The sequence below is a fragment of the Phasianus colchicus genome, chromosome Z, assembly GCF_987193195.1.
Source record: "Phasianus colchicus chromosome Z, bPhaCol1.hap1.1, whole genome shotgun sequence".
Lineage (NCBI taxonomy): Eukaryota > Metazoa > Chordata > Aves > Galliformes > Phasianidae > Phasianus > Phasianus colchicus.
In genome coordinates, this window is record NC_143476.1 from 2287389 (window position 1) to 2358594 (window position 71206).

At 48.4% G+C, this 71206-nt stretch overlaps 1 protein-coding gene across 1 annotated transcript; it reads right to left on the reverse strand.

The window, feature by feature from the left end:
* Nucleotides 1-19288: 19288 nt before the first annotated feature.
* LOC149912205 (rho GTPase-activating protein 32-like) lies at nt 19289-52075 on the reverse strand. The gene is made up of 5 exons (XM_090130943.1): nt 51901-52075; nt 20114-20318; nt 19793-19938; nt 19431-19610; nt 19289-19299 (listed from the first exon to the last, which is right to left on the reverse strand). Exons 1-5 carry the CDS (start codon nt 52073-52075, stop codon nt 19289-19291), a joined length of 717 nt encoding a protein of 238 aa, XP_089987069.1.
* Between the last annotated feature and the right edge of the window lie 19131 nt (nt 52076-71206).

The window sequence follows — 71206 nt, forward strand, 5'->3', positions numbered from 1 at the left end:
ACCCATCTATTTCACCTGTAAGGAAATAAAGGAGGAGATGGGAGAAACACAGAACTACTGCCAGACTGCTTTATCCCTTTCTCAGCCCAACTTCCCTTGCCTCATCCCCTACCCCAACTCCTGGATGATGCCCACGGGCTGATAGTTGGATCTCAAATCCATAGGACTCCTTTCACAGGACTACATCAAAAAGGCTGTCACACTTGCTCCGTACACTCACACTGACCCAGCAGTGGTATCACAGTCACTTAACACACACACAACAACCAAACCCCGAGCATGCACATCCCTTCCTGCGTGACTGCAGCCCACAGCTCCCCTTCACACCTCCGTGGATCTCTGGTGTTTTACACGGATGCAGCCTCGCTGCAGCTCCGTGGCTGTCACACAAGGCCTGCAGGACCTCTTTCTCTGCAAACCCCGTCTGCAGGCATTGGTTCACGAGGTTCACCTCCTGCCCTCCTGAGCAAAAACAAGCACTAAGAACAAGAGCAAAGCACACTGGACTCGACCTGGCTGGATCCCCAACCCTCAGTCCTGTCAGACGGACCCTGGTGTGGAGACTCATCCCCAAAGCCTGGCTGGACATCAGCACAGGCATCCTTCTTCAAACGCCCCATCCAAGCAGCAAGGGATCAAAGCGTTGGCACAGCTGAAACAGAAATGCTGTGTGAGTTTCCTGTTAGCACTGAGCAGGAACAAATCTACCGCTGAGCAGCAGGATGTGAGACAAGCAGCAGAAGACACCCAACCTGCAGAACCAGCTCGTTTGGGGTCGGTCCAGATGTTTGTCTGCTCCCTTCCCTGGCCCAGGCCAAGCTTGTGAGCTGCTCCTCCTTTGTGCAGGGGGAAATGGTGCAGATGCCATGTGGTGGCTATGCACAGCATGCCTTGGACTTGCTTTTCCTCTCTCCATCTGCCATTAGCAAACAGCATCTCCAGCCTCCAGAGATCACTGAGTCCAACCCCTGCACAACAGTGAAAAAAAAGATATGATAAGGGGTACTTAAAGCACAGCATCTGTAATCAGATCAGACTCCTGCACTGTGAAGACTTCCATGAGTATTCCTGCAGAGTGCATCACTTAGTCTCTCTTTAGCCTTGTGTTCATGGTTTTCCTGTAAGAGCTTGTCTAAACACTGCCTGTAATCGTGGTTATGCTAGAAGCATTTGGATTTATTGATCCTCAGTGTGATTTCAGTAACAAATGCAGATGTTTTTTTGTTAGGGACAGCTTTCAATTTCTCAACTGAAATTTCAATATTGCATTAGGTGTTGACAACCACGGGGCTGCAGTACAGAGAATTACAGGGAGATTAATTTCTCCATCTCCATTCTCCTAGACATTTATGATTACAGTGATGTAGTTATATACAAAGTTGCAAGATACCAAAGCTAGAATAACCTCTTGGTGCAGCAGGATGTCTGGAGCCCAAGTGCAGAGTCTCAGTGTTGCAAAGCCTTGAAGAGGTGCACGGTATGTGCTGGGGCTGATGACACAGACCCTGGAGCAAGGCCAGTGTGATGTTAGAAACTTGACCAGCAGCTGATCTGTTGTCAGCCATTTCTGGACACAAACGGGATCTGGTCGACTTAGGACATGACCTTTGGGCTGGAGAGCAACTCCCCGAGGAATCACACAGCCACTGCAGACCGTTGGCAAGAACCCCATACCAAAACAGCTCATCTGCAATCAGTTTTTAATCTGTGCAGCAGTGATTGGAACAGGCGCACGCTCTCTGCAATTGCAGGAATGTTCACAGGTGGAATGTACATCACCTGTGTGCTCCAGCTCTTCTGTGTGCATGCTAGGAGCAGTGATCCCCCTGCACCCAGGGCTGCAATAAAGTCATGTTGGGTTTCTAACCTGCCAACCAGCAGCCCAGGCTGCCCAGAGCCACATCCAGCCTGGCCTTGGATGCCTGCAGGGATGGGGCATCCACAGCCTCCCTGGGCAACCTGTTCCAGTGCCTCACCACCCTCTGGCTGAAAAACTTCCTCCTCACATCCAACCTCAACCTCAACACCCCCCATCTCAGTTTAAAGCCATTCCCCACTTGTCCCATCACTGTCCACCCTCCAAAACAAAACACCTCGGCTGTTCAACACTGAAAGAGCAAAATAACCCACAGCTCTTACTTCCACTGTATGCATTTAATTCCAAACTTAAGGTCACAGGTTAATTACTCATGTGATCCTTCCTGACAGAAGAACTACTCGTAGTGATGTGTAGGAGTAAGGAACAGTTTGAAAAGGTCATGGACATATTAGAACTTGCAGCATTTATCTTAATAGATGCCTACATTGCACAGCATTTTGTAAAACACACGTTACAAGTACTGTGCATTGGATTACACTATATCAAACTCTAAGTAACAATACAGGTTGCTTTTAAATCTACACTTACATGTTTTCTTCTAACTCCTTGATAACATTCCTTACTACCTTCAGTTTTACAGCCAAAGCAGTGTTTGAGCTGGTAATGTACTCTTGAACAGCACTGTTGCCTTTAGCATTTGTATGTTTAGATCTGAAAAGAGAACTTGGTCATTATTTCATGATGAGAGAATCTTATATGACAAAACAGAATTACAAAAATCTGACAATACTGTAAAATGCCAGCATAAGAATGTGGCTTTGATTTTTTTTTTTTCTTCTTTTTCTCTCTTTCTTTTTTTTTTTTTTTTTGAAATGGTGAGTGTACCATTAATTCAAGACAAGAATTTTGTTTGTAAGTCGATCTCTATAACTGTTCTTGGCATCATTCTGTAGGATGAACTAGATACATGGAATTTGGCACTGGCTCCCCAGGGCAGTGGTTTGGCACTGAGCTGACAAAGGCCAAAGAGCATTTGCACAATGCTCTCAGACACAGGGCTTGACCCATAGGAGGTCCGGTGTGGAACCAGGAGGTGGAATACATGATCCTCGAGGTCCCTTCCAAATACAGATATTCCATGATCCTCTAATACTTATATTCCCAAGTCCTGTACACAGTGCTCAGGTGCTTAATTGAAAGGTTCCATGAAACAGTGAGGTATCTATGTCCCTTTACCACCCAGCTATTCAATTTGCCACGTGGATCTTTTATCCAGTCACATTAAAGAAACACTCAAAGTATTTCCTTCAGTCTTCCATTCTGATAGAGCCTTCTGGAGCAAATAAAGAGTTGCAACTCAGAATGTCCACACCTCCCTTCCTGCACCCTGCATACTTTTTTCATTGTACTGTGATTACGTACCATTCTATTGTCACCCTCATTCTGTCATTATCTAGGCAGTTTACTGCCATTAAATTTTCCAGCAACAGATACCCACAAGTACAGCCAGCCTGGAAATATTTTGATTACTTACCTTTGTCCTGATGTCCTTGTAGGAGGTGGGACATTTCTCCATCTCAGCAGCAGAGGGCAGGAGGGGTCCAAGGTGAGGGCACACTCTCCTCTATTTTTCTGGCACTCAAAGACAAAGGGAACAAGAAAACCAGATGTGTTTCCCTGCCCATGGCAAACACCAGCCTTTCCATCCTTACAGTCCTTCCTGCCATCAGCAGAGATATTTTGCTTTCTTGTGCCACTTCATCCCTTTAGCATCTGGCATTCTAACAAAAAAGTACTTACAAGGAATTTTAATATTTTCATATTAAATGTCAGAATTAGAACCATTATGTTTACCAAATATTTAAAACGTTCAACCCAGTGAGAAGTGAATTGATGTTGTATTTAGCATTCAGATAAGAACTTGTAAAGGAAGTAAAAAGTGCTGCTTTCATAAACTATAGTCTCATTGTCAAGCCTTGCACTGTCTCAGCAGATTATTACAGAATGTTCATTCAAGCAGGAATTCAGAGATGCGTCTGAATTGATAACAACAACGAGTAATTAAGAAAGCTTGACTGCAGTCTGCTTGAGGATTCCAGTCTGAAGTGTGTTCCACCTGATGACAACTGGGAATGTCTTTCTCTCACCATTAGAACCATTGCACCTCTGACTAAACACATAGCTAATCACCACTGAAAACCTAGATGCAATTTCTGCAGTGCACAGACCAACTACGCGTTGATTAACATTCAGAGAGATTGTGCAGGTGTCCTTTTAGGAACTGGCCTACAGTATGCTAAGAGGGATGGATGTGGGGACATTAGGATAACGTGCCCTCTGCCTTTTAAGACAGCCCCAGCAGAGCAGGTCAGCAGGCTGAAGAGCTGAGTGGGTCACCAGGGCTCAGAGACTTCACTCGGCCATCTGAAAGTTGAGGGACTTCAGCCCAAGCTGCCCTTTTCCATGCAGGCAAGGAGGCCAAGAGAAGGTGGATCGGCACGGTTCTGGTGCAGACAGGGGCTGCAGTGTGAGCAGGCCTACACAGACAAGGCTGTGCCCACACAGAGTGACAGCAGCTTTCGCTGTGAGCAGATTCCCAGGGGGCCTGAGCCATGGCAGTTCTTGATGGCAGCATGTTCCAATCAGCCCTGGAAGTCTTCTCTGGACGTCTGTCGCATTCTGGAATCCACACTGAGGACGCAGTCGCTGTGTCAGAGCAGCTGGCAGAGTCACGGGGAACCGTGACGTAGTTGGCCCAGGGAGCAACAACAAGGCCTGCACTGCTCAGCCAGCCCAGGCCAAAGGGGAGCACGAGAGAGAGCAGAGGAGAGAGGGGGGGAAAGAGGGCCAGGAAGGAAAGGCCTGTGCCTGAATGGACGTGTAGCAGCAGCTGCTGACAGCAAACTCGGTGATGGCAGGGGCACAGCAGAGCAGTGCAATGCTGGCAGCTTCCTGTGTCTTTCACACAGGCACTGCAGACATGGCCAGCACTGGGAGATCAGCAGAACTGCTGCACACCTCTGCCAGCCCAGGCCAGAGGAGTGCAGAACAGTGAGCTGCTGCTGAGGGGAGAGAGGATGGCCTGAGAGCTGACCTGAGAGGCAGGGCTGGCTGTGTGACAGCAGCCTCTGTGTCCTCCTCCTGTGTCTGTGAGGGCCAGAGGGCCAGAAGAGAACATGCCCAGACAACGAAGCCCTGCTGTCCTCTGCTGCTCAGCTGGAGAGATGTTCCGCCTTCCTGAAGGACGCTGATCCAAAGGGAAGGAATCAAAGGAAGTCCAGGCTGGCTGTCCTTGTGGGCATCAGCTGCTGGCAGCTGCCTCTGTGCTGCCATGGGCAGGGCACAGCACACACAGTGTTTGCAGTTCCCTGTGTGACACTGGCCCTGGTGACCTGACAGCCATAGGGAGACAAGAGAAAGAGCTGCCTCCCTCTGCCAGATGAGGCAAAGGTGAGAATCCCAGAATCACAGCATGGCCCGGGTTGGAAAGGAGCTCAAGGTTCATGAATCTCCAACCCTTGGCTCTCCAAGGGTGCACAGGGGGCTTTGTTCTCCCTGTGGTGCAGCTTCAGTGCCAACTCACAGCTGAGCTGGTTGGCACACTGTGACAGCCTGCCGCTCTGAAGCTCTTGGGGCAGTGCTCAGTTCTTTCTGAAGTACTCTGCAAAATGCTGCTTCTCCTTCACCAAGTCTGTTTCCAGACAGACGTCTTTTTCTCCTCTGTACACACAAACAGTATCTTGTAACTCCCTGGCACAGTGCTCAGAAGTGATACTTCTGGAAGCACGTCAGAGAAAAGTGGCCTTGTCCCAGTGGACTTTCAGAGCAGATGAGAACAAGTCTTGGTTGACGGCTTTCTTCTGCTCCTGGAACTGCACAGGCAGGTTGTGTGTTGTCATACTTTATGCCAGAGTGCCAAACTGAAGCAGTTTCTGCAACTTCTTTTTTTCATACTTGTCACTCTTTGCTGAGACCTTAACTTAGTCATTTTTAATGCGCTCTCATCTAAACTACTGTGTCCTCCAGTGTCAGTGTTGTATGAATCAGGACTGTGGGATTTCATCAGTGAAAGGATTCTGCTCTAATGACTGTCATTCTAAAGCTGATATTGTTTCTACCGCATCAGGCTTGCAGGAAGCATCTTTGATCAACAGAGAAATCAGAAAAATTGCTTTTCCTATTGCAGTTTCCTTTTAACTAGTGATGAAAGCTGTCAGTTTATTTTTGGCACCAGAAATCCTGGGATGCAACCAGGTTAGATAAGAAGTGACACTGAGTCAACAGTAAGGGAACATAGATGAGCTAGCATCACACAGCTCTGGAAAAGATGTTCCAGCTCTGTGTCTACCTACAGCTTCAGGAGATGAAAAGTACTGGCTTACTGAGGTGTCCTGGGTTGCAGGTTCTGTTAATCTCCATTTTTGGAAGAGCTGCTTGCAATAAATATCTGCAGGCTTTCACTGAAATTGTCCTCTGCTTTATTTTGTAATCTTAGTTTCACCAATGCTTTCCAATATTATTTTCGTATGAGTGCAGATACATGGGATAGGATTTAAAGTTTTTATGGTGCTGCTGTATAATTTTCTGTAGTCATCATAAGCCAATAAAAAAAATAAATGGTAATCAGGCAATCTATTAACAACCTGTGGCACGTGTCAAAACAATGAAATTTCTTGCAGGAAGACAATATTGCTATACAATAATGTGGCAATCCAAAACTGTTAATTATACTTGATGAGCTGGAGATAATCCTGAAATGCGGGACTTTGATCTTAGCCAAGAATAATAAAACTTATTATCGTTCTTAAATTGGCAGCTGCTATCAAAAGCCTGTGTCTTATTTCCCTTTTGGTAACACTGGCTAAATCAGAGAAAGTGATAAAAGAATTTCATGATTGCAGCTTAGGGATTCCTTCCCACTTGACCAGAAGTAATCTGTCCAAAAATGTCTGTAAATACTTTTTCTATATTCTTTGGCCAGATGCACTGATATTTGAGATGAATGGCAAAAACATTTTGCGTACATAGATAAGCAATGCAAATTTGCTGGATTGTTTTAGAGAAAAAAGCTCTGGTTATCTGATCGTTTCCATGCAGAAATAAGATTTACAGAAAAATTCTCATTATTATTATTCATGCATGAATAAGTTCAAAAAAGAGATGTGGGGGATGTTGTTTCAATTCCAGGTGATTGTAGGAAGGACTGTCAGGATGGAAAGGCTAGTGTCTGCCATGGGCAAAGAAACACTTCTGGTTTTCATGTTCCCTTTGTCTATGAGTGCAAGAGGCCATGAGGAGAGTGTGCCCTAAACTTGGACCCTTTTTGAACATTGCAGCAGAGATGGAGAAGTGTTCAACCTTCTAGAAGGACTTCAGGACAAAGATATGTAATGAAAATAAGTCCAGGCTGGCTGTCCTTGTGGGCATCAGCTGCTGGCATCTGGACCTCTGCTGCCATGAGCATGGCAAAGCAGGTAAAAGATTGCGTTTCCTTGTGTGACACAGGAGCTCTTGACTTGAAAGCTAGAGGGATGCAATAGAAAGAGCTGCAACCTCTGCCAGACATGGCAAAGGTGAGTGGGATGTTGTTTCAATTAGTGCTGATGTCAGGAAGGACTGTAAGGATGGAAAGTCTGGTGTTTGCCCTGGGCAGGGAAACACATCTGGTTTTCATTTTCTCTTTCTCTTTGAGGGCCATATAAAGAGCAGAGTGTGCCCTCACCTTGGACCCATCCTGCCCTCTGCTGCTCAGAGGGAGAAATGTCCAAGCTTCTAGAAGGAAATCAGGACAAAGATATGTAATGAAAATAAGTCCAGGCTGGCTGTCATTGTGGGCATCAGCTGCTGGCATCTGGACCTCTGCTGCCATGAGCATGGCACAGCAGGTAAAAGATTGCTTTTCCTTGTGTGACACAGGAGCTCTTGACTTGAAAGCTAGAGGGATGCAATAGAAAGAGCTGCAACCTCTGCCAGACATGGCAAAGGTGAGTGGGATGTTGTTTCAGTTAGTGCTGATGTCAGGAAGGACTGTAAGGATGGAAAGGCTGGTGTTTGCCATGGGCAGGGAAAGACATCTGGTTATCATCTTCTCTTTGACTTTGTGTGCCAGATAAAGAGCAAGGTGTGCCCTCACCTTGGACCCCTCCTGCCCTCTTCTGCTGAGATGGAGAAATGTTCCAGCTTCTAGAAGGACATCAGGACAAAGATATGTAGTGAAAATAAGTCCAGGCTGGCTGTCCTTGTGGGCATCAGCTGCTGGCATCTGGACTTCTTCTGCCATGAGCATGGCACAGCAGGTAAAAGATTGCGTTTCCTTGAGTGACACAGGAGCTCTTGATTGAAAGCTAGAGGGATGCAATAGAAAGAGCTGAAACCTCTGCCAGAAATGGCAAAGGTGAGTGGGATGTTGTTTCAATAACTGCTGATGTCAGGAGGACTTTAAGGATGGAAAGGCTGGTGTTTGCCATGGGCTGGGAAACACATCTGGTTTTCATTTTCTCTTTGTATTCCAGAAAAAGAAGAGAGTGTGCCCTCACCTTGGACCCCTCCTGCCCTCTTCTGCTGAGATGGAAAAATGTTCCAGCTTCTAGAAGGACATCAGGACAAAGATATGTAATGTAAATAAGTCCAGGCTGGCTGTCCGTGTGGGCATCAGCTGCTGGCATCTGCATTGCTGCTGCCATGAGCATGGCAAAGCAGGTAAATGTTGCTTTTCCTTGTGTGACACAGTAGCTCTTGACTTGAAAGCTAGAGGGATGCAATAGAAAGAGCTGCAACCTCTGCCAGACATGGCAAAGGTGAGTGGTATGTTGTTTCCATTGCTGCTGATGTCAGGAAGGACTGTAAGGATGGAAAGGCTGGTGTTTGCCATGGGCTGGGAAACACATCTTGTTTTCATTTTCTCTTTCTTTTTGATTGCCAGATAAACATGGGATAGATTGCCCTCACCTTGGAACTCTCCTTCCCTCTTCTGCTGAGAGGGAGAAATGTTCCAGCTTGTAGAAGGACATCAGGACAAGGATATGTGATGAAAATAAGTCCAGGCTGGCTGTCCTTGTGGGCATCAGCTGCTGGCATCTGCATTGCTGCTGCCATGAGCATGGCACAGCAGGTAAAAGATTGCTTTTCCTTGTGTGACAGGAGCTCTTGACTTGAAAGCTAGAGGGATGCAATAGAAAGAGCTGCAACCTCTGCCAGACATGGCAAAGGTGAGTGGGATGTTGTTTCAGTTAGTGCTGATGTCAGGAAGGACTGTAAGGATGGAAAGGCTGGTGTTTGCCATGGGCTGGGAAACACATCTGGTTTTCATTTTCCCTTTGTATTCCAGAAAAAGAAGAGAGTGTGCCCTCACCTTGGACCCCTCCTGCCCTCTTCTGCTGAGATGGAAAAATGTTCCAGCTTCTAGAAGGACATCAGGACAAAGATATGTAATGTAAATAAGTCCAGGCTGGCTGTCCGTGTGGGCATCAGCTGCTGGCATCTGCATTGCTGCTGCCATGAGCATGGCAAAGCAGGTAAATGTTGCTTTTCCTTGTGTGACACAGTAGCTCTTGACTTGAAAGCTAGAGGGATGCAATAGAAAGAGCTGCAACCTCTGCCAGACATGGCAAAGGTGAGTGGTATGTTGTTTCCATTGCTGCTGATGTCAGGAAGGACTGTAAGGATGGAAAGGCTGGTGTTTGCCATGGGCTGGGAAACACATCTTGTTTTCATTTTCTCTTTCTTTTTGATTGCCAGATAAACATGGGATAGATTGCCCTCACCTTGGAACTCTCCTTCCCTCTGCTGCTGAGAGGGAGAAATGTTCCAGCTTGTAGAAGGACATCAGGACAAGGATATGTGATGAAAATAAGTCCAGGCTGGCTGTCCTTGTGGGCATCAGCTGCTGGCATCTGCATTGCTGCTGCCATGAGCATGGCACAGCAGGTAAAAGATTGCTTTTCCTTGTGTGACAGGAGCTCTTGACTTGAAAGCTAGAGGGATGCAATAGAAAGAGCTGCAACCTCTGCCAGACATGGCAAAGGTGAGTGGGATGTTGTTTCAGTTAGTGCTGATGTCAGGAAGGACTGTAAGGATGGAAAGGCTGGTGTTTGCCATGGGCTGGGAAACACATCTGGTTTTCATTTTCCCTTTGTGTGCCAGAAAAAGAGCAGAGTGTGCCCTCACCTTGGACCCCTCCTGCCCTCTTCTGCTGAGAGGGAGAAATGTTCCAGCTTGTAGAAGGACATCAGGACAAGGATATGTAATGAAAATAAGTCCAGGCTGGCTGTCCTTGTGGGCATCAGCTGCTGGCATCTGCATTGCTGCTGCCATGAGCATGGCACAGCAGGTAAAAGATTGCTTTTCCTTGTGTGACACAGGAGCTCTTGTCTTGAAGGCTAGAGGGATGCAAAAGAAAGAGCTGCAACCTCTGCCAGACATGGCAAAGTTGAGTGGGATGTTGTTTCAATTAGTGCAGATGTCAGGAAGGACTGTAAGGATGGAAAGGCTGGTGTTTGCCATGGGCAGGGAAACACATCTGGTTTTCATTTTCTCTTTCTCTTTGAGTGCCAGATAAAGAGCAGAGTGTGCCCTCACCTTGGACCCATCCTGCCCTCTGCTGCTCAGAGGGAGAAATGTTCCAGCTTGTAGAAGGACATCAGGACAAGGATATGTAATGAAAATAAATCCAGGCTGGCTGTCCTTGTGGGCATCAGCTGCTGGCATCTGGACGACTGCAGCCATGAGTATGGCAAAGTAGGTAAAAGAATGCGTTTCCTTGTGTGACACAGGAGCTCTTGACTTGACAGCTAGAGGGATGCAATAGAAAGAGCTGCAACCTCTGCCAGACATGGCAAAGGTGAGTGGGATGTTGTTTCAGTTGCTGCTGATGTCAGGAAGGACTGTAAGGATGGAAAGGCTGGTGTTTGCCATGGGCTGGGAAACACATCTTGTTTTCATCTTCTCTTTCTCTTTGAGTGCCAGATAAAGAGCAGAGTGTGCCCTCACCTTGGATCCCTCCTGCCCTCTTCTACTGAGATGGAGAAATGTTCCAGCTTGTAGAAGGACATCAGGACAAGGATATGTAATGAAAATAAGTCCAGGCTGGCTGTCCTTGTGGGCATCAGCTGCTGGCATCTGCATTGCTGCTGCCATGAGCATGGCACAGCAGGTAAAAGATTGATTTTCCTTGTGTGACACAGGAGCTCTTCACTTGACAGCTAGAGGGATGCAATAGAAAGAGCTGCAACCTCTGCCAGACATGGCAAAGGTGAGTGTGATGTTGTTTCATTTAGTGCTGATGTCAGGAAGGACTGTAAAGATGGAATGTCTGTTGTTTGCCATGGGCAGGGAAACACATCTGGTTTTCATTTTCTCTTTCTCTTTGAGTGCCAGATAAAGAGCAGAGTGTGCCCTCACCTTGGACCCCTCCTGCCCTCTTCTGCTGAGATGGAAAAATGTTCCAGCTTTTTGAAGGACATCAGGACAAGGATATGTAATGAAAATAAGTCCAGGCTGGCTGTCCTTGTGGGCATCAGCTGCTGGCATCTGCATTGCTGCTGCCATGAGCATGGCAAAGCAGGTAAAAGATTGCTTTTCCTTGTGTGACACAGGAGCTCTTGACTTGAAAGCTAGAGGGATGCAATAGAAAGAGCTGCAACCTCTGCCAGACATGGCAAAGGTGAGTGGGATGTTGTTTCAATTAGTGCTGATGTCAGGAAGGACTGTAAGGATGGAAAGGCTGGTGTTTGCCATGGGCAGGGAAACACACCTGGTTTTCATTTTCTCTTTCTCTTTGAGTGCCAGTTAAAGAGCAGAGTGTGCCCTCACCTTGGACCCATCCTGCCCTCTGCTGCTCAGAGTGAGAAATGTCCCAGCTTCTAGAAGGACATCAGGACAAAGATATGTAATGAAAATAAGTCCAGGCTGGCTGTCCTTGTGGGCATCAGCTGCTGGCATCTGCATTGCTGCTAGCATGAGCATGGCACAGCAGGTAAAAGATTGCTTTTCCTTGTGTGACACAGCAGCTCTTGATTGAAAGCTAGAGGGATGCAATAGAAAGAGCTGCAACCTCTGCCAGACATGGCAAAGGTGAGTGGGAAGTTGTTTCCATTGCTGATGATTGCAAGAAGGACTGTAAGGATGGAAAGGCTGGTGTTTGCCATGGGCTGGGAAACACATCTGGTTTTCATTTTCTCTTTCTCTTTGAGTGCCAGACAAAAAGCAGAGTGTGCCCTCGCCTTGGACCCCTCCTGCCCTCTTCTGCTGAGATGGAGAAATATTCCAGCTTGTAGAAGGACATCAGGACAAGGATATGTGATGAAAATAAGTCCAGGCTGGCTGTCCTTGTGGGCATCAGCTGCTGGCATCTGCATTGCTGCTGGCATGAGCATGGCACAGCAGGTAAAAGATTGCTTTTCCTTGTGTGACACAGGAGCACTTGACTTGACAGCTAGAGGGATGCAATAGAAAGAGCTGCAACCTCTGCCAGACATGGCAAAGGTGAGTGGGATGTTGTTTCAGTTGCTGCTGATGTCAGGAAGGACTGTAAGGATGGAAAGGCTGGTGTTTGCCATGGGCAGGGAAAGACATCTGGTTTTCATTTTCCCTTTGTGTGCCAGAAAAAGAGCAGACTGTGCCCTCACCTTGGACCCCTCCTGCCCTCTTCTGCTGAGATGGAGAAATGTTCCAGCTTGTAGAAGGACATCAGGACAAGGATATGTAATGAAAATAAGTCCAGGCTGGCTGTCCTTGTGGGCATCAGCTGCTGGCATCTGCATTGCTGCTGCCATGAGCATGGCATAGCAGGTAAAAGATTGCTTTTCCTTGTGTGACACAGGAGCTCTTGACTTGACAGCTAGAGGGATGCAATAGAAAGAGCTGCAACCTCTGCCAGACATGGCAAAGGTGAGTGGGATGTTGTTTCAATTATTGCAGATGTCAGGAAGGACTTTAAGGATGGAACGTCTGGTGTTTCCCATGGGCAGGGAAACTCATCTTGTTTTTATTTTCTCTTTGTGTGCCAGAAAAAGAGCAGAGTGTGCCCTCACCTTGGACCCCTCCTGCCCTCCTCTGCTGCTGCTGAGAAATGTTAGAGCTTCTAGAAGGACATCAGGACAAAGATATGTAATGAAAATAAGTCCAGGCTGGATGTCCTTGTGGGCATCAGCTGCTGGCATCTGGACCTCTGCTGCCATGAGCATGGCAAAGCAGGTAAAAGATGGCGTTCCCTTGTGTGACACAGGAGCTCTTGACTTGACAGCTAGAGGGATGCAATAGAAAGAGCTGCAACCTCTGCCAGACATGGCAAAGGTGAGTCGGATGTTGCTTCCATTGCTGATGATTGCAGGAAGGACTGTAAGGATGGAAAGTCTGATGTTTGCCATGGGCAAGGAAACACAGCTGGTTTTCATTTTCTCTTTCTCTTTGAGTGCCAGATAAAGAGCAGAGTGTGCCCTCACCTTGGACCCATCCTGTCCTCTGCTGCTCAGAGGGAGAAATGTTCCAGCTTCTAGAAGGACATCAGGACAAAGATATGTAATGAAAATAAGTCCAGGCTGGCTGTCCTTGTGGGCATCAGCTGCTGGCATCTGCATTGCTGCTGCCATGAGCATGGCAAAGAAGGTAAAAGATTGCTTTTCCTTGTGTGACACAGGAGCTCTTGACTTGAAAGCTAGAGGGATGCAATAGAAAGAGCTGCAACCTCTGCCAGACATTGCAAAGGTGAGTGGGATGTTGTTTCAATTAGTGCTGATGTCAGGAGGACTTTAAGGATGGAAAGTCTCGTGTTTGCCATGGGCAGGGAAACACATCTGGTTTTCATTTTCTCTTTGTGTGCCAGAAAAAGAGCAGAGTGTGCCCTCACCTTGGACCCCTCCTGCCCTCTGCTGCTGAGATGGAAAAATGTTCCAGCTTCTAGAAGGACATCAGGACAAGGATATGTAATGAAAATAAGTCCAGGCTGGCAGTCCTTGTGGGCATCAGCTGCTGGCATCTGCATTGCTGCTGCCATGAGCATGGCAAAGCAGGTAAAAGATTGCTTTTCCTTGTGTGACACAGGAGCTCTTGACTTGAAAGCTAGAGGGATGCAATAGAAAGAGCTGCAACCTCTGCCAGACGTGGCAAAGGTGAGTGGGATGTTGTTTCAGTTGCTGCTGATGTCAGGAAGGACTGTAAGGATGGAAAGGCTGGTGTTTGCCATGGGCAGGGAAACAGAGCTGGTTTTCATTTTCTCTTTCTCTTTGAGTGCCAGATAAAGAGCAGAGTGTGCCCTCACCTTGGACCCCTCCTGGCCTCTGCTGCTCAGAGGGAGAAATGTCCCAGCTTCTAGAAGGACATCAGGACAAAGATATGTAATGAAAATAAGTCCAGGCTGGCTGTCCTTGTGGGCATCAGCTGCTGGCATCTGCATTGCTGCTGCCATGAGCATGGCAAAGCAGGTAAAAGATTGCTTTTCCTTGTGTGACACAGGAGCTCTTGACTTGAAAGCTAGAGGGATGCAATAGAAAGAGCTGCAACCTCTGCCAGACATGGCAAAGGTGAGTGGGATGTTGTTTCAATTAGTGCTGATGTCATGAAGGACTATAAGGATGGAAAGGCTGGTGTTTGCCATGGGCATGGAAACACAGCTGATTTTCATTTTCTCTTTCTCTTTGAGTGCCAGTTAAAGAGCAGAGTGTGCCCTCACCTTGGACCCATCCTGCCCTCTGCTGCTCAGAAGGAGAAATGTCCCAGCTTCTAGAAGGACATCAGGACAAAGATATGTAGTGAAAATAAGTCCAGGCTGGCTGTCCTTGTGGGCATCAGCTGCTGTCTTCTGCATTGGTGTTGCCATGAGCATGTCACAGCAGGTAAGGGATTGCTTTTCCTTGTGGGACAGCTGTTAAGCCATTCTGATTCACCCTTTGCATCCACAGCATACAGTTTTTTCCCACACTGCTGTTTCTATCCAGCAGTATGCATATGTGCAGTGCTACAGATGTTGGTGGTCCTGCCTGTGGCAGGGGGTTGGAGATTCGTGATCCTTGAGGTCCCTTCCAACCCGGGCCATTCTGTGTGTGTGTGTGTGACTGGCTAAACACCAATTGTTGCTAGCTCAGCAGGTATACTGCTAATTATTGAACGCCTGACAGCTGCTTATCAACACTTGGCCACTATTTCTGGACACCTGCTCATCCCTGAAGAGAGAGAAGTTTGGAAGGAGGACAGAGGGGAGTCTCTTGATGCCTGCCTGTTGCATCCCAACCTGCCCACAGAGTGAGTCAGTTTGGCGTTGTGTGGAGGCCCTGGCTTCTTTGGAGTCTGTTTTTCTTTTGCTGAGCTTCTCATATCCAAACAGAATGGCCTTACAACATGCTTTCTGGTCCTTAATGCTATACCCATGCAATTTGTAACTATTACAGTTCTGTAAGTGAGAATTGATCACATGATTGAACAACTGTATTTCTAAAATATGTTATGAAATAACTTCTTTTTACTAATACTAATACTAATAAAGTCTTTCTACTTTTTCAAACTGTTTCTAAGGGCAAATTACAAAACACATCGTGCTGTACTGCTTCAGAGCAATCCCACATTTGATAGCCAGTGCAGAAACAACATTCCATCCTACAGCATTAGCTAGTTCAGAGGTACCAGACGTGTATCTGGATGTGGCTGTTGTGCATAACTGGGGCTGAGGGATCAGAAGTGACAGCTCCACTCTTGGAGACCACAGAACTAAAATGGAAAGATAAAATAGTTGCAGGGCAATTGTTCTGTGTGCCTGAAGCAGGGACCGATTTATGGGGGAGAGATTTAACAGTTAAATGAGGATTACAGCTGCAAGTCTGTGCAACAGATATCAGGGGTCAATGAATGTGTTAACAGCTGTGATGAAGAAGAAATGAATCCAAAGGTGTGGGCAGGGGAAGGAAATCGGGGTGGACTCACAATTTTCCCTTACAAAGAACTGCCCAAGGAGGGAGTGGAGCTGTGAAACAGCAACAATATCCCATAGCCTTAGAAGGGAGAGTGGGTCTAAAAGCTGTAACACAGACAGTGCTTAAGGATGGTCTTCTGGAACCTTGTCTGTGGCCTTATAACACCCCAATCCTGTCGGCACGGAAGGCAGACGGCACGTATCGGCTGGTGCAAGATGTAAGGAAATGACTGAACCCGTTCTCAAAAGACAGCCTGTGGTTCCTAACCCCTATACCCTAATGAGTCAGATCCCACACGGACAGCAGTGGTTTGGTGTGAGAGACCTCAAAGATGCTTTCCGGACAGCCTTTGGACTCAGGGAGAAATGGCTGCGTTTGTATGAGGACACATTGTAATCCTATCGTGATTCGTGATGATACTGTAGATACTGGAACTCGTGCTAATCCTTGTCTTGGCAGCATTTGAAGCAAGCAACTGGTGCTGCTGTCATGCAGAAAGCTCCCTTCCAACCACTCAGCAAGCATTTGGATGAGACAGCTTCCTGCTGGGAGCCCTCCGACATCACTGCTGCCTCCTCCAGAACCATACCTGCAGATGCTTCAGAGCTCTTCAGCATGGACTTCCTTCCTCCCATCAGCAGCTGCTCCTGCACTGACCTTCATTCACACTGGGATACCATCTGCTTCCAGCAGGAGCTGACCTGCGAGACAGAGAAAGGAAGCGTGGGATGAGCACAAATGCAGAAGCACAAGGCTGTGTCACCACCACGTCTTGCAGCCTTGGGAAGTCAGCTGCAACTGCAGCCTTGGTCAGAATTACAACAGGCACCGTAAATTAAGTGAGACCTCTGAAGTTGTTGCCATGATCAGAAATAGACGCTGAAATCGCTCACATAACTGTCGGTGGTTCCCTCCAAATTCTTTTGCTTTGGGGAACAGATGGACTCGGAATGGAAGGACACGAGAAAAATGACATCTGTTTGAGCTCAGCAGACTTGAGAGGTGGGCCTGGGTGAACCTGATGAGGTTCAGCACAGCCAAGTGCAAGGTTTGGCATTTGGGCCGGAGGAATCCCAGGCATTCTTTTGTCATCGTGGTGGTTTCCAATAGACCCCAACAATGAGACATCAGGTCGCCGTGTGGGCTCCTGGGTGACACTGCCATTTCCCAGCCATTGCAGCCTAGGGGCAAATAAAGTAAAATACTTCAGAAAGATCTCACACTGATTGCATATTTTACTGTTCTTTTACACAAAACAGAAGGAGAGGGCAGCAGATGCATACAGCTGCATCAACACCCAGGCTGCTAAAGGAATGGAAAGACAGAAACATCAAATATCAATGCCTTATTCTAATGCAAGGAGGGAAGCTTCTATCAATGTTACTTTTTATCATTTAAAATGAGCAGTTGGCACTCTTAAAGGAAAATCCTAGGCCCCAGGTTCTGGCAGTGTGGCAATCTGGACTCAGCTGTGACTGATCCAAACAGTCTGTTCCAGATTTTAACATCCCTTCTATGCATTCACAAGTTTTCTCTCTTGACTTCCCCTTACAGCCGTTAGATGCCAGCAAAACATCCCACAAACACTCCTTACCTCTGTGCACACAGGCACCCATCCAACCAGAGCCATCAGTCATTCCCAGCCATGCGCTCTTCCTCCAATCATGGTCAGCATCACACGGCCGTTACGCAGCTCACTTGAATCAGTTTTTCTCTTCTTTCTGGAGGTGTCCTTGCTTCTCAGCCTTACCTTCTCGTGATGTTTATCTCGCTCTGCAGCTCCTGCTCTGAATAGGCTTTCTTGGATTCCCGCATGACAGGCACAAAATGCAGCCACAGCCCCTGCCACCAAGGTCAGCTCTTCAGCACACATTACCTGAGGAGCACTTGGCAACTCCTGCAACCTGAGCAGTGCCAGGAAGACTGTTTCACTTCTGCTTCTCCTGGCTCAGAAATTCATTTTCCTACCTAGAAAATGGAAAAAGAAAAGAAAGAAAAAAAATCCTGACATTAGCAGACACAATTGATACTATGGAATTCTGGAAGGCAAGGGATTTGCCCTCTATGATGAGAAGTTGAGTGCAAAGAACTAAGAAGAGCCATGAGCAGGTTGTGAACTTGTGGGTAAAATCAGGAAGTGCAGCAGTGCAGGGCTTCTGGAGGTGAGGGTCTGCTACAGCCGCCTGGAAAGAGAGCCTGTTGGTGGGAGCTGCTTACTGCAGCCAGCAGAAGCATCGCACTCACTGACTCTCATCCTGATGGGGGATTCCAGTCAGTCTGGGAAATCAGCATGGCTGGCTGCAAGCAATCTGACAGACTCCTGGAGTGCAGTGAGAATCACTCTGTGGTGCAGGCATTGGGCACAGCAAGCAGAAGGGAAGCATTGCTGGACATGGTGCACACCAGGGGTTACGACAGGAGGCGGTCAGGGCTGCAGTGACCATGCCCTCCTTGAGTTGGTGATCTCAAGGAATGCGGGCCTGGCAGGAAGCAAAGGCAGGAGCCTGAACTTCAGGAGAGCCAGCTGCAGGCTGTTCCAGGAATCCTTGGACGAGATCCTCTGGACAACTGTTTGTAGGGGCAAAGGGATGGAAAAGAGCTGGTCACTTTCTCAGAAAAAAACTTGCTCAGGTTGCAGGCTGAGCTGCAGGAGAGGAAGGGGAGGAGGTGCCAGCACGGCTCTGCACGATGCTCTGCCACACTGGGCAGCTTGATCATGGCTCAGCAGTAGGATCAGACGAGGAGAAGGGGAGAAGGAAATCAAGGATGGGAGGGAACCATCAGACACAGTCAATAAGTGTCTGTGAAGTCTTGCAAACCAGAGATTCCCAGGTTGTTTCTGCTTTTGCAGCATTTGTGTGGTGCAGGGTGAGCAAAAGGTTCTGCTGCTTGATTCTTCTGCAGGAGCCGCCTAAAAGGGAAATGGCCACTGAGCTGCAGACCAAGCAGTACTGCCTGACGTTGGCCAGGGGGAGCTTCTCCTGCCGCAGTGTGCTGATGACAGGTCTGGAGATGATCTGCAGGGCCAGTTCGTAGATGGGAGCCAGGAAAGGACATGATGGGAGGAGGGAGGTGTTAAGCAACATCCAAGGCATCAAAATGCATCAGAAGGCCCTGAAAAGCGTCACAAAGCCACAGCCAGGAAGCTTGGGAGTATCATGAGCAGCATCCAGTATGTGAGAGATTATTTGCTACCATGCCAAATGGTAGCAGAGCTCCCCCTGCAGACATCCCAAAGCCAGACAAAACAGGAACAAACCCGGAGCTGAGCTGCATGCACCCCACAGCCACAGCATTGCAAGCTGGGGTGCCTTGCTGTGTGCTGCATTCATCCCAGTCCGTGTGAATGAAGACTCTGGAGGCAGTCAAGGCGTTGGTTGAGCACGAGTGTGCTTTTATTATTATATAAAGGACAGGAGGGTGTGAGAGGTCCACGGTGAAGATGGGACTCATCCTGTCTTGTCATGGAGAGAGTGGCTCAGAGCTCTCAGTGCTGCTGTCCGGTGCCTGGGACTGGAGGTCTGATTGAAAGTCCCCCTGCAAAAGGCTCTGCTCCTCTTCACTTATGCTAACCTGCTCCTGCATGGAGGTGCTGCTGTCGGGGCACTCACACTGTGCTTCAGATGGGCTGCACTGCAGAGACTCTGGGTTAAAATCCACACTTGTGACTGTGGTGTCTTGCAGGCTCAGGTCAGCAACTTCAGCAGAGCCAGGTGTAATGAGAGCATGGACTTCGATGAGCTCCTTCTCCCCATTAATGTTGTTAGATGGAAGGCTGCTATTAGAACTGCAGCAATTTGTGCTTCCTATGAGCTCTCCACTGATGGAAGCACACAGAGCATCCTCGCTACTTGCCCTGGATCTTATGGCTTGGCAAGGGCTCGATTCACCTAGAAAGGATACACAGGGGTTAGTGTCAAACTTTCACAAGCTGAATTACGACAGTGGTACTTGATCAGGGGTGAAGATTTAGGCACGGGATTGAACGCTAGAAAGAGATACATGTGCAGAGCAAGCTTGAATTCTATGTTCCTGAAAAGCAGGGATTTGGAAGCTGCATTTGCACCCTTACCTGCCAGGACTACCACTGCTGTTTCTGAGGGCTGCCTGGCATTGCGCTGCAGTTGGCGTTTGCTGCCAGAGGATGGCTTCCTGAGGCTGAAGCAGCAACACCAACTGCTAGCTGGTGATTCCTCAGTCTTGCTGGGTGGATTTTGTCTGGAGAGAGAAAACAGCCAATGCTGTGAGTCGTGCGTGGTGCAGGGTGAGGGAAGAGCAGCACTGAGCTCTTGGCAGCAGTTGCTTGTTCCTAGCACTGCCTGGTTTCTGCAGGAAAACACAAAAACCCACCCAAACAATGATGCTAGGTGCTGGAAAAGAAAGTCCTCTTTACCTGTCAGATGGAAAGTCAACGACGGTGTGGAATTTGCCCTGCCCAGCTGCAGGGCTTTCTTCCACTTCAATGTCCCTGCTGCTCTCTGTTACCACAGAAGAGGTGCTGTGGCCTCGCCTCTGTGCCTGTGCCTCCTCCAGGCTGAGCAGCTTTGTGGCAGCAGAAGAGACCCCCACAGACTTGGGCCCTGGGAGAGAATTGTGCCCTGTCAGGGAAAACCACAGGTAAGAGCGAGGATCAGAAAGCAGCAGCACAGCCACCACAGTTCTGGGGGAGGTGCTGTATTTTTCACAGGCTTGCTTATCCGAGCCACTGGAAGAAGAGGAGCTCAAAATAACCATGTGGGAAGAGGTGTGTTTATGGCAAAGGACACGGTCATCATTAAGAGCAGCTTACTGTATCAAAATAGGCAAGGAAAAACCCAAGGAAATGGGGGCAGGGAACTGAGAAAGCTTCGCTGCCACACTTGCATCAAGCTTTTCCTGCGTGCAAACCATAATAATGATGGTTTCCTCCTTGTGAAGTTTGGGCTTGGACATTCTCAGCATCCAGCAACAGGATGCCATACCCTAATGGAAGCCCAGAGGTCTGCTGTCCCCTTGATGGTAAAAGAGTATCTCAAAGGTCCCGGAGAAGGCCTGCATTTGGTCAAGGTGTCAGGTCAAGATCAAGCTAATGGAGGAAGACACTTACCTGCTGCATCTGTGATGTCTGCTCTGGATTTGGAGCCGAAGAGGACGTCTGTGTGGTTGATGAGAAATTCCACCACATCTGACTGTGTCTGCAGCTCCATGCAGGCAGCTCTTCCGCTGGCGCAGGCAGACTCGTTCTGCTGTGATCTGTAGAAAAGGCAGATTTTAGAAGTCATTTCTCCAAGACCGTTTCCCCGAGTCTGAATTGTTGCAGCCAAAAGCTGTCAGCTGAGGCTCTGGAGACTTCCGCAGTGGGCAATCAGTGATGCCACTGCAGAAATTCCCCTGGATGATCAAGGACACGTCAGTCCCATCTCAACAAGACTGCAGAAATTGTCACCTAGACATTGTGCCCGTGGGGATGGAGAACAGCTCAGGCTCCTGCTCTTCTCTCAGCCACAGATTTTACAGGAGAAGAGCACATTTGATGGAGAAAAAGGGAGCACTGTTTTTTTTTTTTAATGGAGAACAGATGTAAGCGTTGTGTTGAAACAGAACCAGCAGTTTACCTTAAGAGGTTTGGAGCCCACACAATGGCTAGGTTCTTGGCATGCATGTTTGTGATGGTGGAGCTCCCAGCCAGACACGCCAAGTGTCTCATCAGGAACTCCAGTGTCCTGGAAAACAAGAGAGGCAAACGTTCAGCACCAACGAGCATGCCGTGCTGCAATTCAGAAAGACAAAGGCTGGAACCGCATCGTTGCCCTCTGCAATGCAGCAGGGCTGAGCTCAGCAGGCTGAGGGCAGCACTGACCTGTAGTGAGGAGCGGGCAGCTGCTGGATGACGTCCTGCATTCTGAGCAGCCGCTCCTCCTCTGTAGCGGCACCAACAGCATCCTGGAGTAGTGCAGAAAGGGAGCGAGACACCAATCAGGCTAGTACACCACTGCGAGTAAACCTCGTGGGGCTGACAGCAAAAGGGCCTCCGAGCTGGGGCACTGCTGCAGCCATCTGCCAAGAGGCCCAGGAAGAGGGAAATGAAAGACGTGGCCTTGTGCTTACCGAGAACTTGCCGTACAGCTGGTGGGTGAGCAGAGGGTTCGGGAGCTCCCTGAAGTACATCTTGCAGAGGGAGCTCACGCTGTGAATGTCACGGACGGTGAGCTCAGGAATCTGCTCCGACTCAAATTCCTGCCTGGAGAGAGGGACGCAAACCCGGTTGAGCGAGAGGAAGGCAAGCCCAAAGCCACACCAGATGCACTCAGGCTGTGTCAGTCGCAGCACTCTTACCGCAGTCTCTGGATGTTGGACGCGACGCCGGACAGGCGGTATATCCCCTGCACCACGCCGTGCTGCTCAATGAACTCAGCGCAGCTCTGGAGGACCTGGGGGACTGAAGAACACGTGCCAGCCGTCAGTGGAGCTCCTGATTCAATCGTGCTGCAGGCTGTGCTTCACATCCCATCCACTAAGCCCAGCCAGGCTTGGCTGAAGCAAATACAGATGTGCTTGTCTCTTAGGAGCATCCGCCTCACTTTATCCTTCAGCCATCAACTCCCATTACACGTGTCTCCACGGCTATCAGCCTGCCCCCTGCTAGATATGAGCTCCCTTTCATCTTCTTTAGATGCCCAGCAGAGGAAGATCTCAGGAATGGGCTGCTCCTTACCATCACGACCGGAGTGGAGAAGATGCTCTCCCAGGTCACAGCCAAACACCCTTTCCTTCTCCACCTCCCGCTCGGTCGGTTTCTTTGGGCGGGCCTTCACCAAGGAACGAAGGAAGGTGAGGATCTTGCTGCGTTTCTTGGGCACTGCACAACAAAAGGAAGAAACCAGGTCATTTCAGGTCTGGCTCCGTTGGACGAGGCCGAGCACAGCACATTCTACAGGGCACGTCAGAACGGGAAGAACATTACCAACCAGTACATACAAAAAGGGATTTTCCCCATCTCTGGAGGAGCCCAAGGCCAGGCTGGATGGGGCCCTGGGCAGCCTGGTCTAATCTGACAATAAATGTGGGGGCTGGCAGCACAGGCTGATGCAGGGAAGTGGAAGCCTAAGATCCTTGCAGACCCTTCCATCACAAGCCATTCTATGAAGATTCTATAGTTTCCACAAGTCCAGTCATAAACACAGGAAGATTGCACCAAATCCCTGCCCCATGGTGTGCATGAAGGATCATCAACCCAGAGGACAATGTGGGATGGATAAAGGAGGTACTAAACATGGAACACACCCCCAAAAAGACTTCATTTTGCTTCCCCACACCATCAACTGTAACATCCGTACCTGGCTTTGGCACAGAATTGATGAGTGCCTCAGGAATGTTCTTATTAATGAGTTCCACACACTCCCCTGGGAAAAAACCAACCTGTAACAAGAAGAAAAGAGAGGCCAACTATTGCATGCAGCACTTCTCAGAACTGAACTGTTAAACCAAAAGCCACATAACATTTCCCTCGAAATGGCCATAGTTCACAGCATAATGGTAATAATTTTTCACATTTGCAGCCAAAGGCAAGGTCCCTTGACACCGACACAGGGAAACTGTTTATGTCCACTAGGCATCCTGTGCAGGCAGAGCAGCTCTAAGCTGAGATTCCTGCCTTTACTGAAGTTGCACTCTCCAGTCTGAAGCTTGTGCCTACCTGGAAGCCGAGCTTGCCTCTCCACCAGGGGGTCAGCTCCTTTGGTGGCATGTCGATGACACAGATGATGTCTCCCACCTGCAAGAGATTGCAACATCAATCCCAGCTTCAGCACGGCTGGGAGGAAAGCACAGCTCAAATGACTGCATTCTTCTGCACTGCCAAACATTGCCGAGCGTGAGAGCACTTGCACCAGCGCAGCTGTGAAGGCATTTGCCACTGTAAAATAGAGCATGGAACGCCTTGAACTGCTTACCTCAAAGGAGAGTTCATCCGCTGCCTGGGCAATGTGTCTCTTAATAGCATGGGCAGCAGCAATAGCTGGAATGTTCACAGGTGCCACCTCATGGTCCAGCAGGGGCTTCCCCTTGTTCTCAGTCTGAAACAGAGAGCACAGGCCACGGTGAGGAGCTGGGAACCAACAAGGAGGATTTCAAGGTGAGGAGCACATCTGCAGAGAAAGCTGCAGGAAATGCACTCGGTCCTTATCATGGGCACTTCAGAAGGAACTGCAAGTCTAATAACGGCTGTTTCTCTCCCTGGTGTGCAGCAGGCACACGCCAGGCAATGCAAAGATGCATCTCTCCCCACCCAGACTAATCAGCAATGGCACTGACGCAGACAGGTGGCCTTGTCCATTTTGCCCCCTCCTTTCCTACGCTCTTTGTGCAGGAAGGCTGACTGTTTAAGATGCTAGGAGACCGTGAAGAGGGAAACCAAAGCTACGGCTGCAGTTACAAGGTGCAAACAGTGCCATTGCAAGCACCAAGCAGCTCTCTTGAGCAGTCCAACCAACAGCGAGGCCAAACAGAGCAGAGAATGATTGTTGTTTCTGCAGCCATTTCAAGGGAAAAGTCAGTAGAGGACAAACCCCACAGCCGAGATGGCTCTGGTACTTTTAAAAACTTGCCACGCTTGCACTACTGTCTTGCCACAGAGGAGCTCTCTTGGAAAGCAGGAGAGCACATCTGCGGCTCACTCTGCTGGCTGCAGTCAGGGAACAAAGACCAATCAGAGCTTCATACTCTACCTCTGTCCATGCCAGGTCAGGCCCACAGCTGATCTCGCTGCACGCCACAGCCATCAGCGTAGGTGTGACAAGCTGGAACTGAAAAGAAACACACTTTTATTTTCTCTGTTCACATCTCTGCTGTGCTCCCTACAGCTGTCGGGCACACTCACACAGCCCAAGCACGCCTGCTGGTGTCCCTGGTGATGCTGTGCAGCTCTGCACAAGCTGGGGCTGGGACTCTTTGCCTAAGGGATTGCTTTCCATAAAACCAGCTGGTCACAGCACCACAGACAGCATCCTTCTGAGGGCTGAGCTGCAGAGCACGTGGAGAAAACCCACACGTGACCAGCGTCCCATCAAAGCTGGATGAGGCTGTGTTACTAAACACGGGGCGTCACGGGCTGCTAAAGCATGTGGGGGGACAAACCATGGCAGGTACCTGGCAAGAGATCAGAACGAGGGAGAGAAATCTCACGAATCCGCAGCCTTTCCTTGTCACTTTGCTCTGATCTTCCACGAGCAAAAGCTGCAGCAGGGAAGCAGGCAGAGGGTGGAGAGAGGAGAGAGAAAGAGCAGGTCAGTTTGCTTCCACGGTTTAGCAAAGACTACGAGGGAAAAACCAAAATCTGCCCTCCCTCAACTTAAAAACTTAAGTTTTCAACTTAAAACCATTTCCCCTTGTCCTGCAGTTATCTACCCTTTCAAAGAGTTGATTCCCCTCCTCTTTTTAGGCTCCCTTTAGGTACTGAAGGCTGCCATGAGGTCACCCCACAGCCTTCTTTTCTCCAGGCTGAACAAGCCCAGCTCCCTCAGCCTGTCTTTGCAGGGGAGGTGCTCCAGTCCCCTGATCATCTCTGTGGCTCGCCTCTGGACCCTCTCCAACAGCTCCCTGTCTTTCTGGACACTGTACTGCAGCTGGGGCCTCACAAGAGCAGAGCAGGGGGGGACGATCACCTCCCTGTCCCTCATGGCCACCCCTCTGCTGATGGAGATAATGTGATCCTATGAGCTCCGCCAGCCAGCAGTTCTCAGCACTCACTGTCCCCCCGTCTCTCCCACACTGTCTCAGCTTACCTACAAGGTGCTGCACAGGACGGTGTGAAGACAAAGGGACGCAGTCGGTGCACAAGTGCAACAAGCGAGCTGCTCAGTCAGAGCTCCAGCGCTCCAATGAAGGGACGCAGCACGCACTGCTCCTCCCCTCATTCTAGCCCTTATGACATCACTGAGGGCCACCAGGCTGCTCCACCACGACGGACAGGGTGGGGAGGCAAGACCAGGCACAAGGGCAGAAGATTCCAACAGCCCAGCCCAACGTTCTGGAATCAGGGGCTGCTTGGAATTCTACCCCAGCCAAATCCTGGAGAAGCTGGCACGGGGTCGTCATGACCAAAGCGCAGGACCTGGCGCTTGCTCTTGTTGAGCCTCGCACAACTGGCCTCAGTGCATCCCTCTGGAGGGCCTTCCTGCCCTCAGCCAGATGGACGCTTCCTCCCAGCAGCGTACCTTGCAGTGCTGGGCCCATGTCAAATCCACACTAGAGTGGGTTTTGTTACATTCAAGGGCATGTTGCAGCACCCATCTATTTCACCTGGAAGGAAATAAAGCAGGAGATGGGAGAAACACAGAACTGCTGCCAGACTGCTTTATCCCTTTCTTAGCCCAACTTCCCTTGCCTCATCCCCTACCCCAACTCCTGGATGATGCCCACGGGCTGATAGTTGGATCTCAAGTCCATAGGACTCCTTTCACAGGACTACATCAAAAAGGCTGTCACACTTGCTCCGTACACTCACACTGACCCAGCAGTGGTATCACAGTCACTTAACACACACACAACAACCAAACCCCGAGCATGCACATCCCTTCCTGCGTGACTGCAGCCCACAGCTCCCCTTCACACCTCCGTGGATCTCTGGTGTTTTACACGGATGCAGCCTCGCTGCAGCTCCGTGGCTGTCACACAAGGCCTGCAGGACCTCTTTCTCTCCAAACCCCGTCTGCAGGCAATGGTTCACGAGGTTCACCTCCTGCCCTCCTGAGCAAAAACAAGCACTAAGAACAAGAGCAAAGCACACTGGACTCGACCTGGCTGGATCCCCAACCCTCAGTCCTTTCAGTCGTACCCTGGTGTGGAGACTCATCCCCAAAGCCTGGCTGGACATCAGCACAGGCATCATTCTTCAAACGCCCCATCCAAGCAGCAAGGGATCAAAGCGTTGGCACAGCTGAAACAGAAATGCTGTGTGAGTTTCCTGTTAGCACTGAGCAGGAACAAATCTACCGCTGAGCAGCAGGATGTGAGACAAGCAGCAGAAGACACCCAACCTGCAGAACCAGCTCGTTTGGGGTCGGTCCAGATGTTTGTCTGCTCTTTTCCCTGGCCCAGGCCAAGCTTGTGAGCTGCTCCTCCTTGGTGCAGGGGGAAATGGTGCAGATGCCATGTGGTGGCTATGCACAGCATGCCTTGGACTTGCTTTTCCTATCTCCATCTGCCATTAGCAAACAGCATCTCCAGCCTCCAGAGATCACTGAGTCCAACCCCTGCACAACAGTGAAAAAAAAGATATGATAAGGGGTACTTAAAGCACAGCATCTGTAATCAGATCAGACTCCTGCACTGTGAATACTTCCATGAGTATTCCTGCAGAGTGCATCACTTAGTCTCTCTTTAGCCTTGTGTTCATGGTTTTCCTGTAAGAGCTTGTCTAAACACTGCCTGTAATTGTGGTTATGCTAGAAGCATTTGGATTTCTTGATCCTCAGTGTGATTTCAGTAACAAATCCAGATGCTTTTTTGTTAAGGGCAGCTTTCAATTTCTCAACTGAAATTTCAATATTGCATTAGGTGTTGACAACCACGGGGCTGCAGTACAGAGAATTACAGGGAGATTAATTTCTCCATCTCCATTCTCCTAGACATTTATGATTACAGTGATGTAGTTATATACAAAGTTGCAAGATACCAAAGCTAGAATAACCTCTTGGTGCAGCAGGATGTCTGGAGCCCAAGTGCAGAGTCTCAGTGTTGCAAAGCCTTGAAGAGGTGCAGCGTATGTGCTGGGGCTGATGACACAGACCCTGGAGCAAGGCCAGTGTGATGTTAGAAACTTGACCAGCAGCTGATCTGTTGTCAGCCATTTCTGGACACAAACGGGATCTGGTCGACTTAGGACATGACCTTTGGGCTGGAGAGCAACTCCCCGAGGAATCACACAGCCACTGCAGACCGTTGGCAAGAACCCCATACCAAAACAGCTCATCTGCAATCAGTTTTTAATCTGTGCAGCAGTGATTGGAACAGGCGCACGCTCTCTGCAATTGCAGGAATGTTCACAAGTGGAATGTACATCACCTGTGTGCTCCAGCTCTTCTGTGTGCATGCTAGGAGAAGTGATCCCCCTGCACCCAGGGCTGCAATAAAGTCCTGTGGGCTTTCTAACCTGCCCACCAGCAGCCCAGGCTGCCCAGAGCCACATCCAGCCTGGCCGTGGATGCCTGCAGGGATGGGGCATCCACAGCCTCCCTGGGCAACCTGTTCCAGTGCCTCACCACCCTCTGGCTGAAAAACTTCCTCCTCACATCCAACCTAAACCTCAACACCCCTCGTCTCAGTTTAAAGCCATTCCCCACGTGTCCCATCACTGTCCACCCTCCAAAACAAAACACCTCGGCTGTTCAACACTGAAAGAGCAAAATAACCCACAGCTCTTACTTCCACTGTATGCATTTAATTCCAAACTTAAGGTCACAGGTTAATTACTCATGTGATCCTTCCTGACAGAAGAACTACTCGTAGTGATGTGTAGGAGTAAGGAACTGTTTGAAAAGGTCATGGACATATTAGAACTTGCAGCATTTTTCTTAATAGATGCCTACATTGCACAGCATTTTGTAAAACACACGTTACAAGTACTGTGCATTGGATTACACTATATCAAACTCTAAGTAACAATACAGGTTGCTTTTAAATCTACACTTACATGCTAACTCCTTGATAAAATTCCTGACTGCCTTCAGTTTTATAGCCAAAGCAGTGTTTGAGCTGGTAATGTACTCTTGAACAGCACTGCTGCCTTCAGCATTTGTATGTTTAGATCTGAAAAGAGAACTTGGTCATTATTTCACGATGAGAGAATCTTATATGACAAAACAGAATTACAAAAATCTGACAATACTGTAAAATGCCAGCGTAAGAATGTGGCTTTGATTTTTTTTTTTTCTTTTTTTTTTTTTAAATGGTGAGTGTACCATTAATTCAAGACAAGAATTTTGTTTGTAAGTATATCTCTATAACTGCTCTTGGCATCATTCTGTAGGATGAACTAGATACATGGAATTTGGCACTGGCTCCCCAGGGCAGTGGTTTGGCACTGAGCTGACAAAGGCCAAAGAGCATTTGCACAATGCTCTCAGACACAGGGCTTGACCCAGAGGAGGTCCGGTGTGGAACCAGGAGGTGGAATACATGATCCTCGAGGTCCCTTCCAAATACAGATATTCCATGATCCTCTAATACTTATATTCCCAAGTCCTGTACACAGTGCTCAGATGCTTAATTGAAAGGTTCCATGAAACAGTGAGGTATCTATGTCCCTTTACCACTCAGTTATTCAATTTGCCACATGGATCTTTTATCCAGTCACATTAAAAAACCCCTCAAAGTATTTCCTTCAGTCTTCCATTCTGATAGAGCTTTCTGGAGCAAATAAAGAGTTGCAACTCAGAATGTCCACACCTCCCTTCCTGCACCCTGCATACTTTTTTCATTGCACTGTGATTACGTACCATTCTATTGTCACCCTCATTCTGTCATTATCTAGGCAGTTTACTGCCATTAAATTTTCCAGCAACAGATGCCCACAAGTACAGCCAGCCTGGAAATATTTTGATTACTTACCTTTGTCCTGATGTCCTTGTAGGAGGTGGGACATTTCTCCATCTCAGCAGCAGAGGGCAGGAGGGGTCCAAGGTGAGGGCACGCTCTCCTCTATTTTTCTGGCACTCAAAGACAAAGGGAACAAGAAAACCAGACGTGTTCCCTTCCCACGGCAAACACCAGCCTTTCCATCCTTACAGTCCTTCCTGCCATCAGCAGAGATATTTTGCTTTCTTGTGCCACTTCATCCCTTTAGCATCTGGCATTCTAACAAAAAAGTACTCTAACACAGGAATTTTAATATTTTCATATTAAATGTCAGAATTAAGGAACCATTATTATTACCAAATATTTAAAACATTCAACCCAGTGAGAAGTGAACTGATGTTGCATTTAGCATTCAGATAAGAACTTGACATTTCTCCGGGAAATTCTGTAATCATCATAGTGTTTAACAGTTTTCAGTTTATGAATACTAGTTAAGTCTTCACTAATACATTATCTTCTTCCCCCTTTATGCTTTCTATATTGCTTCTGAAGCAGACTTACCTCATGATTGAATAAATGTATAGTAACGTCCAAGGTGCTTGGATTGAACAAAAATAATCCCAGTATGGGGTTCAGTCAGACTTCTATAGAATAGGTGAATCTTATGCACTGGTGCCAGAGATTTCCAATAGACGACAGGAAGTTCAACAGATGAAAAGTGCACCTAAGTAAAAAGTGCTACTTTAATAAACTATAGTCTCATTGTCAAGCCTTGCACTGTCTCAGCAGATTATTACAAAATGTTCATTCAAGCAGGAATTAAGAGATGCGTCTGAATTGATAACAACAACGAGTAATTAAGAAAGCTTGACTGCAGTCTGCTTGAGGATTCCAGTCTGAAGTGTGTTCCACCTGATGACAACTGGGAATGTCTTTCTCTCACCATTAGAACCATTGCACCTCTGACTAAACACATAGCTAATCACCACTGAAAACTAACTACATGTTGATTAACATTCAGAGAGATTGTGCAGGTGTCCTTTTAGGAACTGGCCTACAGTATGCTAAGAGGGATGGATGTGGGGACATTAGGATAACGTGCCCTCTGCCTGTTAAGACAGCCCCAGCAGAGCAGGTCAGCAGGCTGAAGAGCTGAGTGGGTCACCAGGGCTCAGAGACTTCACTCGGCCATCTGCAAGTTGAGGGACTTCAGCCCAAGCTGCCCTTTTCCATGCAGGCAAGGAGGCCAAGAGAAGGTGGATCGGCACGGTTCTGGTGCAGACAGGGGCTGCAGTGTGAGCAGGCCTACACAGACAAGGCTGTGCCCACACAGAGTGACAGCAGCTTTCGCTGTGAGCAGATTCCCAGGGGGCCTGAGCCATGGCAGTTCTTGATGGCAGCATGTTCCAATCAGCCCTGGAAGTCTTCTCTGGACGTCTGTCGCATTCTGGAATCCACACTGAGGACGCAGTCGCTGTGTCAGAGCAGCTGGCAGAGTCACGGGGAACCGTGACGTAGTTGGCCCAGGGAGCAACAACAAGGCCTGCACTGCTCAGCCAGCCCAGGCCAAAGGGGAGCACGAGAGAGAGCAGAGGAGAGAGGGGGGGAAAGAGGGCCAGGAAGGAAAGGCCTGTGCCTGAATGGACGTGTAGCAGCAGCTGCTGACAGCAAACTCGGTGATGGCAGGGGCACAGCAGAGCAGTGCAATGCTGGCAGCTTCCTGTGTCTTTCACACAGGCACTGCAGACATGGCCAGCACTGGGAGATCAGCAGAACTGCTGCACACCTCTGCCAGCCCAGGCCAGAGGAGTGCAGAACAGTGAGCTGCTGCTGAGGGGAGAGAGGATGGCCTGAGAGCTGACCTGAGAGGCAGGGCTGGCTGTGTGACAGCAGCCTCTGTGTCCTCCTCCTGTGTCTGTGAGGGCCAGAGGGCCAGAAGAGAACATGCCCAGACAACAAAGCCCTGCTGTCCTCTGCTGCTCAGCTGGAGAGATGTTCCGCCTTCCTGAAGGACGCTGATCCAAAGGGAAGGAATCAAAGGAAGTCCAGGCTGGCTGTCCTTGTGGGCATCAGCTGCTGGCAGCTGCCTCTGTGCTGCCATGGGCAGGGCACAGCACACACAGTGTTTGCAGTTCCCTGTGTGACACTGGCCCTGGTGACCTGACAGCCATAGGGAGACAAGAGAAAGAGCTGCCTCCCTCTGCCAGATGAGGCAAAGGTGAGAATCCCAGAATCACAGCATGGCCCGGGTTGGAAAGGAGCTCAAGGTTCATGAATCTCCAACCCTTGGCTCTCCAAGGGTGCACAGGGGGCTTTGTTCTCCCTGTGGTGCAGCTTCAGTGCCAACTCACAGCTGAGCTGGTTGGCACACTGTGACAGCCTGCCGCTCTGAAGCTCTTGGGGCAGTGCTCAGTTCTTTCTGAAGTACTCTGGAAAATGCTGCTTCTCCTTCACCAAGTCTGTTTCCAGACAGACGTCTTTTTCTCCTCTGTACACACAAACAGTATCTTGTAACTCCCTGGCACAGTGCTCAGAAGTGATACTTCTGGAAGCACGTCAGAGAAAAGTGGCCTTGTCCCAGTGGACTTTCAGAGCAGATGAGAACAAGTCTTGGTTGACGGCTTTCTTCTGCTTCTGGAACTGCACAGGCAGGTTGTGTGTTGTCATACTTTATGCCAGAGTGCCAAACTGAAGCAGTTTCTGCAACCTCTTTTTTTCATACTTGTCACTCTTTGCTGAGACCTTAACTTAGTCATTTTTAATGCGCTCTCATCTAAACTACTGTGTCCTCCAGTGTCAGTGTTGTATGAATCAGGACTGTGGGATTTCATCAGTGAAAGGATTCTGCTCTAATGACTGTCATTCTAAAGCTGATATTGTTTCTACCGCATCAGGCTTGCAGGAAGCATCTTTGATCAACAGAGAAATCAGAAAAATTGCTTTTCCTATTGCAGTTTCCTTTTAACTAGTGATGAAAGCTGTCAGTTTATTTTTGGCACCAGAAATCCTGGGATGCAACCAGGTTAGATAAGAAGTGACACTGAGTCAACAGTAAGGGAACACAGGTGAGATAGCATCACACAGCTCTGGAAAAGATGTTCCAGCTCTGTGTCTACCTACACCTTCAGGAGATGAAAAGTACTGGCTTACTGAGGTGTCCTGGGTTGCAGGTTCTGTTAATCTCCATTTTTGGAAGAGCTGCTTGCAATAAATACCTTGTAAGGTGAATGAGCTTGATAGAAGTAGGGTGTGAAAGAGATGGATTTGCTGTTTCCCTGAAGGTGCAGGAGTATTGCTGTGCCTACAGTCAGTAAACAAGGCAGAAATCACTGTGTTCCTCAGAATGAAAAGGAATAAAAATCTTTTTGGGAGTGACAGCACGCCTGAATGAAGCACAAATCTAAACATTTAAAATAAGGGCTAGTGTCAAAGGGACTTGCAGTATTTCTCGTGAAGAAATATTTGATGCTTCTTCATGAAAGTCATCATAACAAAAGTGTCCTGATGTCTTTGCTGAGGATTTCCTTGGTTCCAGCCTGAAGGTGTGCGCAGGCATGAGCAGGCAGTGCTGAGCTGCAGGTGAGTGCCTGTGTCCCACAGCAGGAAACCCGTGGATGTCTTCAGGGGTTTGAAATGGGCAGAGCTGTGAAACCTGCAGGCTTTCACTGAAATTGTCCCCTGCTTTAATTTGTAATCTTAGTTTCACCAATGCTTTCCAATATAATTTTCGTATGAGTGCAGATACATGGGATAGGATTTAAAGTTTTTATGGTGCTGCTGTATAGTTTTCTGTGGTCATCATAAGCCAATAAAAAAAATAAATGGTAATCAGGCAATCTATTAACAACCTGTGGCACGTGTAAAACAATGAAATTCCTTGCAGGAAGACAATATTGCCATATAATAATGTGGCTATCCAAAACTGTTAATTATACTTGATGAGCTGGAGATAAACCTGAAATGCAGGACTTTGATCTTAGCCAAGAATAATAAAAGTTATTATCGTTCTTAAATTGGCAGCTGCTATCAAAAGCCTGTGTCTTATTTCCCTTTTAGTAACACTGGCTAAATCAGAGAAAGTGATAAAAGAATTTCATGATTGCAGCTTAGGGATTCTTTCCCACTTGAACAAAAGTAATCTATGTCCAAAAATGTCTGTAAATACTTTTTCTATCTTATTTTGCCAGATGTATTGATATTTGAGATGAATGGCAAAAACATTTTGCGTACATAGATAAGGAATGCAAATTCGCTGGATTGTTTTAGAGAAAAAAGCTCTGGTTATCAGATCGTTTCCATGCAGAAATAAGATTTACATAAAAATTCTCATTATTATTATTCATGCATGAATAAGTTCAAAAAAGAGACGTGGGGGATGTTGTTTCAATTCCGTCTGATTGTAGGAAGGACTGTCAGGATGGAAAGGCTAGTGTCTGCCATGGGCAAAGAAAAACTTCTGGTTTTCATGTTCCCTTTGTCTATGAGTACAAGAGGCCATGAGGAGAGTGTGCCCTAAACTTGGACCCTTTTTGACCATTGCAGCAGAGATGGAGAAGTGTTCAACCTTCTAGAAGGACTTCAGGACAAAGATATGTAATGAAAATAAGTCCAGGCTGGCTGTCCTTGTGGGCATCAGCTGCTGGCATCTGCATTGCTGCTGCCATGAGCATGGCACAGCAGGTAAAAGATAGCTTTTCCCTGTGTGACACAGGAGCTCTTGACTTCAAAGAAAGAAGGATGTAATAGAAAGAGCTGCAACCTCTGCGAGACATGGCAAAGGTGAGTGGGATGTTGTTTCAGTTGCTGCTGATGTCAGGAGGACTGTAAGGATGCAAAGTCTGGTGTTTGCCATGGGCAGGGAAACACATCTGGTTTTCATTTTCTCTTTGTGTGGCAGAAAAAGAGGAGAGTGTGCCTGCAACTTCTAACTCTCCTGCCCTCTGCTGATCAGAGGGAGAAATGTTCCAGCTTCTAGAAGGACATCAGGACAAAGATATGTAATGAAAATAAGTCCAGGCTGGCTGTCCTTGTGGGCATCAGCTGCTGGAAACTGCATTGCTTATGCCATGAGCATGGCAAAGCAGGTAAAAGATTGCTTTTCCTTGTGTGACACAGGAGCTCTTGACTTGAAAGCTAGAGGGATGCAATAGAAAGAGCTGCAACCTCAGCCAGACATGGCAAAGGTGAGTGGGATGTTGTTTCAGTTGCTGCTGATGTCAGGAAGACTGTAAGGATGGAAAGGCTGGTGTTTGCCATGGGCAGGGAAACACATCTGGTTTTCATTTCCTCTTTCTCTTTTTGTGCCAGATAAACAGGGGAGAGTGTGCCCTCACCTTGGACCCCTCCTGCCCTCTGCTGCTCGGAGGGAGAAATGTTCCAGCTTCTAGAAGGACATCAGGACAAAGATATGTAATGAAAATAAGTCCAGGCTGGCTGTCCTTGTGGGCATCAGCTGCTGGCATCTGCATTGCTGCTGCCATGAGCATGGCAAAGCAGGTAAAAGATTGCTTTTCCTTGTGTGACACAGGAGCTCTTGACTTGAAAGCTAGAGGGATGCAATAGAAAGAGCTGCAACCTCAGCCAGACATGGCAAAGGTGAGTGGGATGTTGTTTCAATTAGTGCTGATTTCAGGAAGGACTGTAAGGATGGAAAGGCTGGTGTTTGCCATGGGCTGGGAAACACATCTGGTTTTCATTTTCTCTTTGTGTGCCAGAAAAAGAGCAGAGTGTGCCCTCACCTTGGACCCATCCTGCCCTCTTCTGCTGAGATGGAGAAATGTTCCAGCTTCTAGAAGGACATCAGGACAAATATATGTAATGAAAATAAGTCTAGGCTGGCTGTCCTTGTGGGCATCAGCTGCTGGCATCTGCATTGCTGCTGCCATTGGCATGGCACAGCAGGTAAAAGATTGCTTTTCCTTGTGTGACACAGGAGCTCTTGACTTGAAAGCTAGAGGGATGCAATAGAAAGAGCTGCAACCTCTGCCAGACATGGCAAAGGTGAGTGGGATGTTGTTTCCATTGCTGCTGATGTCACGAAGGACTGTAAGGATGGAAAGGCTGGTGTTTGCCATGGGCAGGGAAACACATCTGGTTTTCATTTTCGCTTTCTCTTTGAGTGCCAGATAAACAGGGGAGAGTATGCCTGCAACTTGGACCCATCCTGCCCTCTGCTGCTCAGAGGGAGAAATGTTCCAGCTTCTAGAAGGACATCCGGACAAATATATGTAATGAAAATAAGTCCAGGCTGGCTGTCCTTGTGGGCATCAGCTGCTGGCATCTGCATTGCTGCTGCCATGAGCATGGCACAGCAGGTAAAAGATAGCTTTTCCCTGTGTGACACAGGAGCTCTTGACTTCAAAGCAAGAAGGATGTAATAGAAAGAGCTGCAACCTCTGCCAGACATGGCAAAGGTGAGTGGGATGTTGTTTCCATTGCTGCTGATTTCAGGAAGGACTGTAAGGATGGAAAGGCTGGTGTTTGCCATCGGGCAGGGAAACACATCTGGTTTTCATTTTCTCTTTGTGTGCCAGAAAAAGAGCAGAGTGTTCCTGCTAGTTCTAACTCTCCTGCCCTCTTCTGCTGAGGTGGGAGAAATGTTCCAGCTTCTAGAAGGACATCAGGACAAAGATATGTAATGAAAATAAGTCCAGGCTGCCTCTCCTTGTGGTCATCAGCTGCTGGCAACTGCATTGCTTCTGCAATGAGCATGGCAAAGCAGGTAAAAGATTGCTTTTCCTTGTGTGACACAGGAGCTCTTGACTTGAAAGCTAGAGGGATGCAATAGAAAGAGCTGCAACCTGTGCCAGACATGGCAAAGGTGAGTGGGATGTTGTTTCAATTAGTGCTGAAGTCAGGAAGGACTGTAAGGATGGAAAGGCTGGTGTTTGCCATGGGCTGGGAAAGACATCTGGTTTTCATTTTCTCTTTCTCTTTGAGTGCCAGATAAACAGGGGAGAGTATGCCTGCAACTTGGACCCATCCTGCCCTCTGCTGCTCAGAGGGAGAAATGTTCCAGCTTCTAGAAGGACATCAGGACAAAGATATGTAATGAAAATAAGTCCAGGCTGGCTGTCCTTGTGGGCATCAGCTGCTGGCATCTGCATTGCTGCTGCCATGAGCATGGCACAGCAGGTAAAAGATAGCTTTTCCCTGTGTGACAAAGGAGCTCTAGACTTCAAAGCAAGAAGGATGTAATAGAAAGAGCTGCAACTTCTGCCAGACATGGCAAAGGTGAGTGGGATGTTGTTTCCATTGCTTCTGATTTCAGGAAGGACTGTAAGGATGGAAAGGCTGGTGTTTGCCATGGGCAGGGAAACACATCTGGTTTTCATTTTCTCTTTGTGTGGCAGAAAAAGAGGAGAGTGTGCCTGCAACTTCTAACTCTCCTGCCCTCTGCTGATCAGAGTAAGAAATGTTCCAGCTTCTAGAAGGACATCAGGACAAAGATATGTAATGAAAATAAGTCCAGGCTGGCTGTCCTTGTGGGCATCAGCTGCTGGCATCTGCATTGCTTATGCCATGAGCATGGCAAAGCAGGTAAAAGATTGCTTTTCCTTGTGTGACACAGGAGCTCTTGACTTGAAAGCTAGAGGGATGCAATAGAAAGAGCTGCAACCTCTGCCAGACATGGCAAAGGTGAGTGGGATGTTGTTTCAATTAGTGCTGAAGTCAGGAAGACTGTAAGGATGGAAAGGCTGGTGTTTGCCATGGGCAGGGAAACACATCTGGTTTTCATTTTCTCTTTGTGTGCCAGAAAAAGAGCAGAGTGTGCCCTCACCTTGGACCCATCCTGCCCTCTTCTGCTGAGAGGGAGAAATGTTCCAGCTTCTAGAAGGACATCAGGACAAAGATACGTAATGAAAAAAAGTCCAGGCTGGCTGTCCTTGTGGGCATCAGCTGCTGGCATCTGCATTGCTGCTGCCATGAGCATGGCACAGCAGGTAAAAGATAGCTTTTCCCTGTGTGACAAAGGAGCTCTAGACTTCAAAGCAAGAAGGATGTAATAGAAAGAGCTGCAACTTCTGCCAGACATGGCAAAGGTGAGTGGGATGTTGTTTCCATTGCTGCTGATGTCAGGAAGGACTGTAAGGATGGAAAGGCTGGTGTTTGCCATGGGCAGGGAAACACATCTGGTTTTCATTTTCTCTTTGTGTGGCAGAAAAAGAGGAGAGTGTGCCTGCAACTTCTAACTCTCCTGCCCTCTGCTGATCAGAGTAAGAAATGTTCCAGCTTCTAGAAGGACATCAGGACAAAGATATGTAATGAAAATAAGTCCAGGCTGGCTGTCCTTGTGGGCATCAGCTGCTGGCATCTGCATTGCTTATGCCATGAGCATGGCAAAGCAGGTAAAAGATTGCTTTTCCTTGTGTGACACAGGAGCTCTTGACTTGAAAGCTAGAGGGATGCAATAGAAAGAGCTGCAACCTCTGCCAGACATGGCAAAGGTGAGTGGGATGTTGTTTCAATTAGTGCTGAAGTCAGGAAGACTGTAAGGATGGAAAGGCTGGTGTTTGCCATGGGCAGGGAAACACATCTGGTTTTCATTTTCTCTTTGTGTGCCAGAAAAAGAGCAGAGTGTGCCCTCACCTTGGACCCATCCTGCCCTCTTCTGCTGAGAGGGAGAAATGTTCCAGCTTCTAGAAGGACATCAGGACAAAGATACGTAATGAAAAAAAGTCCAGGCTGGCTGTCCTTGTGGGCATCAGCTGCTGGCATCTGCATTGCTGCTGCCATGAGCATGGCACAGCAGGTAAAAGGTTGCTTTTCCTTGTGTGACACAGGATCTGTTAACTTGAAAGAAAGAAGGATGCAATAGAAAGAGCTGCAACCTCTGCCAGACATGGCAAAGGTGAGTGGGATGTTGTTTCAATTAGTGCTGATGTCAGGAGGACTGTAAGGATGGAAAGGCTGGTGTTTGCCATGGGCTGGGAAACACATCTGGTTTTCATTTTCTCTTTCTCTTTTTGTGACAGATAAACAGGGGAGAGCGTGCCCTGACCTTGGACCCCTCCTGCCCTTTGCTGCTCAGAGGGAGAAATGTTCCAGCTTCTAGAAGGACATCAGGACAAAGATATGTAATGAAAATAAGTCCAGGCTGGCTGTCCTTGTGGGCATCAGCTGCTGGCATCTGCATTGCTGCTGCCATGAGCATGGCACAGCAGGTAAAAGATTGCTTTTCCTTGTGTGACACAGGAGCTCTTGACTTGAAAGCTAGAGGGATGCAATAGAAAGAGCTGCAACCTCTGCCAGACATGGCAAAGGTGAGTGGGATGTTGTTTCAGTTGCTGCTGATGTCAGGAAGGACTGTATGGATGGAAAGGCTGGTGTTTGCCATGGGCAGGGAAACACATCTGGTTTTCATTTTCTCTTTGTGTGCCAGAAAAAGAGCAGAGTGTTCCTGCTAGTTCTAACTCTCCTGCCCTCTTCTGCTGAGGTGGGAGAAATGTTCCAGCTTCTAGAAGGACATCAGGACAAATATATGTAATGAAAATAAGTCCAGGCTGCCTCTCCTTGTGGTCATCAGCTGCTGGCAACTGCATTGCTTCTGCCATGAGCATGGCAAAGCAGGTAAAAGATTGCTTTTCCTTGTGTGACACAGGAGCTCTTGACTTGAAAGCTAGAGGGATGCAATAGAAAGAGCTGCAACCTCTGCCAGACATGGCAAAGGTGAGTGGGATGTTGTTTCAGTTGCTGCTGAAGTCAGGAAGGACTCTAAGGATGGAAAGGCTGGTGTTTGCCATGGGCAGGGAAAAACATCTGGTTTTCATTTTCTCTTTCTCTTTGAGCGCCAGATAAACAGGGGAGAGTATGCCTGCAACTTGGACCCATCCTGCCCTCTGCTGCTCAGAGGGAGAAATGTTCCAGCTTCTAGAAGGACATCAGGACAAAGATATGTAATGCAAATAAGTCCAGGCTGGCTGTCCTTGTGGGCATCAGCTGCTGGCATCTGCATTGCTGCTGCCATGAGCATGGCACAGCAGGTAAAAGATTGCTTTTCCCTGTGTGACACATGAGCTCTTGACTTCAAAGCAAGAAGGATGTAATAGAAAGAGCTGCAACCTCTGCCAGACATGGCAAAGGTGAGTGGGATGTTGTTTCAGTTGCTGCTGATGTCAGGAGGACTGTAAGGATGCAAAGTCTGGTGTTTGCCATGGGCAGGGAAACACATCTGGTTTTCATTTTCTCTTTGTGTGGCAGAAAAAGAGGAGAGTGTGCCTGCAACTTCTATCTCTCCTGTCCTCTGCTGCTCAGAGGGAGAAATGTTCCAGCTTCTAGAAGGACATCAGGACAAAGATATGTAATGAAAATAAGTCCAGGCTGGCTGTCCTTGTGGGCATCAGCTGCTGGAAACTGCATTGCTTATGCCATGAGCATGGCAAAGCAGGTAAAAGATTGCTTTTCCTTGTGTGACACAGGAGCTCTTGACTTGAAAGCTAGAGGGATGCAATAGAAAGAGCTGCAACCTCTGCCAGACATGGCAAAGGTGAGTGGGATGTTGTTTCAATTAGTGCTGAAGTCAGGAGGACTGTAAGGATGGAAAGGCTGGTGTTTGCCATGGGCTGGGAAACACATCGGGTTTTCATTTTCTCTCTGTGTGGCAGAAAAAGAGAAGAGTGTGCCTGCAACTTCTAACTCCCCTGCCCTCTGCTGATCAGAGGGAGAAATGTTCCAGCTTCTAGAAGGACATCAGGACAAAGATACGTAATGAAAATAAGTCCAGGCTGGCTGTCCTTGTGGGCATCAGCTGCTGGCATCTGCATTGCTGCTGCCATGAGCATGGCACAGCAGGTAAAAGATTGCTTTTCCTTGTGTGACACAGGAGCTCTTGACTTGAAAGCTAGAGGGATGCAATAGAAAGAGCTGCAACCTCATCCAGACATGGCAAAGGTGAGTGGGATGTTGTTTCCATTGCTGCTGATTTCAAGAAGGACTGTAAGGATGGAAAGGCTGGTGTTTGCCATGGGCTGGGAAACACATCTGGTTTTCATTTTCTCTTTGTGTGCCAGAAAAAGCGCAGAGTGTGCCCTCACCTTGGACCCATCCTGCCCTCTTCTGCTGAGATGGAGAAATGTCCCAGCTACTAGAAGGACATTAGGACAGAGATATGTAATGAAAATAAGTCCAGGCTGGCTGTCCTTGTGGCCATCCGCTGCTGGCATCTGCATTGCTGCTGCCATGAGCATGGCAAAGCAGGTAAAAGATTGCTTTTCCTTGTGTGACACAGGAGCTCTTGACTTGAAAGCTAGAGGGATGCAATAGAAAGAGCTGCAACCTCAGCCAGACATGGCAAAGGTGAGTGGGATGTTGTTTCCATTGCTGCTGATTTCAGGAAGGACTGTAAGGATGGAAAGGCTCGTGTTTGCCATGGGCTGGGAAACACATCTGGTTTTCATTTTCTCTTTGTGTGCCAGAAAAAGAGCAGAGTGTGCCCTCACCTTGGACCCATCCTGCCCTCTGCTGCTCAGAGGGAGAAATGTTCCAGCTTCTAGAAGGACAGCAGGACAAAGATATGTAATGAAAATAAGTCCAGGCTGGCTGTCCTTGTGGGCATCAGCTGCTGCCATCTGCATTGCTGCTGCCATGAGCATGGCACAGCAGGTAAAAGATTGCTTTTCCTTGTGTGACACAGGAGCTCTTGACTTGAAAGCTAGAGGGATGCAATAGAAAGAGCTGCAACCTCAGCCAGACATGGCAAAGGTGAGTGGGATGTTGTTTCAATTAGTGCTGATTTCAGGAAGGACTGTAAGGATGTAAAGGCTGGTGTTTGCCATGGGCAGGGAAACACATCTGGTTTTCATTTTCTCTTTGTGTGCCAGAAAAAGAGCAGAGTGTGCCCTCACCTTGGACCCATCCTGCCCTCTGCTGCTCAGAGGGAGAAATGTTCCAGCTTCTAGAAGGACATCAGGACAAAGATATGTAATGAAAATAAGTCCAGGCTGGCTGTCCTTGTGGGCATCAGCTGCTGGCATCTGCATTGCTGCTGCCATGAGCATGGCACAGCAGGTAAAAGATAGCTTTTCCCTGTGTGACACAGGAGCTCTTGACTTGAAAGCTAGAGGGATGCAATAGTAAGAGCTGCAACCTCTGCCATACATGGCAAAGGTGAGTGGGATGTTGTTTCAGTTGCTGCTGATGTCAGGAAGGACTGTAAGGATGGAAAGGCTGGTTTTTGCCATGGGCAGGGAAACACATCTGGTTTTCATTTTCTCTTTGTGTGGCAGAAAAAGAGGAGAGTGTTCCTGCTAGTTCTAACTCTCCTGCCCTCTTCTGCTGAGAGGGAGAAATGTTCCAGCTTCTAGAAGGACATCAGGACAAAGATATGTAATGAAAATAAGTCCAGGCTGGCTGTCCTTGTGGGCATCAGCTGCTGGCATCTGCATTGCTGCTGCCATGAGCATGGCACAGCAGGTAAAAGATAGCTTTTCCCTGTGTGACACAGGAGCTCTTGACTTCAAAGCAAGAAGGATGTAATAGAAAGAGCTGCAACCTCTGCCAGACATGGCAAAGGTGAGTGGGATGTTGTTTCAGTTGCTGCTGATGTCAGGAGGACTGTAAGGATGGAAAGGCTGGTGTTTGCCATGGGCTGGGAAACACATCTGGTTTTCATTTTCTCTTTCTCTTTTTGTTCCAGATAAACAGGGGAGAGCGTGCCCTCACCTTGGACCCCTCGTGCCCTTTGCTGCTCAGAGGGAGAAATGTTCCAGCTTCTAGAAGACATCAGGACAAAGATATGTAATGAAAATAAGTCCAGGCTGGCTGTTCTTGTGGGCATCCGCTGCTGGCATCTCCATTGCTGCTGCCATGAGCATGGCAAAGCAGGTAAAAGGTTGCTTTTCCTTGTGTGACACAGGAGCTCTTGACTTGAAAGCTAGAGGGATGCAATAGAAAGTGCTTCAACCTCTGCCAGACATGGCAAAGGTGAGTGGGATGTTGTTTCAGTTGCTGCTGATGTCAGGAGGACTGTAAGGATGGAAAGGCTGGTGTTTGCCATGGGCAGGGAAACACATCTGATTTTCATTTTCTCTTTGTGTGGCAGAAAAAGAGCAGAGTGTGCCCTCACCTTGGACCCATCCTGCCCTCTTCTGCTGAGATGGAGAAATGTTCCAGCTTCTAGAAGGACATCAGGACAAAGATATGTAATGAAAATAAGTCCAGGCTGGCTTTCCTTGTGGGCATCAGCTGCTGGCATCTGCATTGCTGCTGCCATGAGCATGGCAAAGCAGGTAAAAGGTTGCTTTTCTTGTGTGACACAGGAGCTCTTGACTTGAAAGCTAGAGGGATGCAATAGAAAGAGCTGCAACCTCTGTCAGACATGGCAAAGGTGAGTGGGATGTTGTTTCAATTAGTGCTGATGGCAGGAGGACTGTAAGGATGGAAAGGCTGGTGTTTGCCATGGGCAGGGAAACACATCTGGTTTTCATTTTCTCTTTCTGTGGCAGAAAAAGAGAAGAGTGTGCCTGCAACTTCTAACTCTCCTGCCCTCTGCTGATCAGAGGGAGAAATGTTCCAGCTTCTAGAAGGACATCAGGACAAAGATACGTAATGAAAATAAGTCCAGGCTGGCTGTCCTTGTGGGCATCAGCTGCTGGCAACTGCATTGCTGCTGCCATGAGCATGGCACAGCAGGTAAAAGATTGCTTTTCCTTGTGTGACACAGGAGCTCTTGACTTGAAAGCTAGAGGGATGCAATAGAAAGAGCTGCAACCTCAGCCAGACATGGCAAAGGTGAGTGGGATGTTGTTTCAATTAGTGCTGAAGTCAGGAAGACTGTAAGGATGGAAAGGCTGGTGTTTGCCATGGGCTGGGAAACACATCTGGTTTTCATTTTCTCTTTCTCTTTTTGTGCCAGATAAACAGGGGAGAGTGTGCCCTCACCTTGGACCCCTCCTGCCCTTTGCTGCTCAGTGGGAGAAATGTTCCAGCTTCTAGAAGGACATCAGGACAAAGATATGTAATGAAAATAAGTCCAGGCTGGCTGTCCTTGTGGGCATCAGCTGCTGGCATCTGCATTTCTGCTGCCATGAGCATGGCAAAGCAGGTAAAAGATTGCTTTTCCTTGTGTGACACAGGAGCTCTTGACTTGACAGCTAGAGGGATGCAATAGAAAGAGCTGCAACCTCAGCCAGACATGGCAAAGGTGAGTGGGATGTTGTTTCCATTGCTGCTGATTTCAGGAAGGACTGTAAGGATGGAAAGGCTGGTGTTTGCCATGGGCAGGGAAACACATCTGGTTTTCATTTCCTCTTTGTGTGGCAGAAAAAGAGAAGAGTGTGCCTGCAACATCTAACTCTCCTGCCCTCTGCTGATCAGAGGGAGAAATGTTCCAGCTTCTAGAAGGACATCAGGACAAAGATACGTAATGAAAATAAGTCCAGGCTGGCTGTCCTTGTGGGCTTCAGCTGCTGGCAACTGCATTGCTGCTGCCATGAGCATGGCACAGCAGGTAAAAGATTGCTTTTCCTTGTGTGACACAGGAGCTCTTGACTTGAAAGCTAGAGGGATGCAATAGAAAGAGCTGCAACCTCTGCCAGACATGGCAAAGGTGAGTGGGATGTTGTTTCAATTATTGCTGATGTCAGGAAGGACTGTAAGGATGGAAAGGCTGGTGTTTGCCATGGGCAGGGAAACACATCTGGTTTTCATTTTCTCTTTCTCTTTGAGTGCCAGATAAACAGGGGAGAGTGTGCCCTCACCTTGGACCCATCCTGCCCTCTTCTGCTGAGATGGAGAAATGTTCCAGCTTCTAGAAGGACATCAGGACAAAGATACGTAATGAAAATAAGTCCAGGCTGGCTGTCCTTGTGGGCATCAGCTGCTGGCATCTGCATTGCTGGGCCATGAGCATGGCAAAGCAGGTAAAAGGTTGCTTTTCCTTGTGTGACACAGGAGCTCTTGACTTGAAAGCTAGAGGGATGCAATAGAAAGAGCTGCAACCTCAGCCAGACATGGCAAAGGTGAGTGGGATGTTGTTTCAAGTAGTGCTGATGTCAGGAAGTACTGTAAGGATGGAAAGGCTGGCGTTTGCCATGGGCTGGGAAACACATCTGGTTTTCATTTTCCCTTTGTGTGCCACAAAAAGGAGTAGAGTGTGCCCTCACCTTGGACCCATCCTGCCCTCTGCTGATCAGAGGGAGAAATGTTCCAGCTTCTAGAAGGACATCAGGACAAAGATATGTAATGAAAATAAGTCCAGGCTGGCTGTCCTTGTGGGCATCAGCTGCAGGCATCTGCATTGCTGCTGCCATGAGCATGGCAAAGCAGGTAAAAGATTGCTTTTCCTTGTGTGACAGAGGAGCTCTTGACTTGAAAGCTAGAGGGATGCAATAGAAAGAGCTGCAACCTCTGCCAGACATGGCAAAGGTGAGTGGGATGTTGTTTCAATTAGTGCTGAAGTCAGGAAGACTGTAAGGATGGAAAGGCTGGTGTTTGCCATGGGCTGGGAAACACATCGGGTTTTCATTTTCTCTTTGTGTGGCAGAAAAAGAGAAGAGTGTGCCTGCAACTTCTAACTCTCCTGCCCTCTGCTGATCAGAGGGAGAAATGTTCCAGCTTCTAGAAGGACATCAGGACAAAGATACGTAATGAAAATAAGTCCAGGCTGGCTGTCCTTGTGGGCATCAGCTGCTGGCATCTGCATTGCTGCTGCCATGAGCATGGCAAAGCAGGTAAAAGATTGTTTTTCCTTGTGTGACAGTGGAGCTCTTGACTTGAAAGCTAGAGGGATGCAATAGAAAGAGCTGCAACCTCTGGCAGACATGGCAAAGGTGAGTGGGATGTTGTTTCAGTTATTGCTGAAGTCAGGAAGGACTGTAAGGATGCAAAGTCTGGTGTTTGCCATGGGCAGGGAAACACATCTGTTTTTCATTTTCTCTTTGTGTGGCAGAAAAAGAGGAGAGTGTGCCTGCAACTTCTAACTCTCCTGCCCTCTGCTGATCAGAGGGAGAAATGTTCCAGCTTCTAGAAGGACATCAGGACAAAGATATGTAATGAAAATAAGTCCAGGCTGTCTGTCCTTGTGGGCATCAGGTGCTGGAAACTGCATTGCTTATGCCATGAGTATGGCAAAGCAGGTAAAAGATTGCTTTTCCTTGTGTGACACAGGAGCTCTTGACTTGAAAGCTAGAGGGATGCAATAGACAGAGCTGCAACCTCTGCCAGACATGGCAAAGGTGAGTGGGATGTTGTTTCAATTAGTGCTGAAGTCAGGAAGACTGTAAGGATGGAAAGGCTGGTGTTTGCCATGGGCTGGGAAACACATCTGGTTTTCATTTTCTCTTTCTCTTTGAGTTCCAGATAAACAGGGGAGAGTGTGCCCTCACCTTGGTCCCCTCCTGCCCTCTGCTGATCAGAGGGAGAAATGTTCCAGCTTGTAGAAGGACATCAGGACAAAGATAAGTCCAGGCTGGCTGTCCTTGTGGGCATCAGCTGCTGGCATCTGCATTGGTGTTGCCATGAGCATGGCACAGGAGGTAAGGGATTGCTTTTCCTTGTGGGACAGCTGTTAAGCCATTCTGATTCACCCTTTGCATCCACAGCATACAGTTTTTTCCCACACTGCTGTTTCTATCCAGCAATGTGCATATGTGCAGTGCTACAGAGGTTGGTGGCCCTGCCTGTGGCAGGGGGTTGGAGATTCCTGATCCTTGAGGTCCCTTCCAACCCGGGCCATTCTGTGTGTGTGTGTGTGACTGGCTAAACACCAATTGTTGCTAGCTCAGCAGGTATACTGCTAATTATTGAACGTCTGACAGCTGCTTATCAACACTTGGCCACTATTTCTGGACACCTGCTCATCCCTGAAGAGAGAGAAGTTTGGAAGGAGGACAGAGGGGAGTCTCTTGATGCCTGCCTGTTGCATCCCAACCTGCCCACAGAGTGAGTCAATTCGGCCTTGTGTGGAGGCCCTGGCTTCTTTGGAGTCTGTTTTTCTTTTGCTGAGCTTCTCCTATCCAAACAGAATGGCCTTACAACATGCTTTCTGGTCCTTAATGCTATACCCATGCAATTTGTAACTATTACAGTTCTGTAAGTGAGAATTGATCACATGATTGAACAACTGTATTTCTAAAATATGTTATGAAATAACTTCTTTTTACTAATACTAATAAAGTCTTTCTACTTTTTCAAACTGTTTCTAAGGGCAAATTACAAAACACATCGTGCTGTACTGCTTCAGAGCAATCCCACATTTGATAGCCAGTGCAGAAACAACATTCCATCCTACAGCATTAGCTAGTTCAGAGGTACCAGACGTGTATCTGGATGTGGCTGTTGTGCATAACTGGGGCTGAGGGATCAGAAATGACAGCTCCACTCTTGGAGACCACAGAACTAAAATGGAAAGATAAAATAGCTGCAGGGCAATTGTTCTCTGTGCCTGAAGCAGGGACTGATTTATGGGGGAGAGATTTTACAGTTAAATGAGGATTACAGCTGCAAGTCTGTGAAACAGATGTCAGGTGTCAATGAATGTGTTAACAGCTGTGATGAAGAAGAAATGAATCCAAAGGTGTGGGCAGGGGAAGGAAATCGGGGTGGACTCACAATTTTCCCTTACAAATAACTGCCCAAGGAGGGAGTGGAGCTGTGAAACAGCAACAATATCCCATAGCCTTAGAAGGGAGAGTGGGTCTAAAAGCTGTAACACAGACAGTGCTTAAGGATGGTCTTCTGGAACCTTGTCTGTGGCCTTATAACACCCCAATCCTGTCGGCACGGAAGGCAGACGGCACGTATCGGCTGGTGCAAGATGTAAGGAAATGACTGAACCCGTTCTCAAAAGACAGCCTGTGGTTCCTAACCCCTATACCCTAATGAGTCAGATCCCACACGGACAGCAGTGGTTTGGTGTGAGAGACCTCACAGATGCTTTCCGGACAGCCTTTGGACTCAGAGAGAAATGGCTGCGTTTGTATGAGGACACATTGTAATCCTATCGTGATTCGTGATGATACTGTAGATACTGGAACTCCTGCTAATCCTTGCCTTGGCAGCATTTGAAGCAAGCAACTGGTGCTGCTGTCATGCAGAAAGCTCCCTTCCAACCACTCAGCAAGCATTTGGATGAGACAGCTTCCTGCTGGGAGCCCTCCGACATCACTGCTGCCACCTCCAGAACCATACCTGCAGATGCTTCAGAGCTCTTCAGCATGGACTTCCTTCCTCCCATCAGCAGCTGCTCCTGCACTGACCTTCATTCACACTGGGATACCATCTGCTTCCAGCAGGAGCTGACCTGCGAGACAGAGAAAGGAAACGTGGGATGAGCACCAATGCAGAAGCACAAGGCTGTGTCACCACCACGTCTTGCAGCCTTGGGAAGTCAGCTGCAACTGCAGCCTTGGTCAGAATTACAACGGGCACCGTAAATTAAGTGAGACCTCTGAAGTTGTTGCCATGATCAGAAATAGACGCTGAAATCGCTCACATAACTGTCGGTGGTTCCCTCCAAATTCTTTTGCTTTGGGGAACAGATGGACTCGGAATGGAAGGACACGAGAAAAATGACATCTGTTTGAGCTCAGCAGACTTGAGAGGTGGGCCTGGATGAACCTCATGAGGTTCAGCACAGCCAAGTGCAAGGTTTGGCATTTGGGCCGGAGGAATCCCAGGCATTCTTTTGTCATCGTGGTGGTTTCCAATAGACCCCAACAATGAGACATCAGGTCGCCGTGTGGGCTCCTGGGTGACACTGCCATTTCCCAGCCATTGCAGCCTAGGGGCAAATAAAGTAAAATACTTCAGAAAGATCTCACACTGATTGCATATTTTACTGTTCTTTTACACAAAACAGAAGGAGAGGGCAGCAGATGCATACAGCTGCATCAACACCCAGGCTGCTAAAGGAATGGAAAGACAGAAACATCAAATATCAATGCCTTATTCTAATGCAAGGAGGGAAGCTTCTATCAATGTTACTTTTTATCATTTAAAATGAGCAGTTGGCACTCTTAAAGGAAAATCCTAGGCCCCAGGTTCTGGCAGTGTGGCAATCTGGACTCAGCTGTGACTGATCCAAACAGTCTGTTCCAGATTTTAACATCCCTTCTATGCATTCACAAGTTTTCTCTCTTGACTTCCCCTTACAGCCGTTAGATGCCAGCAAAACATCCCACAAACACTCCTTAACTCTGTGCACACAGGCACCCATCCAACCAGAGCCATCAGTCATTCCCAGCCATGCGCTCTTCCTCCAATCATGGTCAGCATCACACGGCCGTCACGCAGCTCACTTGACTCAGTTTTTCTCTTCTTTCTGGAGGTGTCCTTGCTTCTCAGCCTTACCTTCTCGTGATGTTTATCTCGCTCTGCAGCTCCTGCTCTGAATAGGCTTTCTTGGATTCCCGCATGACAGGCACAAAATGCAGCCACAGCCCCTGCCACCAAGGTCAGCTCTTCAGCACACATTACCTGAGGAGCACTTGGCAACTCATGCAACCTGAGCAGTGCCAGGAAGACTGTTTCACTTCTGCTTCTCCTGGCTCAGAAATTCATTTTCCTACCTAGAAAATGGAAAAAGAAAAGAAAGAAAAAAAATCCTGACATAAAGCAGACACAATTGATACTATGGAATTCTGGAAGGCAAGGGATTTGCCCTCTATGATGAGAAGTTGACTGCAAAGAACTAAGAAGAGCCATGAGCAGGTTGTGAACTTGTGGGTAAAATTAGGAAGTGCAGCAGTGCAGGGCTTCTGGAGGTGAGGGTCTGCTACAGCCGCCTGGAAAGAGAGCCTGTTGGTGGGAGCTGCTTACTGCAGCCAGCAGAAGCATCGCACTCACTGACTCTCATCCTGATGGGGGATTCCAGTCAGTCTGGGAAATCAGCATGGCTGGCTGCAAGCAATCTGACAGACTCCTGGAGTGCAGTGAGAATCACTCTGTGGTGCAGGCATTGGGCACAGCAAGCAGAAGGGAAGCATTGCTGGACATGGTGCACACCAGGGGTTACGACAGGAGGCGGTCAGGGCTGCAGTGACCATGCCCTCCTTGAGTTGGTGATCTCAAGGAATGCGGGCCTGGCAGGAAGCAAAGGCAGGAGCCTGAACTTCAGGAGAGCCAGCTGCAGGCTGTTCCAGGAATCCTTGGACGAGATCCTCTGGACAACTGTTTGTAGGGGCAAAGGGATGGAAAAGAGCTGGTCACTTTCTCAGAAAAAAACTTGCTCAGGTTGCAGGCTGAGCTGCAGGAGAGGAAGGGGAGGAGGTGCCAGCACGGCTCTGCACGATGCTCTGCCACACTGGGCAGCTTGATCATGGCTCAGCAGTGGGATCAGACGAGGAGAAGGGGAGAAGGAAATCAAGGATGGGAGGGAGCCATCAAACACAGTCGGTGAGTGTCCGTGCAGTCTTGCAGACCCAGAGATTCCCAGGTTGTTTCTGCTTTCATAGCATTTGTGTGCTGCAGGATGAGCAAAAGGTTCTGCTGCTTGATTCTTCTGCAGGAGCCACCTAAAAGGGAAATGGCCACTGAGCTGCAGACCAAGCAGTACTGCCTGACGTTGGCCAGGGGGAGATTCTCCTGCCGCAGTGTGCTGATGACAGGTCTGGTGATGATCTGCAGGACTAGCTTGTAGATGGGAGCCAGGAAAGGACATGGTGGGAGAGAGAGAGGTGTTAAAGAGCAGCAAAGGCATCAAAATGCATCAGAAAGCCCTGAAAATCATCACAAAGTCACAGCCAGGAAGCTTGGGAGTATCATGAGCAGCATCCAGGATGCGAGAGATTATTTGCTACCATGCCAAATGGTAGCAGAGCTCCCCCTGCAGACATCCCAAAGCCAGACAAAACAGGAACAAACCCGGAGCTGTGCTGCACGCACCCCACAGCCACAGCATTGCAAGCTGAGGTGCCTTGCTGTGTGCTGCATTCATCCCAATCTCTGTGAATGAAGGCTCAGAAGGCAGGCAAGGCGTTGGTTGAGCACGAGATTGCTTTTATTACTGTATAAAAGACAGGAGGGTGTGAGAGGTCCACGGTGAAGATGGGACTCATCCTGTCTTGTCATGGAGAGAGTGGCTCAGAGCTCTCAGTGCTGCTGTCCGGTGCCTGGGACTGGAGGCCTGATTGAAAGTCCTCCTGCAAGAGGCTCTGCTCCTCTTCACTGACACTGACCTGCTCCTGCATGGAGGTGCTGCTGTCGGGACACTCACACTGCTCTTGGGATGGGCTGCACTGCAGAGACACTGGGTGACAGACCACACTTGTGACTGTGGTGTCTGGGAGGCTCAGGTCAGCAACTTCAGCAGAGCCAGGTGTAATGAGAGCATGGACTTCGATGAGCTCCTTCTCTCCATTACTGATGTCAGATGGAAGGCTGCAGTTGGAACTGCAGCAATTTGTGCTTCCTAAGAGCTCTCCACTAATGGAAGCACACAGAGCATCCTCGCCACTGGCCCTGGATCTTATGGCTTGGCAAGGGCTCGATTCACCTAGAAAGGATACACAGGGGTTAGTGTCAAACTTTCACAAGCTGAATTACGACAGTGGTTCTTGATCAGGGGTGAAGATGTTAGGCAGGGGCTGGAATGCCAGAAGGAGATAGAAGTGCACTGCAAGCTTGAATTCTATGTTCCTGAAAAGCAGGGATTTGGAAGCTGCATTTGCACCCTTACCTGCCAGGACTACCATTGCTGTTTCTGAGGGCTGCCTGGCATTGCGCTGCAGTTGGCGTTTGCTCCCAGAGGATGGCTTTCTGAGCCTGAAGCAGCAACACCAACTGCTAGCTGGTGATTCCTCATTTTTGCAGGGTGGATTTTGCCTGGAGAGAGAAAACAGCCAATGCTGTGAGTTGTGCGTGGTGCAGGGTGAGGGAAAAGCTGTACTGAGCTCTTGGCAGCAGTTGCTTGTTCCTAGCACTGCCTGGTTTCTGCAGAAAAACAGAAAAACCCACCCAAACAATGATGATAGGTGCTGGAAAAGAAAGTCCTCTTTACCTGTCAGATGGAAAGTCGATGACGGTGTGGAATTTGCCCTGCCCAGCTGCAGGGCTTTCTTCCACCTCAATGTCCTGGCTGCTCTCTGTCACAACAGGAGAGCTGCTGTGGCCTCGCCTCTGTGCCTGTGCCTCCTCCAGGCTGAGCAGCTTTGTGGCAGCAGAAGAGACCCCCAGAGACTTGGGCCCTGGGAGAGAATTGTGCCCTGTCAGGGAAAACCACAGGTAAGAGCGAGGATCAGAAAGCAGCAGCACAGCCACCACAGTTCTGGGGGAGGTGCTGTATTTTTCTCAGGCTTGCTTGTCCGAGCCACTGGAAGAAGAGGAGCCCAAAATAACCATGTGGGCAGAGGTCTGTTTATGGCAAAGGACACGGTTATAACGAAGAGCAGCTTACTGTATCAAAATAGGCAAGGAAAAACCCAAGGAATAGGGGCAGGGAACTGAGAAAGCTTCGCTGCCACACTTGCATCAAGCTTCTCCTGCGTGCAAACCATAATAATGATGGTTTCCTCCTTGTGAAATTTGGGCTTGGACATTCTCAGCATCCAGCAACAGGATGCCATACCCTAATGGAAGCCCAGAGGTCTGCTGTCCCCTTGATGGTAAAAGAGTATCTCAAAGGTCCCGGAGAAGGCCTGCATTTGGTCAAGGTGTCAGGTCAAGATCAAGCTAATGGAGGAAGACACTCACCTGCTGCATCTGCAATGTCTGCTCTGGATTTGGAGCAGAAGAGGACGTCTGTGTGGTTGATGATGAATTCCACCACATCTGACTGTGTCTGCAGCTCCATGCAGGCAGCTCTTCCGCTGGCGCAGGCAGACTCGTTCTGCTGTGATCTGTAGAAAAGGCAGATTTTAGAAGTCATTTCTCCAAGACCGTTTCCCCAAGTCTGAATTGTTGCAGCCAAAAGCTGTCAGCTGAGGCTCTGGAGACTTCCGCAGTGGGCAGTCAGTGATGCCACTGCAGAAATTCCCCTGGATGATCAAGGACACGTCAGTCCCATCTCAACAAGGCTGCAGAAATTGTCACCTAGACATTGTGCCCGTGGGGTTGGAGAACAGCCCAGGCTCCTGCTCTTTTGTCAGCCACAGATTTTACAGGAGAAGAGCACATTTGATGGAGAAAAAGGGAGGATTGTTTTTTTTTCTGGAGAACAGATGAAGCGTTGTGTTGAAACAGAACCAGAAGTTTACCTTAAGAGGTTTGGAGCCCACACAATGGCTAGGTTCTTGGCATGCATGTTTGTGATAGTGGAGCTCCCAGCCAGACACGCCAAGTGTCTCATCAGGAACTCCAGTGTCCTGGAAAACAAGAGAGGCAAACGTTCAGCACCAACGAGCATGCCGTGCTGCAATTCAGAAAGCAAACCTCCATTCATGTTAGTTCTTGTGATTGCTACTGTCACCGAAGGTGAAGTAGATCCAACTTGACTGAGTGCCACGCTGCAGCACCAAGCCCCAGCACAGCACAGCCGCAGCCATCAGCTGCACCAAGCGTGCCCCCGTGCCCAGGAACTGACCCGATAAAGTAAGCCCATGGAGCCTTCAACCCTTCAGCATACACAGGCATCGTGTTGCCGGCGTGAGACAGAGCCTGGAACCGCATCGTTGCCCTCTGCAATGCAGCAGGGCTGAGCTCAGCAGGCTGAGGGCAGCACTGACCTGTAGTGAGGAGCGGGCAGCTGCTGGATGACGTCCTGCATTCTGAGCAGCCGCTCCTCCTCTGTAGCGGCACCAACAGCATCCTGGAGTAGTGCAGAAAGGGAGCGAGACACCAATCAGGCTAGTACACCACTGCGAGTAAACCTCGTGGGGCTGACAGCAAAAGGGCCTCCGAGCTGGGGCACTGCTGCAGCCATCTGCCAAGAGGCCCAGGAAGAGGGAAATGAAAGACGTGGCCTTGTGCTTACCGAGAACTTGCCGTACAGCTGGTGGGTGAGCAGAGGGTTCGGGAGCTCCCTGAAGTACATCTTGCAGAGGGAGCTCACGCTGTGAATGTCACGGACGGTGAGCTCAGGAATCTGCTCCGACTCAAATTCCTGCCTGGAGAGAGGGACGCAAACCCGGTTGAGCGAGAGGAAGGCAAGCCCAAAGCCACACCAGATGCACTCAGGCTGTGTCAGTCGCAGCACTCTTACCGCAGTCTCTGGATGTTGGACGCGACGCCGGACAGGCGGTATATCCCCTGCACCACGCCGTGCTGCTCAATGAACTCAGCGCAGCTCTGGAGGACCTGGGGGACTGAAGAACACGTGCCAGCCGTCAGTGGAGCTCCTGATTCAATCGTGCTGCAGGCTGTGCTCCCGGGAGTCACATCCCATCCACTAAGCCCAGCCAGGCTTGGCTGAAGCAAATACAGATGTGCTTGTCTCTTAGGAGCATCCGCCTCACTTGATCCTTCAGCCATCAACTCCCATTACACGTGCCTCCACTGCTATCAGCCTGCCCCCTGCTAGATATGAGCTCCCTTTCATCTTCTTTAGATGCCAGCAGAGGAAGATCTCAGGAATGGGCAGCTCCTTACCATCACGACCGGAGTGGAGAAGATGCTCTCCCAGGTCACCGCCAAACACCCTTTCCTTCTCCACCTCCCGCTCGGTCGGTTTCTTTGGGCGGGCCTTCACCAAGGAACGAAGGAAGGTGAGGATCTTGCTGCGTTTCTTGGGCACTGCACAACAAAAGGAAGAAACCAGGTCATTTCAGGTCTGGCTCCGTTGGACGAGGCCGAGCACAGCACATTCTACAGGGCACGTCAGAACGGGAAGAACATTACCAACCAGTACATACAAAAAGGGATTTTCCCCATCTCTGGAGGAGCCCAAGGCCAGGCTGGATGGGGCCCTGGGCAGCCTGATCTAGTCTCACATTAAATGTGGGGGCTGGGAGACCATCCTGAGGCAGGAGGGTTGGAGCATGATGATCCCTGAGGTTCCTTTCCATCCCAAGCCATTCCATGAGTATTCTATAGTTTCCCCAAGTCCAGTCATAAACCCAGGAGGATTGGGCCAAATCTCTGCCCCATGGTGTGCATGAAGAATCATCAACCCAGAGGACAATGTGGGATGGATAAAGGAGGTACTAAACATGGAACATACCCCCAAAAAGACTTCATTTTGCTTTCCCACACCATCAAATGTAACATCCATACCTGGCTTTGGCACAGAATTGATGAGTGCCTCAGGAATGTTCTTATTAATGAGTTCCACACACTCCCCTGGGAAAAATCCAACCTGTAACAAGAAGAGAGGCCAACTATTGCATGCAGCACTTCTCAGGTCTGAACTGTTAAACCAAAAGCCACGTAACATTTCCCTCGGAACGTGCTTGCCTGACGTTCCATAAGACTATCCAGCAGAAAATGGCCATAGTTCACAGCATAAAGGTAATAATTTTTCAACATTAGCAGCCAAAGGCAAGGTCCCTTGACACCGACACAGGGAAACTGTTTATGTCCACTAGGCATCCTGTGCAGGCAGAGCAGCTCTAAGCTGAGATTCCTGCCTTTACTGAAGTTGCACTCTCCAGTCTGAAGCTTGTGCCTACCTGGAAGCCGAGCTTGCCTCTCCACCAGGGGGTCAGCTCCTTTGGTGGCATGTCGATGACACAGATGATGTCTCCCACCTGCAAGAGATTGCAACATCAATCCCAGCTTCAGCACGGCTGGGAGGAAAGCACAGCTCAAATGACTGCATTCTTCTGCACTGCCAAACATTGCCGAGCGTGAGAGCACTTGCACCAGCGCAGCTGTGAAGGCATTTGCCACTGTAAAATAGAGCATGGAACGCCTTGAACTGCTTACCTCAAAGGAGAGTTCATCCGCTGCCTGGGCAATGTGTCTCTTAATAGCATGGGCAGCAGCAATAGCTGGAATGTTCACAGGTGCCACCTCATGGTCCAGCAGGGGCTTCCCCTTGTTCTCAGTCTGAAACAGAGAGCACAGGCCACGGTGAGGAGCTGGGAACCAACAAGGAGGATTTCAAGGTGAGGAGCACATCTGCAGAGAAAGCTGCAGGAAATGCACTCGGTCCTTATCGTGGGCACTTCAGAAGGAACTGCAAGTCTAATAACGGCTGTTTCTCTCCCTGGTGTGCAGCAGGCACACGCCAGGCAATGCAAAGATGCATCTCTCCCCACCCAGACTAATCAGCAATGGCACTGACGCAGACAGGTGGCCTTGTCCATTTTGCCCCCTCCTTTCCTACGCTCTTTGTGCAGGAAGGCTGACTGTTTAAGATGCTAGGAGACCGTGAAGAGGGAAACCAAAGCTACGGCTGCAGTTACAAGGTGCAAACAGTGCCATTGCAAGCACCAAGCAGCTCTCTTGAGCAGTCCAACCAACAGCGAGGCCAAACAGAGCAGAGAATGATTGTTGTTTCTGCAGCCATTTCAAGGGAAAAGTCAGTAGAGGACAAACCCCACAGCCGAGATGGCTCTGGTACTTTTAAAAACTTGCCACGCTTGCACTACTGTCTTGCCACAGAGGAGCTCTCTTGGAAAGCAGGAGAGCACATCTGCGGCTCACTCTGCTGGCTGCAGTCAGGGAACAAAGACCAATCAGAGCTTCATACTCTACCTCTGTCCATGCCAGGTCAGGCCCACAGCTGATCTCGCTGCACGCCACAGCCATCAGCGTAGGTGTGACAAGCTGGAACTGAAAAGAAACACACTTTTATTTTCTCTGTTCACATCTCTGCTGTGCTCCCTACAGCTGTCGGGCACACTCACACAGCCCAAGCACGCCTGCTGGTGTCCCTGGTGATGCTGTGCAGCTCTGCACAAGCTGGGGCTGGGACTCTTTGCCTAAGGGATTGCTTTCCATAAAACCAGCTGGTCACAGCACCACAGACAGCATCCTTCTGAGGGCTGAGCTGCAGAGCACGTGGAGAAAACCCACACGTGACCAGCGTCCCATCAAAGCTGGATGAGGCTGTGTTACTAAACACGGGGCGTCACGGGCTGCTAAAGCATGTGGGGGGACAAACCATGGCAGGTACCTGGCAAGAGATCAGAACGAGGAAGAGAAATCTCACGAATCCGCAGCCTTTCCTTGTCACTTTGCTCTGATCTTCCACGAGCAAAAGCTGCAGCAGGGAAGCAGGCAGAGGGTGGAGAGAGGAGAGAGAAAGAGCAGGTCAGTTTGCTTCCACGGTTTAGCAAAGACTACGAGGGAAAAACCAAAATCTGCCCTCCCTCAACTTAAAAACTTAAGTTTTCAACTTAAAACCATTTCCCCTTGTCCTGCAGTTATCTACCCTTTCAAAGAGTTGATTCCCCTCCTCTTTTTAGGCTCCCTTTAGGTACTGAAGGCTGCCATGAGGTCACCCCACTGCCTTCTTTTCTCCAGGCTGAACAAGCCCAGCTCCCTCAGCCTGTCTTTGCAGGGGAGGTGCTCCAGTCCCCTGATCATCTCTGTGGCTCGCCTCTGGACCCTCTCCAACAGCTCCCTGTCTTTCTGGACACTGTACTGCAGCTGGGGCCTCACAAGAGCAGAGCAGGGGGGGACGATCACCTCCCTGTCCCTCATGGCCACCCCTCTGCTGATGGAGATAATGTGATCCTATGAGCTCCGCCAGCCAGCAGTTCTCAGCACTCACTGTCCCCCCGTCTCTCCCACACTGTCTCAGCTTACCTACAAGGTGCTGCACAGGACGGTGTGAAGACAAAGGGACGCAGTCGGTGCACAAGTGCAACAAGCGAGCTGCTCAGTCAGAGCTCCAGCGCTCCAATGAAGGGACGCAGCACGCACTGCTCCTCCCCTCATTCTAGCCCTTATGACATCACTGAGGGCCACCAGGCTGCTCCACCACGACGGACAGGGTGGGGAGGCAAGACCAGGCACAAGGGCAGAAGATTCCAACAGCCCAGCCCAACGTTCTGGAATCAGGGGCTGCTTGGAATTCTACCCCAGCCAAATCCTGGAGAAGCTGGCACGGGGTCGTCATGACCAAAGCGCAGGACCTGGCGCTTGCTCTTGTTGAGCCTCGCACAACTGGCCTCAGTGCATCCCTCTGGAGGGCCTTCCTGCCCTCAGCCAGATGGACGCTTCCTCCCAGCAGCGTACCTTGCAGTGCTGGGCCCATGTCAAATCCACACTAGAGTGGCTTTTGTTACATTCAAGGGCATGTTGCAGCACCCATCTATTTCACCTGGAAGGAAATAAAGCAGGAGATGGGAGAAACACAGAACTACTGCCAGACTGCTTTATCCCTTTCTTAGCCCAACTTCCCTTGCCTCATCCCCTACCCCAACTCCTAAATGATGCCCACAGGCTGATAGTTGGATCTCAAGTCCATAGGACTCCTTTCACAGGGCTCCATCAAAAAGGCTGTCACACTTGTTCCGTACGCTCACACTGACCCAGCAGTGGTATCACAGTCACTTAACACACACACAACAACCAAACCCCGAGCATGCACATCCCTTCCTGCGTGACTGCAGCCCACAGCTCCCCTTCACACCTCCGTGGATCTCTGGTGTTTTACACGGATGCAGCCTCGCTGCAGCTCCGTGGCTGTCACACAAGGCCTGCAGGACCTCTTTCTCTGCAAACCCCGTCTGCAGGCATTGGTTCACGAGGTTCACCTCCTGCCCTCCTGAGCAAAAACAAGCACTAAGAACAAGAGCAAAGCACACTGGACTCGACCTGGCTGGATCCCCAACCCTCAGTCCTGTCAGACGGACCCTGGTGTGGAGACTCATCCCCAAAGCCTGGCTGGACATCAGCACAGGCATCCTTCTTCAAACACCCCATCCAAGCAGCAAGGGATCAAAGCGTTGGCACAGCTGAAACAGAAATGCTGTGTGAGTTTCCTGTTAGCACTGAGCAGGAACAAATCTACCGCTGAGCAGCAGGATGTGAGACAAGCAGCAGAAGACACCCAACCTGCAGAACCAGCTCGTTTGGGGTCGGTCCAGATGTTTGTCTGCTCCCTTCCCTGGCCCAGGCCAAGCTTGTGAGCTGCTCCTCCTTTGTGCAGGGGGAAATGGGGCAGATGCCATGTGGTGGCTATGCACAGCATGCCTTGGACTTGCTTTTCCTCTCTCCATCTGCCATTAGCAAACAGCATCTCCAGCCTCCAGAGATCACTGAGTCCAACCCCTGCACAACAGTGAAAAAAAAGATATGATAAGGGGTACTTAAAGCACAGCATCTGTAATCAGATCAGACTCCTGCACTGTGAATACTTCCATGAGTATTCCTGCAGAGTGCATCACTTAGTCTCTCTCTAGCCTTGTGTTCATGGTTTTCCTGTAAGAGCTTGTCTAAACACTGCCTGTAATCGTGGTTATGCTAGAAGCATTTGGATTTATTGATCCTCAGTGTGATTTCAATAACAAATACAGATGTTTTTTGTTAGGGACAGCTTTCAATTTCTCAACTGAAATTTCAATACTGCATTGGGTGTTGAAACCACGGGGCTGCAGTACAGAGAATTACAGGAAGATTAATTTCTCCATCTCCATGCTCCTAGACATTTATGATTACAGTGATGTAGTTATATACAAAGTTGCAAGATACCAAAGCTAGAATAACCTCTTGGTGCAGCAGGATGTCTGGAGCCCAAGTGCAGAGTCTCAGTGTTGCAAAGCCTTGAAGAGGTGCACCGTATGTGCTGGGGCTGATGACACAGACACTGGAGCAAGGCCAGTGTGATGTTAGAAACTTGACCAGCAGCTGATCTGTTGTCAGCCATTTCTGGACACAAACGGGATCTGGTCGACTTAGGACATGACCTTTGGGCTGGAGAGCAACTCCCCGAGGAATCACACAGCCACTGCAGACCGTTGGCAAGAACCCCATACCAAAACAGCTCATCTGCAATCAGTTTTTGATCTGTGCAGCAGTGATTGGAACAGGCACACGCTCTCTGCAATTGCAGGAATGTTCACAAGTGGAATGTACATCACCTGTGTGCTCCAGCTCTTCTGTGTGCATGCTAGGAGCAGTGATCCCCCTGCACCCAGGGCTGCAATAAAGTCCTGTGGGCTTTCTGACCTGCCAACCAGCAGCCCAGGCTGCCCAGAGCCACATCCAGCCTGGCCTTGGATGCCTGCAGGGATGGGGCATCCACAGCCTCCCTGGGCAACCTGTTCCAGTGCCTCACCACCCTCTGGCTGAAAAACTTCCTCCTCACATCCAACCTAAACCTCAACACCCCCCGTCTCAGTTTAAAGCCATTCCCCACTTGTCCCATCACTGTCCACCCTCCAAAACAAAACACCTCGGCTGTTCAACACTGAAAGAGCAAAATAACCCACAGCTCTTACTTCCACTGTATGCATTTAATTCCAAACTTAAGGTCACAGGTTAATTACTCATGTGATCCTTCCTGACAGAAGAACTACTCGTAGTGATGTGTAGGAGTAAGGAACAGTTTGAAAAGGTCATGGACATATCAGAACTTGCAGCATTTATCTTAATAGATGCCTACATTGCACAGCATTTTGTAAAACACATGTTACAAGTACTGTGCATTGGATTACACTATATCAAACTCTAAGTAACAATACAGGTTGCTTTTAAATCTACACTTACATGTTTTCTTCTAACTCCTTGATAAAATTCTTTACTACCTTCAGTTTTATAGCCAAAGCAGTGTTTGAGCTGCTAATGTACTCTTGAACAGCAATGCTGCCTTTAGCATTTGTATGTTTAGATCTGAAAAGAGAATTTGGTCATTATTTCATGATGAGAGAACCTTGATCTGACACAACAGAATTACAAAAATCTGACAATACTGTAAAATGCCAGCGTAAGAATGTGGCTTTTTTTTTTTCTTTTTTCTTTTTCTTTTTTTTTTTTTTTTTTTTTAATGGTGAGTGTACCATTAATTCAAGACAAGAATTTTGTTTGTAAGTCGATCTCTATAACTGTTCTTGGCATCATTCTGGAGGATGAACTAGATACATGGAATTTGGCACTGGCTCCCCAGGGCAGTGGTTTGGCACTGAGCTGACAAAGGCCAAAGAGCATTTGCACAATGCTCTCAGACACAGGGCTTGACCCAGAGGAGGTCCGGTGTGGAACCAGGAGGTGGAATACATGATCCTCGAGGTCCCTTCCAAATAAAGATATTCCATGATCCTCTAATACTTATATTCCCAAGTCCTGTACACAGTGCTCAGATGCTTAATTGAAAGGTTCCATGAAACAGTGAGGTATCTATGTCCCTTTACCACTCAGTTATTCAATTTGCCACATGGATCTTTCATCCAGTCACATTAAAAAAACACTCAAAGTATTTCCTTCAGTCTTCCATTCTGATAGAGCTTTCTGGAGCAAATAAAGAGTTGCAACTCAGAATGTCCACACCTCCCTTCCTGCACCCTGCATACTTTTTTCACTGTACTGTGATTACGTACCATTCTATTGTCACCCTCATTCTGTCATTATCTAGGCAGTTTACTGCCATTACATTTTCCAGCAACAGATGCCCACAAGTACAGCCAGCCTGGACTTATTTCCAATACTTATCTTTCTCCTGATGTCCTTGTAGGAGGTGGGACATTTCTCCATCTCAGCAGCAGAGGGCAGGAGGGGTCCAAGGTGAGGGCACGCTCTCCCCTATTTTTCTGGCACTCAAACACAAAGGGGACAAGAAAACCAGATGTGTTTCCCTGCCCATGGCAAACACCAGCCTTTCCATCCTTACAGTCCTTCCTGCCATCAGCAGAGATATTTTGCTTTCTTGTGCCACTTCATCCCTTTAGCATCTGGCATTCTAACAAAAAAGTACTTTCAAGGAATTTTAATATTTTCATATTAAATGTCAGAATTAGAACCATTATGTTTACCAAATATTTAAAACGTTCAACCCAGTGAGAAGTGAATTGATGTTGCATTTAGCATTCAGATAAGAACTTGACATTTCTCCGGGAAATTCTGTAATCATCATAGTGTTTAACAGTTTTCAGTTTATGAATACTAGTTAAGTCTTCACTAATACATTATCTTCTTCCCCCTTTATGCTTTCTATATTGCTTCTGAAGCAGACTTACCTCATGATTGAATAAATGTATAGTAACGTCCAAGGTGCTTGGATTGAACAAAAATAATCCCAGTATGGGGTTCAGTCAGACTTCTATAGAATAGGTGAATCTTATGCACTGGTGCCAGAGATTTCCAATAGACGACAGGAAGTTCAACAGATGAAAAGTGCACCTAAGTAAAAAGTGCTACTTTAATAAACTATAGTCTCATTGTCAAGCCTTGCACTGTCTCAGCAGATTGTTACAGAATGTTCATTCAAGCAGGAATTCAGAGATGCGTCTGAATTTAATAACAACAACGAGTAATTAAGAAAGCTTGACTGCAGTCTGCTTGAGGATTCCAGTCTGAAGTGTGTTCCACCTGGTGACAACTGGGAATTTCTTTCTCTCACCATTAGAACCATTGCACCTCTGACTAAACACATAGCTAATCACCACTGAAAACCTAGGTGCAATTTCTGCAGTGCACAGACCAACTAAGTGTTGATTAACATTCAGAGAGATTGTGCAGGTGTCCTTTTAGGAACTGGCCATCAGTATGCTAAGAGGGATGGATGTGGGGACATGAGGATAACGTGCCCTCTGCCTTTTAAGACAGCCCCAGCAGAGCAGGTCAGCAGGCTGGAGAGCTGCGTGGGTCACCAGGGCTCAGAGACTTCACTCGGCCATCTGAAAGTTGAGGGACTTCAGCCCAAGCTGCCCTTTTCCATGCAGGCAAGGAGGCCAAGAGAAGGTGGATCGGCACGGTTCTGGTGCAGACAGGGGCTGCAGTGTGAGCAGGCCTACACAGACAAGGCTGTGCCCACACAGAGTGACAGCAGCTTTCGCTGTGAGCAGATTCCCAGGGGGCCTGAGCCATGGCAGTTCTTGATGGCAGCATGTTCCAATCAGCCCTGGAAGTCTTCTCTGGACGTCTGTCGCATTCTGGAATCCACACTGAGGACGCAGTCGCTGTGTCAGAGCAGCTGGCAGAGTCACGGGGAACCGTGACGTAGTTGGCCCAGGGAGCAACAACAAGGCCTGCACTGCTCAGCCAGCCCAGGCCAAAGGGGAGCACGAGAGAGAGCAGAGGAGAGAGGGGGGGAAAGAGGGCCAGGAAGGAAAGGCCTGTGCCTGAATGGACGTGTAGCAGCAGCTGCTGACAGCAAACTCGGTGATGGCAGGGGCACAGCAGAGCAGTGCAATGCTGGCAGCTTCCTGTGTCTTTCACACAGGCACTGCAGACATGGCCAGCACTGGGAGATCAGCAGAACTGCTGCACACCTCTGCCAGCCCAGGCCAGAGGAGTGCAGAACAGTGAGCTGCTGCTGAGGGGAGAGAGGATGGCCTGAGAGCTGACCTGAGAGGCAGGGCTGGCTGTGTTACAGCAGCCTCTGTGTCCTCCTCCTGTGTCTGTGAGGGCCAGAGGGCCAGAAGAGAACATGCCCAGACAACGAAGCCCTGCTGTCCTCTGCTGCTCAGCTGGAGAGATGTTCCGCCTTCCTGAAGGACGCTGATCCAAAGGGAAGGAATCAAAGGAAGTCCAGGCTGGCTGTCCTTGTGGGCATCAGCTGCTGGCAGCTGCCTCTGTGCTGCCATGGGCAGGGCACAGCACACACAGTGTTTGCAGTTCCCTGTGTGACACTGGCCCTGGTGACCTGACAGCCATAGGGAGACAAGAGAAAGAGCTGCCTCCCTCTGCCAGATGAGGCAAAGGTGAGAATCCCAGAATCACAGCATGGCCCGGCTTGGAAAGGAGCTCAAGGTTCATGAATCTCCAACCCTTGGCTCTCCAAGGGTGCACAGGGGGCTTTGTTCTCCCTGTGGTGCAGCTTCAGTGCCAACTCACAGCTGAGCTGGTTGGCACACTGTGACAGCCTGCCGCTCTGAAGCTCTTGGGGCAGTGCTCAGTTCTTTCTGAAGTACTCTGGAAAATGCTGCTTCTCCTTCACCAAGTCTGTTTCCAGACAGACGTCTTTTTCTCCTCTGTACACACAAACAGTATCTTGTAACTCCCTGGCACAGTGCTCAGAAGTGATACTTCTGGAAGCACGTCAGAGAAAAGTGGCCTTGTCCCAGTGGACTTTCAGAGCAGATGAGAACAAGTCTTGGTTGACGGCTTTCTTCTGCTTCTGGAACTGCACAGGCAGGTTGTGTGTTGTCATACTTTATGCCAGAGTGCCAAACTGAAGCAGTTTCTGCAACCTCTTTTTTTCATACTTGTCACTCTTTGCTGAGACCTTAACTTAGTCATTTTTAATGCGCTCTCATCTAAACTACTGTGTCCTCCAGTGTCAGTGTTGTATGAATCAGGACTGTGGGATTTCATCAGTGAAAGGATTCTGCTCTAATGACTGTCATTCTAAAGCTGATATTGTTTCTACCGCATCAGGCTTGCAGGAAGCATCTTTGATCAACAGAGAAATCAGAAAAATTGCTTTTCCCATTGCAGTTTCCTTTTAACTAGTGATGAAAGCTGTCAGTTTATTTTTGGCACCAGAAATCCTGGGATGCAACCAGGTTAGATAAGAAGTGACACTGAGTCAACAGTAAGGGAACACAGATGAGATAGCATCACACAGCTCTGGAAAAGATGTTCCAGCTCTGTGTCTACCTACACCTTCAGGAGATGAAAAGTACTGGCTTACTGAGGTGTCCTGGGTTGCAGGCTCTGTTAATCTCCATTTCTGGAAGAGCTGCTTGCAATAAATACCTTGTAAGGTGAATGAGCTTGATACAAGTAGGGTGTGAAAGAGATGGATTTGCTGTTTCCCTGAAGGTGCAGGAGTATTGCTGTGCCTACAGTCAGTAAACAAGGCAGAAATCACTGTGTTCCTCAGAATGAAAAGCAAAAGAATAAAAATCTTTTTGGGAGTGACAGCACGCCTGAATGAAGCATAAATCTAAACATTTAAAATAAGGGCTAGTGTCAAAGGGACTTGCAGTATTTCTCGTGAAGAAATATTTGATGCTTCTTTATGAAAGTCGTCATAACAAAAGTGTACTGATGTCTTTGCTGAGGATTTCCTTGGTTCCAGCCTGAAGGTGTGCACAGGCATGAGCAGGCAGTGCTGAGCTGCAGGTGAGTGCCTGTGTCCCACAGCAGGAAACCCGTGGATGTCTTCAGGGGTTTGAAATGGGCAGAGCTGTAAAACTGCAGGCTTTCACTGAAATTGTCCTCTGCTTTATTTTGTAATCTTAGTTTCACCAATGCTTTCCAATATGATTTTCGTATGAGTGCAGATACATGGGATAGGATTTAAAGTTTTTATGGTGCTGCTGTATAATTTTCTGTGGTCATCATAAGCCAATAAAAAAAATAAATGGTAATCAGGCAATCTATTAACAACCTGTGGCACGTGTCAAAACAATGAAATTCCTTGCAGGAAGACAATATTGCTATATAATAATGTGGCTATCCAAAACTGTTAATTATACTTGATGAGCTGGAGATAATTCTGAAATGGGGGACTTTGATCTTAGCCAAGAATAATAAAACTTATTATCATTCTTAAATTGGCAGCTGCTTTAAAAAGCCTGTGTCTTATTTCCCTTTTAGTAACACTGGCTAAATCAGAGAAAGTGATAAAAGTATTTCATGATTGCAGCTTAGGGATTCTTTCCCACTTGACCAGAAGTAATCTATGTCCAAAAATGTCTGTAAATACTTTTTCTATCTTATTTTGCCAGATGTATTGATATTTGAGATGAATGGCAAAAACATTTTGCGTACATAGATAAGCAATGCAAATTCGCTGGATTGTTTTAGAGAAAAAAGCTCCGGTTATCAGATCGTTTCCATGCAGAAATAAGATTTACAGAAAAATTCTCATTATTATTATTCATGCATGAATAAGTTCAAAAAAGAGATGTGGGGGATATTGTTTCAATTCCAGGTGATTGTAGGAAGGACTGTCAGGATGGAAAGGCTAGTGTCTGCCATGGGCAAAGAAAAACTTCTGGTTTTCATGTTCCCTTTGTCTTTGAGTGCAAGAGGCCATGAGGAGAGTGTGCCCTAAACTTGGACCCTTTTTGACCATTGCAGCAGAGATGGAGAAGCGTTCAACCTTCTAGAGGGACTACAGGACAAAGATATGTAATGAAAATAAGTCCAGGTTGGCTGTCCTTGTGGGCATCAGCTGCTCGCATCTGCATAGTTGTTGCTATGGGAATGGCAGAACAGCTGGAATGTTGCATTTCCTTGTGTGACACAAGCACTGGTGAATTCAAAGCAAGAGGGGTATATTAGAAAGAGCATCACCTCCCTGCCAGATTAGGCAAAGGTGAGTGGGATGTTGTTTCAATTAGTGCTGATGGCAGGAAGGACTGTAAGGATGGAAAGGCTGGTGTTTGCCATGGGCAGGGAAACACATTTGGTTTTCATTTTCTCTTTCTCTTTGAGTGCCAGATAAACAGGGGAGAGTGTGCCCTCACGTTGGAACCATCCTGCCCTCTTCTGCTGAGATGGAGAAATGTTCCAGCTTGTAGAAGGACATCAGGACATAGTTATGTAATGAAAATAAGTCCAGGCTGTCTGTCCTTGTGGGCATCAGCTGCTGGCATCTGCATTGCTGCTGCCATGAGCATGGCAAAGCAGGTAAAAGGTTGCTTTTCCTTGTGTGACACAGGAGCTCTTGACTTGAAAGCTAGAGGGATGCAATAGAAAGAGCTGCAACCTCTGCCAGACATGGCAAAGGTGAGTGGGATGTTGTTTCAGTTGCTGCTGATGTCAGGAGGACTGTAAGGATGGAAAGGCTGGTGTTTGCCATGGGCTGGGAAACACATCTTGTTTTCATTTTCTCTTTCTCTTTGAGTGCCAGATAAAGAGGAGAGTGTGCCCTCACCTTGGACCCATCCTGCCCTCTTCTGCTGAGATGGAGAAATGTTCCAGCTTGTAGAAGGACATCAGGACAAAGATAAGTAATGAAAATAAGTGCAGGCTGGCTGTCCTTGTGGGCATCAGCTGCTGGCATCTGCATTGCTGCTGCCATGAGCATGGCACAGCAGGTAAAAGATTGCTTTTCCTTGTGTGACACAGGAGCTCTTGACTTGAAAGCTAGAGGGATGCAATAGAAAGAGTTGCAACCTCTGCCAGACATGGCAAGGGTGAGTGGGATGTTGTTTCAGTTAGTGCTGATGTCAGGAGGACTGTAAGGATGGAAAGGCTGGTGTTTGCCATGGGCAGGGAAACACATCTGGTTTTCATTTTCTCTTTCTCTTTGAGTGCCAGATAAAGAGCAGAGTGTGCCCTCACCTTGGACCCCTCCTGCCCACTTCTGCTGAGATGGAGAAATGTCCAAGCTTCTAGAAGGACATCAAGACAAAGATATGTAATGAAAATAAGTCCAGGCTGGCTGTCCTTGTGGGCATCTGCTGCTGGCATCTGCATTGCTGCTGCCATGAGCATGGCACAGCAGGTAAAAGATTGCTTTTCCTTGTGTGACACAGGAGCTCTTGACTTGAAAGCTAGAGGGATGCAATAGAAAGAGCTGCAACCTCTACCAGACATGGCAAAGGTGAGTGGGATGTTGTTTCCATTGCTGCTGATGTCACGAAGGACTGTAAGGATGGAAAGGCTGGTGTTTGCCATGGGCAGGGAAACACATCTGGTTTTCATTTTCTCTTTCTCTTTGAGTGCCAGATAAACAGGGGATAGTTTGCCCTCAACTTGGAACTCTCTTGCCCTCTGCTGCTGAGAGGGAGAAATGTCCAAGCTTCTAGAAGGACATCAGGACAAAGATGTGTAATGAAAATAAGTCCAGGCTGGCTGTCCTTGTGGGCATCAGCTGCTGGCATCTGCATTGCTGCTGCCATGAGCATGGCAAAGCAGGTAAAAGATTGCTTTTCCTTGTGTGACACAGGAGCTCTTGACTTGAAAGCTAGAGGGATGCAATAGAAAGAGCTGCAACCTCTGCCTGACATGGCAAAGGTGAGTGGGATGTTGTTTCAATTAGTGCTGATGTCAGGAAGGACAGTAAGGATGGAAAGGCTGGTGTTTGCCATGGGCAGGGAAACACATCTGGTTTTCATTTTCTCTTTCTCTTTGAGTGCCAGATAAACAGGGGAGAGTGTGCCCTCACCTTGGACCCATCCTGCCCTCTGCTGCTGAGATGGAGAAATGTTCCATCTTCTGGAAGGACATCAGGACAAAGATATGTAATGAAAATAAGTCCAGGCTGGCTGTCCTTGTGGGCATCAGCTGCTGGCATCTGCATTGCTGCTGCCATGAGCATGGCACATCAGGTAAAAGATTGCTTTTCCTTGTGTGACACAGGAGCTCTTGACTTGAAAGCTAGAGGGATGCAATAGAAAGAGCTGCAACCTCTGCCAGACATTGCAAAGGTGAGTGGGATGTTGTTTCAATTAGTGCTGATGTCAGGAGGACTGTAAGGATGGAAAGTCTGGTGTTTGCCATGGGCAGGGAAACACATCTGGTTTTCATTTTCTCTTTGTGTGCCAGAAAAAGAGCAGAGTGTGCCCTCACCTTGGACCCCTCCTGCCCTCTGCTGCTGAGATGGAAAAATGTTCCAGCTTCTAGAAGGACATCAGGACAAGGATATGTAATGAAAATAAGTCCAGGCTGGCTGTCCTTGTGGGCATCAGCTGCTGGCATCTGCATTGCTGCTGCCATGAGCATGGCAAAGCAGGTAAAAGATTGCTTTTCCTTGTGTGACACAGGAGCTCTTGACTTGAAAGCTAGAGGGATGCAATAGAAAGAGCTGCAACCTCTGCCAGACATGGCAAAGGTGAGTGGGATGTTGTTTCAATTATTGCTGAAGTCAGGAAGACTGTAAGGATGGAAAGTCTGGTGTTTGCCATAGGCAGTTAAACACATCTGGTTTTCATTTTCTCTTTGTGTGCCAGAAAAAGAGGAGAGTGTGCCTGTAACTTGGAGCCCTCCTGCACTCTTCTGCTGAGATGGTGAAATGTTCCAGCTTGTAGAAGGACATCAGGACAAAGATATGTAATGAAAATAAGTCCAGGCTGGCTGTCCTTGTGGGCATCAGCTGCTGGCATCTGCATTGCTGCTGCCATGAGCATGGCACAGCAGGTAAAAGATTGCTTTTCCTTGTGTGACACAGGAGCTCTTGACTTGAAAGCTAGAGGGATGCAATAGAAAGAGCTGCAACCTCTGCCAGACATGGCAAAGGTGAGTGGGATGTTGTTTCCATTGCTGCTGATGTCATGAAGGACTATAAGGATGGAAAGGCTGGTGTTTGCCATGGGCATGGAAACACAGCTGATTTTCATTTTCTCTTTCTCTTTGAGTGCCAGTTAAAGAGCAGAGTGTGCCCTCACCTTGGACCCATCCTGCCCTCTGCTGCTCAGAAGGAGAAATGTCCCAGCTTCTAGAAGGACATCAGGACAAAGATATGTAGTGAAAATAAGTCCAGGCTGGCTGTCCTTGTGGGCATCAGCTGCTGGCATCTGCATTGGTGTTGCCATGAGCATGGCACAGCAGGTAAAGGATTGCTTTTCCTTGTATGACAGCTGTTATGCCATTCTGATTCACCCTTTGCATCCACAGCATACAGTTTTTTTCCACACTGGTGTTTCTATCCAGCAGTGTGCATATGTGCAGTGCTACAGATGTTGGTGGTCCTGCCTGTGGCAGGGGGTTGGAGATTCGTGATCCTTGAGGTCCCTTCCAACCCGGGCCATTCTGTGTGTGTGTGTGTGACTGGCTAAACACCAATTGTTGCTAGCTCAGCAGGTATACTGCTAATTATTGAACGCCTGACAGCTGCTTATCAACACTTGGCCACTATTTCTGGACACCTGCTCATCCCTGAAGAGAGAGAAGTTTGGAAGGAGGACAGAGGGGAGTCTCTTGATGCCTGCCTGTTGCATCCCAACCTGCCCACAGAGTGAGTCAGTTCGGCCTTGTGTGGAGGCCCTGGCTTCTTTGGAGTCTGTTTTTCTTTTGCTGAGCTTCTCCTATCCAAACAGAATGGCCTTACAACATGCTTTCTGGTCCTTAATGCTATACCCATGCAATTTGTAACTATTACAGTTCTGTAAGTGAGAATTGATCACATGATTGAACAACTGTATTTCTAAAATATGTTATGAAATAACTTCTTTTTACTAATACTAATACTAATAAAGTCTTTCTACTTTTTCAAACTGTTTCTAAGGGCAAATTACAAAACACATCGTGCTGTACTGCTTCAGAGCAATCCCACATTTGATAGCCAGTGCAGAAACAACATTCCATCCTACAGCATTAGCTAGTTCAGAGGTACCAGACGTGTATCTGGATGTGGCTGTTGTGCATAACTGGGGCTGAGGGATCAGAAGTGACAGCTCCACTCTTGGAGACCACAGAACTAAAATGGAAAGATAAAATAGTTGCAGGGCAATTGTTCTCTGTGCCTGAAGCAGGGACCGATTTATGGGGGAGAGATTTAACAGTTAAATGAGGATTACAGCTGCAAGTCTGTGAAACAGATATCAGGGGTCAATGAATGTGTTAACAGCTGTGATGAAGAAGAAATGAATCCAAAGGTGTGGGCAGGGGAAGGAAATCGGGGTGGACTCACAATTTTCCCTTACAAATAACTGCCCAAGGAGGGAGTGGAGCTGTGAAACAGCAACAATATCCCATAGCCTTAGAAGGGAGAGTGGGTCTAAAAGCTGTAACACAGACAGTGCTTAAGGATGGTCTTCTGGAACCTTGTCTGTGGCCTTATAACACCCCAATCCTGTCGGCACGGAAGGCAGACGGCACGTATCGGCTGGTGCAAGATGTAAGGAAATGACTGAACCCGTTCTCAAAAGACAGCCTGTGGTTCCTAACCCCTATACCCTAATGAGTCAGATCCCACACGGACAGCAGTGGTTTGGTGTGAGAGACCTCAAAGATGCTTTCCGGACAGCCTCTGGACTCAGAGAGAAATGGCTGCGTTTGTATGAGGACACATTGTAATCCTATCGTGATTCGTGATGATACTGTAGATACTGGAACTCGTGCTAATCCTTGTCTTTGCAGCATTTGAAGCAAGCAGCTGGTGCTGCTGTCATGCAGAAAGATCCCTTCCAACCACTCAGCAAGCATTTGGATGAGACAGCTTCCTGCTGGGAGCCCTCCGACATCACTGCTGCCTCCTCCAGAACCATACCTGCAGATGCTTCAGAGCTCTTCAGCATGGACTTCCTTCCTCCCATCAGCAGCTGCTCCTGCACTGACCTTCATTCACACTGGGATACCATCTGCTTCCAGCAGGAGCTGACCTGCGAGACAGAGAAAGGAAACGTGGGATGAGCACCAATGCAGAAGCACAAGGCTGTGTCACCACCACGTCTTGCAGCCTTGGGAAGTCAGCTGCAACTGCAGCCTTGGTCAGAATTACAACGGGCACCGTAAATTAAGTGTGACCTCTGAAGTTGTTGCCATGATCAGAAATAGACGCTGAAATCGCTCACATAACTGTCGGTGGTTCCCTCCAAATTCTTTTGCTTTGGGGAACAGATGGACTCGGAATGGAAGGACACGAGAAAAATGACATCTGTTTGAGCTCAGCAGACTTGAGAGGTGGGCCTGGGTGAACCTGATGAGGTTCAGCACAGCCAAGTGCAAGGTTTGGCATTTGGGCCGGAGGAATCCCAGGCATTCTTTTGTCATCGTGGTGGTTTCCAATAGACCCCAACAATGAGACATCAGGTCGCCGTGTGGGCTCCTGGGTGACACTGCCATTTCCCAGCCATTGCAGCCTAGGGGCAAATAAAGTAAAATACTTCAGAAAGATCTCACACTGATTGCATATTTTACTGTTCTTTTACACAAAATAGAAGGAGAGGGCAGCAGATGCATACAGCTGCATCAACACCCAGGCTGCTAAAGGAATGGAAAGACAGAAACATCAAATATCAATGCCTTATTCTAATGCAAGGAGGGAAGCTTCTATCAATGTTACTTTTTATCATTTAAAATGAGCAGTTGGCACTCTTAAAGGAAAATCCTAGGCCCCAGGTTCTGACAGTGTGGCAATCTGGACTCAGCTGTGACTGATCCAAACAGTCTGTTC

Excerpts from the sequence above, each read along its gene's own strand:
- LOC149912205 (XM_090130943.1), bottom strand. The coding sequence starts at position 52,075 with ATGACTTCTAAAATCTGCCTTTTCTACAGATCACAGCAGAACGAGTCT. Across the intron at positions 20,319-51,900 it reads AGACATTGCAGATGCAGCAG|GGCACAATTCTCTCCCAGGG; the intron begins GTGAGTGTCTTC and ends TTTCCCTGACAG. Across the intron at positions 19,939-20,113 it reads GTTGACTTTCCATCTGACAG|ACAAAATCCACCCAGCAAGA; the intron begins GTAAAGAGGACT and ends TTCTCTCTCCAG.